This window comes from Centruroides sculpturatus, unplaced genomic scaffold (genome assembly GCF_000671375.1).
Source record: "Centruroides sculpturatus isolate CEXI.00-Female unplaced genomic scaffold, Cexi_2.0 scaffold523, whole genome shotgun sequence".
Classification (NCBI taxonomy): domain Eukaryota; kingdom Metazoa; phylum Arthropoda; class Arachnida; order Scorpiones; family Buthidae; genus Centruroides; species Centruroides sculpturatus.
This window is the reverse complement of record NW_019384774.1, coordinates 289097-352470: the sequence shown is the minus strand read 5'-3', so window position 1 is coordinate 352470 and position 63374 is coordinate 289097. Positions and strand designations below refer to the sequence as shown.

The 63374-nt window shown below is 30.8% G+C and overlaps 4 protein-coding genes across 4 annotated transcripts in view; 2 read left to right on the top strand and 2 right to left on the bottom strand.

Annotated features, from left to right (window-relative positions):
* Positions 1-3464: 3464 nt before the first annotated feature.
* Positions 3465-26363, top strand: LOC111629048 (protein pellino-like). Its single transcript, XM_023372914.1, has 10 exons — positions 3465-3598; positions 3722-3899; positions 17798-17927; positions 19825-19926; positions 20274-20465; positions 21170-21355; positions 22425-22523; positions 22596-22805; positions 25505-25620; positions 25718-26363. Exons 2-10 carry the CDS (start codon positions 3724-3726, stop codon positions 25842-25844), a joined length of 1338 nt encoding a protein of 445 aa, XP_023228682.1. The 5' UTR covers positions 3465-3598; positions 3722-3723; the 3' UTR covers positions 25845-26363.
* Positions 26364-29788: 3425 nt separating this feature from the next.
* Positions 29789-31580, bottom strand: LOC111629050 (Meckel syndrome type 1 protein-like). The gene has a single exon (XM_023372918.1). It carries the CDS (start codon positions 31554-31556, stop codon positions 29991-29993), a length of 1566 nt encoding a protein of 521 aa, XP_023228686.1. The 5' UTR covers positions 31557-31580; the 3' UTR covers positions 29789-29990.
* A 14416-nt stretch (positions 31581-45996) lies between these two features.
* LOC111629046 (threonine aspartase 1-like) lies at positions 45997-58628 on the top strand. Its single transcript, XM_023372912.1, has 12 exons — positions 45997-46061; positions 47113-47181; positions 47349-47469; positions 51126-51210; positions 51368-51447; positions 53297-53385; positions 53466-53597; positions 57374-57452; positions 57549-57662; positions 57899-57976; positions 58046-58119; positions 58197-58628. The coding sequence occupies exons 1-12, from the start codon at positions 46047-46049 to the stop codon at positions 58302-58304; spliced, it is 1044 nt and encodes a 347-aa protein (XP_023228680.1). The 5' UTR covers positions 45997-46046; the 3' UTR covers positions 58305-58628.
* LOC111629047 (arginine-hydroxylase NDUFAF5, mitochondrial-like) overlaps positions 49308-63374 on the bottom strand; it is a 28974-nt gene continuing 14907 nt past the window's right edge. The window contains 6 exon segments of the mRNA XM_023372913.1: positions 49308-50690; positions 59160-59302; positions 59377-59459; positions 59558-59704; positions 63020-63107; positions 63179-63289. Of these exon segments, the coding sequence (XP_023228681.1) occupies positions 59192-59302; positions 59377-59459; positions 59558-59704; positions 63020-63107; positions 63179-63289 (540 nt within the window). The 3' untranslated portion in view covers positions 49308-50690; positions 59160-59191.

Genomic DNA, 63374 nt, shown 5'->3' with positions numbered 1-63374 from the left:
TGTATGGTTGCAATAATAACCTTCTTTTTTCAAATTGGAAGCAACCTGTTTACATCGGGTTTGATCAAAAAATGACAAGAGAAATACTTTTAAAATTAATAGCAGAACTTTATTTACTATCGTATAATGTTGTAGTTTGCGTCAGTGACTGTAATTGCAGTAACATAAGTTTATGGAAAGAATTGAATGTGAATATCAATGAAACGTTTATTATGAGTCAACTATTATTATCAATGAAACGTATATTAGAGATATAAATATGTGGTTCGACATTTATAACAGCTATGCACCAAAAGGTTCTGTTCCAAGCAAAAATGGATATGGTGTAGACTTGGAATTACAAAAAGAACATTTAAATAAAATGATAAAAATAATCTTAACAATGAGAGCAAGTGAAAAAATGGCCTCTAAATTTTCCAGAAAGGAATGATAATCTCAAAGAAATCGCTAACTGGTCTTTTTCAAGATATGAAATCGACTTTTGATATAAAATACATCTGCACTCACAATTTAAATCAAGATTGTCTGGAAAACTTATTTTTTTCAAATTAGAAGCCGGGGTCCTAATGAACATCCAAGCCCATTAAATGATATATATAAGATTAGATTGATTATTTTAGGTAAGAATCCTGTTATTTTAGAGTCAAAAGTAAATACTGCAGATCGAAGACAAGAGGAATATATTATACCCAAAGTTTTAGAGAAAGCACATGTAGAAGTATCAAGTGAAAATACAGACCAATATACTAAATGTCAAACTACTTTTTCTTCAAATAAATCTTCAGGAAACTCTACATGCAATCCAGACTTTAATACAATCTCTGAAGAAACTTCTCACGATGCTCTCGAGTATATAGCAGGATATCTTGCCTATAAATATAAAGAAAAATACCCAAACTTGGGTAATTCCACTAGTAAAATTAAAAATCATCACAACTATAGCATTCTGTCATGGGTGCAGCGTTTATCTTATGGAGGGCTTATTAAACCTACTGATGAATGGCTAGCAAAAATTACAGAATGGAATAAATATTTCGAAATATATCACGGTGAATCGTATAAAAAAGGCCCAGGAGTTGTACAGAATTTGTCAGTGGAAATATCAAAACAAGAAACAGTTTTACCTTTTACCTTAATAAAAGATTTTTGTAAATTAAGAACTATAATAAGAATTAATTATAGAAATCTTAAACAAGAAAACTATAAAATATTGAAAAGAATGCCTTCTGAAAATGGTGATTGTCGAAAAAAAATTAAAAAGTTAAGTAAGATAATCACATAATAAAAAATATAGCTCATTAATTTGTTAAATAAATATTAGACAAAAGACTTGTAAATTTATTGACGTACAGTACACTTATTAAATCCGAAAATTCTACAGTAGTTTACATTTAGTAGTAATTTAATAATTAATTAAGAAATGATTTAATATTTTATCGTATTTTGTTATTTGAAAGATCTGTCATGTTGAAGTAGAGGGTTTGCTGTGACGTCACATAGAGCCAAGGTCACGCTAACAAATATACGGGATCTGGCTATCTTTGTAGTTTAAAGTCCTTGCCATTTCCCCCTTAAAAAATATTTCTATATATGCATTTGTGAACTGTTATTTACGATATTTGTAATAATTTTTCTTTAATCACTTTATTTCAACTTTTTTTTTGCTAATTATGTATTCGCTCGAACTTTGTTAAAACTTTAACTGTATATCGAACAACAACCGAAGTTGTAGAAGGAAATTNTTTGTTATTTGAAAGATCTGTCATGTTGAAGTAGAGGGCTTGCTGTGACGTCACATAGATCCAACGCTAACAAATATACGGGATCTGGCTATCCTTGTAGTTTAAAGTCCTTGGGATTGATGTGATAAGCAAGTTATCGCATGGGCAATTTGCCTCCGGAAAGGACTTTTATGGGAATCTATTTAGGTGTTTGAAACGCGAGAAAAATCAGGAAAACTCCACGTGGTAGTTCTTTGGTCAGGTACGAACTGTTTAAGTACAATTTACTGTACATGTATTATTCATGTTTGTTAATTTACGGTAACGCAACACTTGGGCGATTTGCCTGCCGGGATGGTGTTTTTAAGGGTAATTGGCCCCTATTCGGGCGTTATAGACGCGGAGAAAACCCGGAAAAATTCCTGTGGACAGCCGTCCCGGCCCATGGCCGAACTCTTAGTGTTCGGGGAACGAGAACCGCTTGGCCATGTGTATTATTTATCCGTGTAGAGTAAATGCGTATACGATACATATGCAACCTTACGAGTTCCTCCTGCAATAGGATGTGGCTTTCCAATTAAAAGGTTCTCCACCTGTACCCTACACAATATCAACTACTAAAGCGTAACAAAGGCTGTCGGAAGCTTGGTATAGACCGTGCACCTTTTTCTTTTTTGACGCGAATACATCTTTAAGTTCGGGTGGAGGATTGAAAATTATAATTCTGCGTCCCGTTACCTCTCGAAGTTGATTTATAATTTTCAATTTAATATGCAATACTTTGTATTAAATGCTTATATGTTTCGAAAATAATCTTTATAATTTTTAAATCACGTTATATTTTTTATTCAAAACTACACTACACTACTTATGAAGTTGCATAACGTTAACGCCCACAAAAATCTTTTCATCGAATTTGAAGACGTCTTAAATATCTTCTAGGATTTCTTCTTTCGCGCTTTTGTCCACGAAAACGCTTTGCTTCATTGAAGTCGACAGATCTTGTTAAATCTGCTTCAATGCAAGATAAGCTGAATGCCCTTGCACTTTTAAGTGCAAGGGCATTCAGCTTATCTTGTTGTTTCGATCTTAAATCCTTGATTCTTTTTAGAGGAAAAAAAAGATCTGAAATTAAATTAAAACAACGTTAAAAGATAAAAATATATGATTAAAGTAAATGCATAGTTTTTGATGCGTAAATGAAGATACAAACAAACACGAAGCTGGCAGAAATAATCAAAACTGCATGACTGGTTTGAGTGTCGGGGGCTTTGATTGATTGCGGTAAAACGTGACACGGCCAAAGAAGCGTTACTTCCGATTCTCTAGGTATTGAAGGCTAGTTCAACATACTAGCGAAGGCCGTTCCGGCCGTAATGGTAAATGAATGTTCTGCAGCAAAGATGTTATCCCATTGGACGGTAGCACTTACGGTTATTCAAAGAAGCCAATTAGATACAACGTCACATTTTCGAGCACGGGATAGTTCGCCAGGTATCTACTACGACTTTGTTATCGAAAGCGGTGTGCCTTAGCGACAACGGCAAATAAATAAATAAAAGCGATCAAAAAATAAATCGCAAATAATATTAATTAAAACTTTATTTATTTGTAAAAAAAAAATATATATAATATATATTTAATCGAATTTATTTAAATAATACCGTAATAATTTCGAAAATTTCCTCGATACTACCGCCCCTACCGTCTATTTCTCAAAACAAAAAATTAAAAAAAAATATATATATATATAAAATATGGCAGCCATTGATGAATTAATGTAGATGACCAAAACAAAAGGTTGTACAGATGAAAGTCAAATGATAATATCATGGAAAGGTATTAACCTTCAAAATAACGTGGAATGCATACATAAGGTAATTTAAGTTTATTAAATTTCGTGCTAATTTTATCATTGTAAAAAGTTATTTAAAAAACAAACAAAAAAGAAACTTAACATTTTTGTATTGTAATGTATCAATATATAACGTTTGCGACAGACATGATCATTCATCGTTTAGACATGTTGGGAAATAACCCATCTGTTCACCAATGTTGTTCAACGTCCACGGATCTTCCATCCCCTCCTTGTGCATCGATACTTGACAGATGCGTGCAGAATGAGGTTGGACATAGTCTAAAAAGGAGGACAGTTTATGGAGAACTTGTCATTTTAGGGTGAGACACACACTCTCTTCTTATTGAAATTTACTTTCATTTATAAATGTATTTGCTTTATTTACAAATCTAATTGATTTTAATATACTTAAATGTGTATTTTAATATATTTTTTTTTTTTTTTGTGCAATTTTATTCAAATAGCGTGAGATTAATCTTTTTATATAATTGGAATATTGGAGAATTTTAAATTTGGTGTTTTTTTTCATAACGTGACGACCGCGTATAATAATTTCGTTCGGCGAGTGGTAAGTCGAGTTACTGGAGAAAACGAAATTGGTTTAAAATGTTACAAGTCGATCGAAATGGAGGAAATCGCATTCGAGACGAGTTGCGTTAAGAGTTTTGCATAAAGGAAACGGGGCGTGTCGGAAATGTTAGTGCCGCGGTACGATCGAGTTTGCTTTCTTAACCGTTGCCGGTCGGAATAATTTTAACGTGAAAAAATCGACTGTTAATTTCTTAAAACTTCGAGGTTAAAAATTGTAAAAGTTTATCGACCGTTGTTTTTTTACGTTTGTAACCGCATTAATCGGAGACGAAGAACAGATACCGAGGTATTTAGATGTTAGTATTTATTGTAACTGCACAATAAATACTAACTCTTCTATTCCGAATACCGGTATTTTGACTAATCTTGTAATTCATAAAACAAACGTTTTACGAATGGTTAAGAAGTACCAGACAATAAACGAGTGAGTCCAAGATTAGACAATAAATACTAGTATTTAAATAGTCTTAGTATCGGTTCTTTGTCTCCAATTAATGCAGTTACGGATGTAAAATAAACAATGATTGATCGAGGTTAAAAATGATAAAAATTTGTTTTAAAAAATTAACAATTGATTTTTTTTTAAAATAAACCACATCATTAATACATTTATTTTTATATATTTAAGTATACAAGAAATTTTAATATAAATGATGAATTGCAAATGAGATGTTTAGTAAAAGTTTGTGGTGATTGGATTTTTTAATTGAAATCATTATGTAATAGTTTGAGTTTGTCGATACTAGTGTAGATTGTGGGAGTAATGAAGAACAAATGGTATATAGATTATATTTTTCTGTTGAATAAAATATACTTCATTTTTTGGGTATATATAAAATAATAATAATACTTAGTTTTAAAAAAAATCAAGCATTCTAAAAATGGATCCAGTGAAATGCGGATAAAATTTGGAGAGCCATCTTCAGCAATACAAAAAAATTAATATACCCAAAATCAATCCCACTAAACAGTTTTTTTCCTACATTGCTCTAATTGTTTAAAATCCTTACTTCTGCTTTATGGAGCTTCAACTTAAAAATTTACTCATTTAATACTTTTTGAACCCTTTTAAATTTAAATTCTTATTCTTCCATACATATTTTACTAATTATGAATTGCTTTCATTATTTGATTTTAATTTTTTATGTTTTATTTAAGATAATGTGACATATTGTTGTTGTGTAAAAAAAAAATGGAGAAAAAATTAAGGGATTTCAATTGGAAATTCCAAATTCCTGTTGTTCTCTGGAGTTTGTTTTTCCCCTTCACTTAAAAATGTTTTCTAAAAAGATGGAAATGTTAAGTATAAAAGATTTGATCAATACATAAATTGCATAATTTTATTTAGGGTTGTCAGTTAGCGGTAAAGTAAGAACAATCTTAGCGCTCACAAGCCATTCAGAAGACTAGACAAGAAGCGTATCATAGTATTTATTAGTTTTAATCTTAAAATTTATAAGCGTCTCTAACTAATTTGAAAAATTGACTAGAATTATAAAAGAATGAGAATAGTAGATTTTTAAATGAATGGTGATATGTTCATTTTGTACTCAATGTTAAATTAAAATTTACATTGTTACTCAACAACTCAATTCTAGATATAATTTCTAATTCCAGTTTGTTTATAGTTTTCAAATAATTTAATACAAACCTTTTTTTAGATTAAACATTCTTTTAAGTCACTCTTATATTTTCATTTTCTTGTACTTGACAACTTTCAATTTGTAAATAAATTGTCTGTGATCTTGGTCAAATCTTTGAAAGTCGTATTAATTTATGTAGTTGACACATTGTAGTTATGATTAAAATAATCCAATTATTAAATTCAGAACTTTTTTTTTTCAAGAAATAAAAATGAATTTATAATATCTTATTGTCTAAGAATTTAAGAGTTATATTTTTAGGTATTTTTAGAATTGATTAATTATTATGAATACAATATTAAATTAAGTAATACATGAACATCAATCCAGTTGTATTAGGTATGTTAAACAAACTGTTGGAGTATTTGTGGAGTTGTAACAAAGATAATTTAATGATTTACAGTGGAACCTGGTTTACTCAGACATTTTTTTGTTTTTTCTTTGGGTTGTCTAGTATAATGTTAAATCAGACTGGTTATCTCAAATTCCTTAAAACTTTTTAACTTAAAGTCAGAATTTTTTTCCTCCTGATCGATTTTGTTTAACTAGGTTCTACTGTTTAAAGTAATTTGGCTATAGTTAGGTGGTTAGCATCATCTCTTAACTACAGTAATATCTCGACTTACGCAAATTTCAATCTTGTCGATTCGTCTTTTGTTTGAGCGCCAAACAATTCTTGATTACTCATTCCCCCCACATTATTGTTCAGTTTACATGTTCAGGTGTGTCGCACGGAATCGATGCATAGCTACAATTTATTTTGTGTTATTTATTTCTGTTTGTTATATCTAAGGAGACTTGAGAGACTACTACGCCATCTAAATGTAGTAGAACTAATTCTTCTGCATCAAACAAGAAAAGAAAAACTTTATCTTTGGAATGTAAAGTTAACATTATTAAAGACTTTGATACAAAAATGAAAATTTGTGAATTGGCAAAGAAGTTTGATCTACCGTAATCGACGGTCAGAACAATTATAAAAGGTAAAGAAAAAATTCTCGAAGCTGTGAAAAATGTTCAATCTTTAAATTCAAGCATCATTCGTAAATGTCACGGTATTATCGCTGAGATGGAAACAATGTTAAAATTATGGTGTGATAATCAAGTAAATGTGAAAAATTGTCCTGTTGATCAGAACACAGTGTGCTCTCAAGCTAAGCTGATTTTTGAGAGATTGAAAGAGAGGATGCTGGAGAGGTGGCTAAATATGAAGAGTTTAAAGCTGGTAATGGTTGGTTCAGGCAATTCAAAAGTTGCTTTAATTGGCATAGCATTGCAGAAAGTGGAGAGGCAGCAAGTGTTAATAAAGAGACAGCATCTTACTATCCAGAGAAATTCAAAGCTATACCAGCCAAACCATATTCAATGTAGATGAGATTGGCCTGTTCTGGAAGACAATGTCTAAAAGAACTTTTATCGCACGTGAAGAGGAAACCTTTCCAGGTTTAAGACCGCCAAAGATCGATTGACAGTGATGGTTGGTGCGAATGCAGCTGGTGATTGTAAGTTAAAACCTCTCTTAGTTTATTGCTCGGAAAATCCAAGAGCATTGAAAAATAAATTCAAAGTACAGGCAAGCCAGCTTTAGAAGTCGAATCATAAAGCTTGGGTGACAACTTTCCTTTTTGAGGACTGGTTTAGTCATCAATTCATACCTGAAATGGAATTTGTTTAGATTGGTTTTTGCCAATCTAAACAAATTCCATTTAAAGTGATGCTAATAATTGACAACCAGCTTGCTTCAACCGATGGATCAGGTGGTCATCAAAACATTCAAAGCTTATTACACGAGATGATGATTTTCACATCTGCTTGAAGCTCTGAGACAAAACAGTGAGCTCTATAAAGACTTTTGGAAACAATTCAATGTTTTAGATGCAGTGAGAATCATTGGACAATCTTGGAATAAAGTCTCACAAAAAACTTTAAATGGTGTCTGGAAAAAACTCTCCTTTTTTTATCACTGAAACTTGGGCAAAATCGGTGCTAGAGACTGATGAAATTCGTAATGTGATTTGAAGAAGTTGTTGATCTTGCAGGCAAATAAATTTAGAAGTGGATAGTGATGATGTTCAAGAACTGCTGGATTCCCACAATCAGGAGCTGGCAATTGATGAGCTTGTAGAAATGCATGAGCAAGACATTGAAGAACTTGATTCTTTAGACCCAGTTCAATCAGAAGATCAAATGACGGTTGGAAACTTGACAGAACGCCTCAGTTCAATTGAAAAGGGGCTACATATTTTAGAAAATATAGATTCCAACAAAGAGTGCATTTCTTTTACAAAACGAGAAATAAAAAAATTATTAGCATGCTACGAGGAAATTTTGCAGGAGAAAAAATATTTGAGCCGTCAGACGAATTTGTTAGATTTTATGAAGCCTCCTTCTACATCAAAATAACTTTTGGTTTACAATTTTAATAATATAATTTGTTATATATATGTATTATCTAAGATTTTATTAAACATTTTTTTCTAAATTATTGTTTTCTTTAGTCTCTGGCCCCAATTAAAAATAATTTGTATGTATTTATATGCGAGATTATACCCCGACTTACGCGGTTATCACTCGATCCACCTATCGCATAAGTTTGGGGTATTACTGTACATTATAATTATTAATTTAATTAAAAGATGGTGCCTAATGCCTTCCTCTAGTGACAAATTACTTTGTATTAATTATTTAATTAGCCAAATTGTAGCATGATCATTCAGGCAATCATTGGATGTTTCTATATATATTCATCGGGCTTTGTGATGTCTGTTATGTTCTTTTATGTGATAATAGTGTTTATACAATCTGTTACAAAAATATAAACTACATGGGAAGTATGTTCTTGTAAATATTGCATTTATAGAAAAATTATTGGGTTGCAATTTGAAAAAGTTGTAGACCTATAAATTCTGATTGTTGTCCCATTTGTCTGTCCTTTATAAATCTTGAGAAAGAAGTTGGATAGATAAAAGTTGAGACCAGACATGGAAAGCTTAGGGTCAGGAGGTACGGATTAACTATATAGGAACTTCCAGTTTGGACCAGAAGCTATGTTACTTTGATTCAAAATTTTTCTCCTAATGGAGTTAGATATATGACAAAACAACTCTATTGCTAACAAGAGAAATATGATGTACAGAAGCAAGACTACTACTGAAAGAATTGCAAACACTGTAACAAAAAATTGCAGCCCAGCATTGTCACAATGCCACAATAAATAATCACTCGTTAGAATTAGTTTGGTTTATTTGGTTACAGCAATACGATACGTGAGCGACCTGCCGAAAGGGATTCATCCCAGGGATTTATGGGAAATTGGACCCTATTTAAATGTTACTAACACGAATAAAACCTGGAAAACTCCACGTGACCAGCCTGTCATTTATGCCCAAATTCACGACTAATTGACTACTGGTGTTTGGTGGTTGTATCCACTCTGCTACTGGAGGGCACTTATTAGAATTAAGAAAGTACCATTCAGAAATGAAAAACCACGAGTTGTTAGATGTGTGAAAATTAAATACTTACTTTTCACAGAGTAACACTTTTGATTCTGTGCAGACAAGTGCTATATGCTACCTGTTGCAATAATGGTACAGAGCATCTATTTTGCACTCTATTATTGTTGCCGTAATTAAGTAAATATATTTTTAAAAATCATATCCTGTTTGTACGAATTATATTTATAAGGTTGATATTTATGCTATTTTGCACCTGCCAACAAAAAATGTCAAGTCAACACTAAGATTAACCACTGATTATGGCTAAATTACTTAAATTGATTCTCTTGGCAGTGAATATCAAATGGGTATATGTAGTATAACTGGTGATGCATCTTTACAGCAAGCAGGAGTTGCAAGTTTGAAATTAAAAACTAAATTTATTATTAGATGGCAACCTAATTATCTACCTGTAGACAAATTATTTTGTATCTAATTGTTAAATTTGCTTTGTTACAGCCTAACAAATCTGGTGGTTTGTTTGGCATGTCAAATTATTATCCTTAGAATTAATAATTTAGATAATAGACAACTTGCACCACAACACACTACAGGCGATGGGACGTTAATTAGCATCTTGAGTAGTAAGAATTGTTAAATAACCTATTATTTAAAAAAAATCCAGCAATGAGTTGTGTGACTTTCCCTGCTGTTATGAGATCTTAATTAAAAAATAAATTTTGTATTATTAAACATGAATAAATTTGTCTGTGTCACCATGTTTTGAGATTTTGTTATAAAAACTTTCTATATTTTTAATTATTATACAACGGCAAAACGCTTAATTTTGAGAGTAGAGATGAGTTTTATATAAAAAAGCTGTAAATGCCAACAAGTGAAATCTTCATTAAGTCCGACTCCACTCCAGATACGATACGTGACTACTCTCTATCTCTCCACCCCGTCGATCTTTTACAACCAAAATTTAATAGCATCGATCCCGATATACAAACTTTCCTGCAAAATTTCAGAAATTTATAACAAAAGTCATGGGAATTATTCAGCTTCTATGATTTTTTTTTTTATATCAATGTTTCAAAGTCCCCTGAGTCCAAACTATAAAAATGTTTCCATAGTTTCTCTCTGATATATATAACAGAGCCGGGAAAGTAAAATGCATGTTTTGCCACCTTCTAAATGTGATAAATGTTCAGATGCAAGCTAAACTATATACACCTCCACGAACAACACAGCACAAATATGGCACAGGAGGAGGAACAACGATGATTTTGTCACGTGAGACTACGTTCGTGCAAGTTCTCTATACTATAGTAGTAATTTGAAATTAATTTTAGTTAACAATATCAACAATATAGTAATTATCTATATAGTGCACTTTAATTACATATGCATGTATTTATATGCAGTTTAAGGAATAATTTCCATCGTATTTTAATTTTTAATTGTATGAAAGGAAATTTTACTACAGCTTAGTTTTGAAATGAAATATGTAGTTTCATAAATATGTCTAACAATGTTAACATTCTCGTATATTGAACTTTATCTGGATTATTGTAAATACTTAGACAAAAAAAATGTTAACATTAATTAAATTAAACATATTGTAAATATAGGAAACAAACATTTTAAAGTTCTATTAATGTAAATGTTCAGTGAACTTGTAATAAATATATTTCGTTATTGAAAGTAATCTTCAGTTTTATATTTATCTGAAAAAAATTAATTTTTGATCATTTGACATAATGATTCTGCTTAAAATAATGGGAATTGCAAATTTTTCTTGTGAATATAATTTGNGTAATTCCTTAGCTAAAATACTACTTTCGGCTGTAATCGAAATCAGTGAATAAATTAAGGCGTCCATGTTTCGCTCGAGCGGAAAGCGTTTCTAAACTATGCTGCAGCGACGTGTAGCGATAGCTGCTCGTGACGTCATTTACGCTGCACTCTCGCTGCATAAAGAAACGCAGCCCTACTCATTAGCACCCCTCCCCTTAACTCCACATCTGCAATTGTCGAGAATTCCAAGAACTAAGGGGGGTCACAAAGGGGAAGAAATCGCTTGGTCAGGGATAGAGGAGAGTAAGATCCCCACCTTTCACACTGGACATCTGTGGAACTGACATTAAATTCATCTGTGCTTGTGATCACCTTTCTTTTTAGTTCAATTGTTATAGTCATAACCTTTGTAATATTACAAGTGTGTGTGTGTGTGTATATATATATATAATAAAATTAACTTTTGTATTTCAAATTTAGTTTATATATCATCTATTTACTCTTTTTTAATTCCTGTAAGAATTTTAATGTCATATTTTTATGCTTACCTTTTTTATAAAATTATTTAAATTAATATTATTAAATATCTTTCTTGTGCCTAATTTTTTATTAAATTCGATACAAGTAACAGTAAGAAAGAAAATTTCTAGTTAAACAATATTAAATTATGTCGCAATGTGCCGTATTGGAGAAATTAGTTTAACATTGTAGTCTTAAATTACATTTGGTATGTAAATCCCCACACACATATACGGTACAGTACACGTAATCTGAATTTAGATAATTATAACTTGCATTTTTTTTAGTGTCAACTTCCTGATGATTAAATTTATAATGTTGCAATATTTGTCTGCTAGAAATATAGATATTTACGTATTAATATTTTGGAAATGTAAATAAAACTGAGGATTTATCGCTACTCTCTATAAAAGTTAATACGGTCCTAACATGAATGGTTAAATGTCTGAAAAACAAATAAATTTGAATGAAATCTTTATTGAACTTCATTATTATTATTATTATTATAAAAAAAACCCATGAGTCATATTGCAGTTGTATATCTGTAATTATACACCGGATATTTCTCCATCAGAATTATATTTCAATGATAAAAGTTTATTTTATACTTGATAGATTATAAAATTATGATTTTGTTGTTGTTCAATTTTAAAGAATTTTATGTAATAAATGTAATGAATTGTAATGAATATTGAAAAATTTCATTTTATATTTTACTGTTTTTGTTTGTGAAAATATTTAGATTTTAAAAACAATGTATAACTTACGAAAGCTACAATAAAGCTCAGTTGTTTAATATATCAATAAAACAGTCTTGATAACATTATTAAATACATTAACTGTCAATTTTACATAGTACTTTGAGCTAATTTTGGTTTAGTACAATTGGAAAACAATAAAATTTTGTTTTAAATGATAGTTTCAGTTTAACACAGTATTTTAAATAATATCAAATGAAGCTAAATGCTTAAGCTTACACTATTATGACATTACAATGCCATTGCTGTTATTTTAAATTAAACTTGCATGTTCAAAGAAATTGGATTTGCCATTTTGTACTGTCAGAACTTTATGCCGTATACATTAAACTTAGCTCAATATTAGAAAATCTATAATAAATAATAAAATCAAATCTTTCATGGATTTTTGTCTTCAGTTAGAAAAACTGGGATTGAAGAAATTGAACACTTAAAAAAAGTTCAAAGTGTAGAATTTGAATTTATAAATATAATCATTCAATGAGACCAATGTAGATTTATTTACTGAGTCCCTTCACAATTTTTAGAAGTAAACTCTCCTCAATATTAGAATAGAAGTAAACTCTGCAGAAACACAATAAATGGTACAGTATACTTGAAAGGGGTGTCATGTATGTATACTATCAGAAAAATCCAAAAACTCCATATAAAATATTTGATTACAATTCATGCTGTATAAAATGTCAAAGTTCAACCTTCATTTCATAGAATACTGTATTTTCTGAGCGGTTGATTTGGTTGAATTTGTGAGGTCCCGGACGGAAGTCAATTTTGCGGTCTGAATGTTGACAATCAGACAAAAAATTAAAGTTCTCCTTTTTCAGAAATGAACAAAAGAAGAATTAAAGGTCTTATTAATATGTAAATTTTCGACTATAAATTCGACTATCTTCTATTATCAGGACTTATTATACTGGTTTTACAGATAATATTACAAAGATTAACAGAAAACAATTTTTATTTTATTTCGTATACCTGGTATACGAAATAAAATAAAAATTGTTTTCTGTTAATCTTTGTAATATTATCTGTAAAACCAGTATAATAAGTCCTGATAATAGAAGATAGTCGAATTTATAGTCGAAAATTTACATATTAATAAGGAAAAAAGGACATTGAGGCAATTTAATTAATTAAAGGTCTTGTTTGAACAAAGAAGGTTTTTTATATAAAATTTAAAACAAACAAGAAATTGTGTGGAAAAGACCAGAGTCAAGGAAAATGTAGTTAGAATAATCATGTTTAGTCATAAAGTTGACCTCTCTAGTTCCCTCCGCAAGGTTTTGAATTGTCACCAGGTGACAAGGGGAGACCAATCGGAGGTGAAAGGTATAAAAATGTACAATTCAAGGATGTGACGTGACATTCTTGGTTCATAATGTGCCCCTCCAGGAATTTGGTGTTCCTGCAGTTCGTCAACGAAAGATTTTTCGACATCCTGGGATTTACCTTTGCTCTCCCATGTTGTCCTGATTCACCCAGGTCCACTTATTCACCGGAAGATCTTGCTTGATTCCGTGCTGTGTGCCCAGGGGCCATTGCTTTTCATGTCGTCATCGCAGGAAGGAGAGAAACGATAGACAGAACATTTGGACTTTTTGTGCAGACTTGTTTCCTACTCCTTGAGGGTTGTTACGCCTTATTATGAGAATTGTTATAAGAGAGAGTTTTATATTTATTAAACGGGTTAATGATGGAAAGCCTGACTTTGAGAGTTTTCCTGCTCCCACACAATAGTCGTGACTATCCTGATAGACACCCCCCATCGGCAACCTTACATATTAATCACCATTTGCCTAAGCTTTTAAAATATTTTACTAATATTATTAATTTACACCCTATTACTTTAAATAACTGCATTTTCTTGTGTGTTACTGTTTGATTTATTCTTTAAATAAATTTTTTAATTATTATTATTTAGTTAATAATTAAAGTTATAAGTGTTTCATATTTGTAAGCTTTTTCTTTCTGCTCTGTGAGCACTAAGTGAGCTTTGCTTATTCAAGCAGACATGAATCGGATTTCCTAGAATAGTAGGCGATGCCTTTAGGCTATCTGAATATCCAGCTAGTATTGTTTATGTCAAGGATTGTTATGCCAAGATTAGACTACTAAAGATAGATTGACAACCTGCAACTGTTTGAGAATTATCGGTAGCTTCCAATGCCCAGTCTTTTGCTGTTTAGAAGACTTGTAATAAGACCTCAGTAGCCTGTTAAATATTATATGGTAGTGCAGTGCTTAGTACAGGCTGGCTGGAGTTATTGCTTGGCCTGGGACAAAAAGGAATTTACAAGGTTCACAGGGAAAGTAAATAACAATATTACAAAAGTTTAAATTAAATTTTTAATTTTGAATAAATTTGCAAAAATAAGACAAGGGCTATTTGACATTGTGTTCTGGAATAAAAAGCATTAGTTTTAATACAATTCTTTGCTCTGAAAAATCTAGTAAAAAGTTTATTTCATTACATAATTTTGTTTTTTATTGATAATACAGTGGAACCTTGGTATACGACCTTAATCTGTTCCTGGTGTTTGGACTTATACCGAATAGGACGTATACCAAACCAACCTTTCCCATAAAAAGTAATGTAAAAATGATTAATTCATTCTCAATTAAAAAAAAAGTGGCTGGCTTTAAACACTTCGCTTTCCTGGCTAGTTCCTGCTTGATTTTTCACGAGATCAGTGTGTATCTTTTTCGCTTTCTCGCAAATAATTGCTTTTGATACGCTGTCACCAGCACACTGTTTTTCAGTTATCCAAAGCAAAAGCAATTTCTCGACACCATTTAATGTCTTCGATCTATGTTTAGAAATTGATTTAACCCCTTTCGCAATGTTAGCAAATTTAATAATGTCTTTATTTTTCACGACTGTCGATATCGTCGTTCTCGGAATACGATATGCAACAGTTAGATTTTGAACACGCGTGCCACCTTCATATTTCTCAACAATCTCTTTTTTTCAGTTCCATTGTGATTTTATTCATTTTTTTTCTGTTGCCTTTTTGAAATTCATGATTAATAAAAATAATAACATTTTACTTACAAATTAAAATCAGAAGAAATTTAAGAAAGTTATAAATTGTGGCACCGCAAACGTCTAGTCTGGTATAATACACCGATAGTGCTACTTGTTCATAGATGGCGCGTATAATTGAATTAAGTCGTATACCGAACAAAAGTTGTATACCGAGCAAAATTTGTTTCGTCCAAACAGGACGTATTCCGAATTGGACGTATTCTAAAGCAGACGTATACCGAGGTTCCACTGTATATGGTGCATTATGCCAAATGCTGCTGGCTCATGGATTGCACATAATTTCTTTGCAGTTTTTATAGGCAAAAATTAAATTTAATATTTTGTTGAAGCCTATGAAATTGGAGATGCTAGCATTATTCCTAGTAATAAATTATTTGTAGATGTATCTGAACAAACTAGATAGATGCTATCTAGTTTGTTCAGATGATAATTTTTTTTTTTTTTTGTTCCAATTTTTTAAAAAAGTTTAATTCTTTGCATAAATCTTGTCTGTGTCTGGAAAAGAACTGTTCTGTAAAAATAATTGAAGTTTGTTGCAATTTTTTTTATTAAACTAGCATTTTTTTGATTTACTAATATTATATTTTCATCTTTATTCAGACATCAGTAATGGGCACTGTGGCAACATTTTCTTTAGAATCCAAAAATATCATAAATTTCATAGTCTGCAAAGTCTTCCAAACTCACAAGGGCAGTGTCCATCAATTATGTTCATAAACTTATCTTTGGGCTCCCCTTTCATTTGATCACTGCCTTCATAATTAAATATTTCTTTTCTTTAATAATTGTTTTATTTTAAACTCTGGTAATCTAGATGCTGATTTAATACTTTTTTCAAATCCAGTTATATAATAATCCTTAAAAACTTTTAAAACAGTGTTAAGTTCTATTGAGTCATAAAGTAGAAATCTTCATGGTTTTAAATTCACACTATTCTGTATTATTGTATTTGCTTTACAAATACCATACAGTTAAGAATTCCTAATTACTTCCAAAATTTTATCAGTCAAAGGAATAATGTATTTGTTGTCGTGAGAAACTTCCTCTAAAGCTTTATTTACTCTGCATTTATACTACTATAATACTGTTTATTCTGTATGGTCTTTGATTTTCAGATAATTGTTTTTTGTTAGTGATTTCTAAAAGTTTTGTATTATACAACATGGATAAAATCTCTGAGAAGTGCCATATGAGCAAGAATAGAAATATCTGGAAACCAAGTAAAAAATATATTCAGAAACAACATTTTCTGAAGATGTACTTGTATTGCTTAGTGTGTGCAAGGTAGCATCGAGCAATGCAATGACACTTGGCAGCATTGTTAACTCCAACTTCATTAGTCATACTTTTTCTTAGGCTATGCACCAATGCAGTAGGAACAGACTTCTCTCTCGGCATCATTCTTATAACTGACTGAAGTGTGGCTTCATGATTAATCCTATATTTTTCAAATGTTCAGTATCAGTACATTATACAATCATATTTAGATGGCTTCTTGAAACCATAAAAATATGAATTTTTTTTCATTTTTAACAGCTATCACATATTCAAACTTTGTATACCAAAGTATACACTTGTAAAAAAAGTGAAAGTGGATTTTACTATCGCAAAACTACCCAATTAAACTCCCTCCTTACCCCACCATTGTGTATAATACAAACTTCAACAAACTAATTTTTTATTATGACATGGCTTTCAAATTATACCACCCTGTATGTTTAACGAATAAGAAAGAAAGAAATAGCGATTGAAAAAAGTTGTTTTCTTTTACAAATAATAATTTTTAACAAATTTGTTAATAAATAAAAAGATCTTGCTGATCATTTTATAAGTATTGATCTGTCACAAAATGTATTTTTGAACTTTAAACAAGAGTTGGAAGTTTGTGTCCTATAAAGAAATTCAAAAAAACTTCTAGACTTCAATAAACTTAACTTTTCTGAAGAGATGTAATGCTTCTCAACACGTTTGAAAAGCTTTCTTGGCTTACAAAAGTTTATGCTGTTGTTTTTTGATGTAAAATGGAAGCGTCTTGTCCTCCCTCATTGTCTATGGACTTTGCTTCAAGGACTGTAGTTCACTGACTTTTTTCTTTTGAGCATAAGCCTAGCAGTTGACAAGGAATATTAGTCACTGTATTAGTCATTCTAATCATATTTTTTATATATATAAACTAGAATTGCCATAGTCAACTTTCAAAACTGTTCTATATTAATTAAAAGTTTTGACTCATTTTTGTATTTATATATATACACTTTTAAAGCTGAAAAAGTTTGAATTATTTATTTTAAATTGCCGTATATGAATCTGTCAAAATTTCTATTTTCTGGTGCAAATTCTCTTTGACATAATTAGATGAAATAATTTAAAATAGGATGTTCAAGATCTTATAATAACTCACAACTTTTTATTTTTAAATTTTAGATATAATGGGTGCCTTCCACAAGGTGATAAAGGAAGAAGACGTAGTAAATTTATTTTATACAAAAAACCTGTGCCAAATGGAATCAAGAAGTCTAAACATTATATAGTAAAAACCCCAAAGACATCACCAGTGAGTAATTTCAATTCAGTATAGTTCCTTTTTTATGAAATTTAATGAAATGGGATCTGTGCATTGTTCAATAAAGTTACAAATATCATATTGGACCAAATATTAGCCTTTTTTCCCCCCTTCCTTGGTTTTAAAACTGAGGGAGAAAATATTGCTCTCGACTTATATTCAAGTCTTAATTTTTAATTAAACTCTACTAGAGTTTTCTGGAATTTTTTATAACTGTCTGATACGTTGTATAGTGTTTAAACTGATGCTGTAATTCAATGCATCAATTGTTTAGTGATGTCAAACACCAGCCATGAAAATTTCTTAAACTGTTATTAACTGTTGAATATTTTTTATAATTGCCTGTTTTCCTGCTGGATGCTGAATGAGCATTTAAATTATTTGGTCTGAAGTCAGCAAATTTGGAATTTTATTGTGCTACCAATGAAAATGACTACGAAATTGCAGTGATAAAAATTGATACATACAATAAATAGATCGGCATTATTATTATTATTATTATTTTTTTTTATAGCAAAATGATTTATTCAGTGTGTTTATAACTCTGATTAAAAACATTATTTAGCTATTATTGAATTAAGTTAGAAGTCACTTGAATAGTCTGAATTTCAGATGAAATTAAACTTCATTTAAATTTTAATTTGGAATTTAAAACCACAACAAATTTACATATAACTTTTTATTTTTATGTATGTAATCATAATTCATACACAATTCAATATCTGATCAGTATCCAATTTTAGTAGCCATGATGTGTATATTGTAAGAGAAATCTGTAGTAGTTATATGGAAGTACAGTACTAATGTCAACAGAAAATGGTCATAGATGCTAGTGTACATATTGAAAATGTTTTCTTATAATTTAGTCTTCCAGTTTTATAACATCATGGATACCAAATAGTATAAACTTTAATATCAAAATTTTAAAATTAAAGCAAAATTAAACATCGTTTTTAGAAAGTTTCTATACAAAGTTGCCAATTTTATTCTTGGAAATACAAGCTTCAATGTATCAGCTGCACAGATATTTACTGCAAAAAATTAGGAAAAACTATCTAATATCTTAAGTTTTCACAAGCTTCTACTATAATATTCAAACTTTCAAACAGGGTATTGTATTAACAGTAAGTAATAGAATATTAAAATAAAAGTTAAATGTATAATGAATATCTGCTGTTTGCAATTGGGTTCATTCAAACACGTTGATTTTGTCTGTGTACTGTTTAATACCCATAGACAAAATCAATGTGTTTATGAAATGAGTGTAAAGATTTTAATACAGTATTTTAACAGAATTCAGAAAAAATTTTAAATTAAATAGAAATCACAGAATACACAGAAGTGTCAAAGTGCCAGAAAGTGTTAATAATTAAACCAATCTTTACATCAGGCTCGTCGATATTTTTCTTTGAGTGTTGCAAGTGTCATATTAGTGACATGGACCAATCATTCTGATTTACATAGTTATATTTTATATACAAAATCTGATTGTATTTTATAAAGTATTGAACAAATATGTAATTGTCTTTCTTACTAAATTCTGAAGATAAATCTTCATTTACAGTTGACAAATTAAATTAATTTTATTTGAATGACAAAATCCCTTTGACAGATGGCAAACTGTTTCAAAACTACACAACAAAGATTAGTTTCATTTTAAAGCACTTTAAAGAATATAAGAGTGAGATTTTTTTTTTCCTGTGCAGTTAGCCATGTAAACTGGAATGAATGTCACCTTAGGACACTCCTATCTTGGCCATTTGAGTGAGTGGAAAGATAGGATAGTACAAAGCATTTTGAAAAATTTTGAAAAAGCAGATATTTGAAAATGTTCACATAAATTTTTTGTATTTTATAATTAAATTAATAAAACTATTTTTTATTGAAGGCTATGCTTGATGCCGAAAGACATTCCATATCTTATTCACTATCTCGGAATCAAGCAGTAATAGTGGAATATAAAACTGATAACGAAACAGATATGTTTCAGGTAATTTTTCATTTTGTAGCATTAAAAACTTAAGGTTATGATTGAAAGCAAGATTATTTGCCATTATTATATTTTTACATATTTCTTTATTAACTTGTAAACATCATATTAAATATTTGTAAAGAATTATTATAATAACTTAGAATAGTTTCTAGAAACACATTTTCTCAAAAATTTTATTATAATTTCTATAGTTTTTTAGTTGTAATGATTTGAATACTTGTAAAATTATTAAATAATAATTTAATCAACTTCATAAAATTATAATTATAATACTTGCATGTCTTTTTATCACAGCAATAAAAAAAAAACAACTTTTTAATAATTTAAATTACTATATTTTATAGATTGGTCGATCATCTGAAAGTCCTATTGATTTTGTTGTAATGGATACACTTCCTGCACAAAAATTAGATCAGAAATCTGTCCAAAGTACTATATCTAGATTTGCTTGCCGAATTATAGTAGAAAGGAATGGTAACCACACTTCTAAAATATATGCTGCTGGATTTGATTCTTCACGTAATATTTTTCTTGGGGTAAGTTAATTTTATTTAACTTAATTTGTTGGAATATAAATGCATATAAATTACTTTGCAAATTTGTGAAGTAGTTCTGTGCTGTTTACCATCATAAAAAATATTTTTTTGGCTGCAATTTGAAAAAATTGTAGACCTATAAATTCCCACTGTCATCTGTCTGTCTTTCCTTAATCTTGAGAACTGAGTTAGATACATGAAAGTCAAGACCGGATATGGAAAGCTTAGATGTACGAGGTCCCGATTAACTATGTATGAATTTATGTTGCAAACTGGAAGTCATGTTGTTATTTTAATTCAAAACTTTTCCCTCAGAAGGAGTTAGATAGATGACTGGCACGACTCTATTGCTAATGGAAAAGTATGCTCTACGGGGGCAAGCCCCTACAGTTCTAATTTTGAGATGGACAGCATATATTTTAAATAAAATAAAATAAAAATGATTTAAAAATTGCTACCCGGCATTGTGATGATGTTGCAATAAATAATTGCTTGTTTAAATTAGATTATTATCATAGAGTAGTTCAATTAATTGAAACGTTGGACAAGTTTCTTAAATGTTAATTCATTCTCACTATCAACAGTTAAATTTTCATATCTTTCAATCATTTTTTTTTTTAATATATAAATTATTAGTTAAAGTAAAAAGTTTAAAATTAGATTTAGTAAAGTCAAATTAGAAATTATCATGCACTCTGTTTTAGGAAAAAGCCATAAAATGGCAACATAACAGTGAGGTAGATGGGCTGACAACTAATGGTGTGCTTATTATGCATCCAAAAGAGCCATTTAATGACACTTCATTTCAGCCAGGAGTTTGGAGAGAGGTTTCTGTTGGAGGAGAAATATATGCTCTTAGAATGTCTCGATCTGGTCAGAAAGGAATGAAAGTAAGTGTTATCCTTTTTTATATCCCTAAACATTATAGTTAAACACTATGGATTCATAACTGACTTTAAGCAGTTGTTGTGATCTCCATAGTCTAGTGAACCCTATAGGTATACTGATTTCTTATAATTAAAAACTGTAGTGCTAAGTAAAATAAGAATTTTATGAAATTAAGATAATCTGACAGTTTTTATATGTATTTTTTATGCATTTTAACTTAATGGCTAATCATTGACCTTAATGTAATGGCTGCTGTTTTTATGGAAAAGAATTATATTAATAGTATGTAACTACATATCTTTTCCCTACCTGATGTTAGTTTACTATTTATTTATTTATTTATTTATTTTTTAGAGTTAATAATTGAACATGTAGACTTAACCTCTACAGTATATCTCATATAACTTACAAAATAATGTTTAGAAAAATGTTAAAATATAACTGTCAAGTTTGTGTATTTTTAAAATAAGTTATTTTATAACCAAATTCTGGATAATGACAAGGTAACTTTGGAGCAAATTATTAGAGAAGTCTTTAAAATCACAACGTTAGTCATAAACAAATTTTATAGTTAAATAAAAGACCAAAGCAATTGATACCAATTGCTTTGGTCTTTTATTGCCTCCTGTGTAGCAGCAATGGCAAGGATTCTGTCTGCACAGGCAAGTTCATGGATCGCCAGTCCATGCCAAACAAGATCACTTTTCTTTCTTTCTAGCACTGTCTCAATTCTGTCTCTATCATGATATAACAAAGTTGCACATTGTCCTAGTTATAATTTATATAATAAAATTCCTAATTAGATTTTATGGTAAAACATTGATAGATATAATTTTTAATAGCAAACTGCCCGCTTATTTCTTTTAAAAATATTACATTTATCAAATATTCGTGGTGAATATTATACATAAGAAAAATGTATATTACAAGGTTTATAAACAATAAACTATAGTTTTTTAGTATTTATTAAATTAAGCTTATTAGCTTCTACAAGAAATTTATTTATTTATAATGTATTTGATATTAAGATTTAATAGATTTTAAACTTTTCACTAAAACAATTTATTGCAGATTGAAGGTGAAACTAATACACTACAGGATGGTACATTAATTGATTTATGTGGAGTAACTCTACTCTGGAGATCAGCTGAAGGTCTTAAAAAATCACCTGTATGTATTTGTATTTTTCACTATGAAAGCATTTAAAATGAAAGAGAATAAAAACTAACTTTTCTTATCTAGACAAGACATAGATTGGAAGAAATGATTGATGAATTAAATGCTGGTAGACCACAGTGTCCCGTTGGTTTAAATACTCTGGTAATTCCTTCCAAATCAACAATTTCTATGGGAGAAAAACAGCCTTATATATATTTAAATTGTGGTCATGTACAAGGATTACATGATTGGGGTCACAATACTAATGGACGTACATGTCCAGTCTGTCTAAGGGTAAGTGTTTTTCCTCCATATTTTATATACAATGGTATATCATACTTCAAATTTAATTCATCTGAAGTCTGAATTAATTTTTTTCCATTAGAAATAATGGAAAGTTTAATTATCCATTCCCAGATCCTAAAAAAACCCATTTTGATAAACTTAAAACAGCAAATACATAATTTAAGGGGAATATAGCACAATTAAATGCCCTAATAATAAATTAAAACATGGAAATGATTAAAAAAAAATAAATAAAAAGCATAAACACTCTAAAATGAAAATTTGTATTTACTGGTCACACACTGTCGACTTTATCATCCATGAAAATAAACATGGTCACTAGATTTTCTGTATGTGTGTCTGCTTTCATGCTTTGCAATTAGTTCCTTTTTCATCTCAATGATTAATATTACAATCTTCCTCTTAGGCTTCATTGCTTCCACACACTTCTTGGATGAATAAGTAATGGTTATATTCTATTGAATGTGTATTTTTAACAGTTGTTGTTACTTAACATAAACCTACAATTTATAAAAGTTGTAAAATTTAGTACATTATTGCTAATATGAGAGTGTATTGTTTGTTTAGAAGCTTATTTTAACTTATTACTTCACATTTTATTTCAATCAAGTTGAAATGTTTTCAGATAAACAGTATGCATATTATTATGCTTTGAGTTTCAGAAAGGAAGTGCTGTACAAACATAAAGTTTTGTAATTTTGTATGGGAAAGATGCTCCTTAATTTCGAACATGTCAAATGTGGTTTAAAGAGTTTTGTTCAGGAAATTTCAAGTAAGGGATACAAAACATATTGGGGGCAGTGCCCAAAAGCTGTAGACAAAGAAAAATTGCAGGAAGAAATTGTTAAAAATTGATGAATAACACTATATAAAACCAAATATGCCAAAAATAAAGCACTGAAAACATGCACAAGCATAATGTGACAGACAACTTCGGCATACAACTGAGTGCTTTGTACTTCAAGCACACTCCCCACTCACTATGCATGTAAGTTGAACTTTGAAGCATTGTTCAAATTCCAACAAGGATTTTTTCAAATTTAGTGTTTGAAGTGTGAGGTANCATGTATATTTCTGTATGAATCACATTTGGTGAATGTGACTAGATAAAAAATTTATAAGATGAGGTTGCTTTGCTTTCTCTTAGGCATTTTTCTTAGACATAGATATATTATGCTTCTAAATAAAAAATTGCAATATTGAATGGAATGATGTATATCCATCTGGTTAACAATCAAACTTTGGATATTGTAGCAAAAAATTAATAACATTAATAAATAATATAAGAATCACTATTAATATTAATAGCAGCATGACAATAAAAACAATCATAAATAATAATAATACAAAGTAATATTATATTAAAAAAATTAAACAATGAAGTATCACCATGTGGAGAAAGACAATAAAAAAACCCACAAACACAGACTTTTGGTTATTATATTAATGACACATTAGTGATCCATCAACTGGTGCATTTTTTCAGAAACATTACCAAATCAAATTTATTATAATTGCATAATAAAATATATAATGAAATAAATGAACTTTAACTATATACAGTGGGTGATTGGTTAACAAACAAATCGGATAACAAACACTTTCGCAAAAGATTTTCGTTTGGACAACAAACACATGATCGGATAACGAACACCTCGCAGAAGAAGCAATGTAAAATAATGAATACCGATTGGTCTTCCCTTGTCTCCAGACAACAATTTGAAACTTTTTGGAGTGTGGGAAACATTGACGCTCAGCCCAGTATATACTGATCGGATAGTATTCCTCCAAACTTTGAAACTCTCCCTTGTAATTCCAGCCTTTTATTTTTCTTACAGAAACAACTTTTTTATAGTAATCACGAGACTGTCGGGCGGGCACTCAGGTTTTTCATGGGTATTTATTTTCAAAAGGTGAGAGTATAATATCACAGATAGAGAGTTGGCAGATGTCTGTTGCTGCTGGGCAATATGGCTCAAACAGGTCTACAGTAGGCCGCAGTTCAATCTTATCTAAGAAAGATACTGTAAAGTATCAAGAAGACTCAAGCAGCTTAAGGAGTAACAAAAATCACATCTGAGAAATAAAGAACAAGAGCTCATAATGGAAACTGATCTGAAGACAGAAGAATAAAAAGAACTCTTGAATGAAGAACACCAAGAAACTTGGCAAGATATGTTATTTTCTGAAGAAGAATTAATGTCAATATCTGCTATTAAACATTTTTTTGAAGAAGTGGGATGTCAGAATGACTGTCTTAGAATGGCATCCAAACTAGGTTGAGGTTAATAGGCTTAGGGATATCTACAATTACAATGCTATTAATTACTTCTTAAAAATCTTGAATAAGTGAAAAATATAAAAATAAAATATCCAAAAAATAAAAATACTCAAAAAATAAAAAAGTGTATATTTTTTATACGTTTTTATGGGAATTTGATTAATTCGTTCCGGAGATGCCAAAAAATAAAAAAGTGTATATTTTTTATTTTTTGGCATCTCCGGAACGAATTAATCAAATTCCCATAAAAACGTATGATAAATTGATAATCAGTTAACGAACAAAGTCTTGGAACGAATTACGTTCATTAACCGATCACACACTGTATATCATAGTTTTATAATAAATAAATACTCCGTAATTACATAAAAAGATGCATTATATTAACGTACAAATTTAATTGTAGGTTGGTCCTGTGGTAAGATTGTGTATGGGAAGCGAACCAGCATTTTATGTAGATAATGAGCGTCCAACTTTTGCCTTTAATCCATGTGGACACATGGCATCCGAAAATACCGTTAAGTACGTTTTGCTTTTTTCACCCCCTTAATGCAAATTATTTTTCAATTTTAACCTTTAATTTATTCGTATAAAAATTTATATAAGTAACATTTTTCAGATACTGGGCATCGGTGCCAATTCCCCACGGAGCCAACGGATTTCACGCCGCCTGTCCATTTTGCATTACTCCGTTGATGGGCGATTCCGGTTACGTCAAGCTCATTTTTCAAGATCACGTAGATTGACATCAAACCATAGGGCTTCCTTCTTAAGATTTCACAATTTTCATTTTGTTTCTCTTTTGGAAACAGAATTGACCAATTTTCATAGTTCCACAAATTAATTTTTCATTTAGTTCCTGTGATCTACATTCATTTAATTTATCATAATCTAGTGATATATAAACAAAGGAAATGAACAAGTGATACTTGTGTACCTGATGTAGTGCCAGATTTCACAATCTCCAACCAGTGTTGTGCCTCTCGCACAGTCATCGCATTTTTGTACATTCGGCAATCGATACTTTCATTTTTATTATATCATACGCAGAGTTTAATTTTATTTATATACCTATATTATGTATATTGTGTACGTGCGTGTGAATGAATGTACGATATATTTTAACTTATTGCCTTTTTTGTTGTCTAAATTTATTTATATACAGTATTTCAGTGTAATAAATGTTGTATAATGTCTCATGTATAATATATTTATTTGATATAATATTTGGAAATGATATAAATCCTTCCAAATTTAAATGTGTACAAATCATTGCAATAAATTTTCAAGCAAATATGTATAATGCATACAAAAATGTAGTAAGTAGTAGTCAAAAATTTTGTTGTCTGAGATGATAAAATTGTAATAAAAATCTGTATTTCTTTAATTTACAATAAATAAAAAATTTAATAGATTTATTATTTTGTTCATCTGATTTGATTCTAAAATAAAAAATTGAATAAGCATTGAGAGCAAAACAGGTGGTAGAGGGGGCAATATCTGGTGAACGAGGATGCGGCAAGACCACGGCCCGGATCCAATAATTTTTTGTTCACAAAGTCGAGCGAGGTCTGGCACTGTCGTGACAGGTGCTCTTATGGTTTACAAATTCTGGCCGTTTCATGGATAGCGTCATTTGGTTTGTTTAGTTGGTCACGTACGCATCCAAATTGATCGATCTGTTCTTTGGAAGCAACACATCCTTCCATTCCCACCAAATTAAAAGCATAATTTTGTTTGCGTGAAGTCCTGTTTTGGAAATGGTTTATGGTGGTTCACCACATGGCATCCAAGATTGTTTGTGTTCAAACATTGTTGTACGTGACCCATTTTTTACCACCTGTTAGATCCATTTCTGAAGTGGACAATATCTTTCATGTTTTCTTAGTGAATTGCTGATGGAAATGTGTTCTAGAAAGTTTACTTCAATTTGTGTGGAACCCAAACAACAAGATTGCTGAAGTAGCCAAGTTGATGCATATGGTTTTCCATTCTTGATTGTAGGTATTTGCTAAATATCAAAAATTTCCTGTGTCGTGTAGTATGGTATTGATCTCTTGTTGCATGGTACATCTTAGAGAAGTCGTCAGAATGAAATCTCACAAACCTTGAATGTTTGCATGCACATTCTTTCACATCATCCTCACCATATACTGCTCACATCCTTTTTATGGTTTGCAGTGTTTTTTGCCTTTTTTATAATATGCAAAATGAGCATTTTCATCATATGCCGTGTGCTTCATTTGATGTCGAACACAACCAATTTTCGTTCATTTTTAAAATGTGAACCAAAGTTTGTTGCTTTTTCTAATGTCTACAGCCATCTATCAACAAAAACTGCATGGACTTATTGGCAAACTCGTATAATATAATAAAGACAATATATGTATGATCTTATTATAATTTCTGTAACATTAAAGAAATATTTGACAGTTTTATGTAAATTTTAAGATATTTTGCATATTCATTTTAAAGAATAATCCTGATATGATTCTACAATATATTAGACTTAAATGTGAAAACAATTGCAGCTTTAATAGCATATTCTCAATATTTTGTATGAATATAATGAAAATATTTTTAAAAAGAATATGTGAATATCCTTGTAAAGACATTCAAGGACATATCAAATTGCATACAGGAAAATGTTTAAAATTTTACTATTTTAAATAATATATAGTAATTTTATCACGGCCGTGTGGTAGATTTTCTCAGTATGATGCAAGTCTTCAAAATGCTGCCGTCTCTCTATCGTAGCATGGCACAGCCCTGTTTTATTATATTGAATATATGACTATGGAAATTGGGTTATTGGTCAGACAGATGGTTAACGGCAATATTCACAACCCAGGATCGAAAGTTTAAGTTAACCAATAAGCATTCGTATACTAAAAGTAAAGTGAATGGTAATTGATTAACTTGAACTTTAATACCGTTTTACCATACATAAAATTAACTGTGGATAATAGACTGAGGAGATATCTAGAATGATTTTTGTAATAGTTGTAATAAACTTCATTCAACACTAGTAATTAACTAATACTGACTTTGATAAGTCATAATAAGCATTACAGAATTTGCCATAATTATATTTGCAATAAAATTAGTAGGAAATGAAGCTATTTAATTTTTCTACACATTTAATAATACTTTTGTTATACCTCGTATTTCATATTTGAGAAATTTCCTTAATTATATATTTAAATATTCCAAAGAATATTTTGGAATGAACATTCAATTTGATCTATTAAAAAAAAACCAGTTTATTGTCAAGTGAGATAAACTGAAGTGCCTATTGTTCTCTATTGTTAAGGTAAATCTGCCGTTTACAAGGTTCAAATAGACATTTACGTCATTTAATTTTGCAATACCAATAATTTAATAATTACATAAACAGAACGATAATGTTGCCTATATTGATTACTTTGTCGTCGACTATATCGCGTTAAATGCAAATGATCATACAGATTAAAGTATATTTTTCTTGAATATAATTGTAAGCTTCTTGCCTCTATAAATTAAACTAGATAGTGATCTCAAATAACCAATTGGTAGAGATGTATGAGGCTTACAAATATAATGTTAATGAAAATTATAGAATTAATGACAATTTGGGAAGAAAAGTGAGTGAATTCTGACTACCAATTCTCATCAAGGAGAATCACTGTTAACTTAACCAACACTACAGACCCACTTAACAGCATCACATTAGGAATTGTCTGTAGAAACTAACTAGATGGAAGTATACCCATGTAACCTTTATCTGGTTAGTTTCTACAGACAACTCCTAATGTGATGCTGTTAAGTGGGTCTGTAGTGTTGGTTAAATTAACAGTGATTCTCCTTGATGAAAATTGGTAGTCAGAATTCACTCACTTTTCTTCCCAAATTGTCATTAATTCTATAATTTTCATTAACATTATATTCGTAAGCCTCATACATCTCTACCAATTGGTTATTTAAGATGCTGTGAAATTTAAATTAAGACAGTCGAGGCAGTACAGGCACCAACTGCTGCTCTGGACTCGTTTCTGTAAATACAGTAGAGCGTCGATTTTCCGAAAGTCAATCATCCGAAAGAATTCCAGTCGGCAAATTTAAATTTTCGCCAGTGCTGTGGCACTGCAATCTTTGGCTATGTCTTGGGCTAATCAAATATTTTACGTTTTTGATACTAAATTAACATCTGAAGTATAATTTATTATTATTTTTATATTTTTCAATATATTTATTTTGTTTGTACAAAATAAATTTTAACGATACAATAGTCTTTGTTAGGCTTAACATCGACGAAAATTCAACGCGAAGCGACACGCAACGGAGAAAAATTTAGACATCGGATACGTTAAACTATTTTTTCGATGTAAATCAATTATCCGAAATATCAGTTATCCGGACAACCCCAGTCCCCCATTGATTCGGAAAATCGACGCTCTACTGTACTCGGAGGTTCTGCGGGTAGATTGACCTGGATATGTTTGGTCTCTCTAATACTATCGTGTTCTTAGGGTGGGTTTGAACAAATCTCCGCCAGTCGTAGATTATTTTTAACTTTTCTCCTGTGGGCACCGAATGCCTGTTGCAGGTTTGGCCAGGCCCGCAATGGGAGAGGCCCCAACATCTCCAAATAATCAGGTCTCCAAATAATTTAAGATCGGTAAATAACAAACAAGAACTGAAGTAGTGTAGATTTATTGAAGTTCAAGTGACTACAATGTTTCTTTCAAAAATTAATTATTTGTATAATTTATAAATAATATACAGTATATATTGTAACAGAATTTCAAAATAATTTGCTTAAATTTGAAATTATGTAAACTTTCATAAAAATATTAATATTTTCTATGAAATTGAGATCTAAATAATCAGGATATCTAAAATTTGTATAAAAATCAATTAAACTTCTCTAATCCGGACCTGGCAGCCAACATTCTCGATCTTGCTCTCTGAAATGCCGAAAGAACGACAGAAATGCTACTTTTAATAGATGTTGCATCTAAGTGGTTTAAAAGACCGCCTTTCTTTCTTAATTCTCTATGTTCCATTGCAAATATTTCCGACTGATGTACAATATTCAACCTAATGTTAACACTCCCAGAAGACTGTGTTTCGAAGCCAAGATGGCTCATTTGGTTTTCTTCAGATTTTGTCAAAACACCCGTGTACGTTATATCTTCTAGTTCGGTGCTTCCTCCTATAAAAAACCTTCTTAAATTACCGATATTGTCATGAGTGATCGGCCTCCACGTCGCCAGGTTCATCGAGTACGATCCCGGCTCCGAAGGTAAAACCATGTGCGTGTAACCTTCGACGCAATAACGTTTCCACCTGTCGAAGCTCACGACCTCTAAAAACAGCTGGGGCCATTTTGGCATCATTTCTCTTCCCGTAACATTTGTTACTTTATAAATAAACTCTGCTTCAAACGGAAAAGAAAAGTACGCCACGTCATCTCTCCTTTCGGTGGTGGTAGCGCAAGTGTGAGTGACGCCGGCTATCTGTCTTTCGTCCCTCATCTGCCAATTTTCCGGAAGTTCAAAAAAGTAATGAACGTAAAGGTTATCCAATTCGAAGTCTCTGGCCGACACGATTTCGCCGAACAAAAACACTCCGAACGTCTGCGGTGGAGGTAATTTGAAATCCCCGTCCAGACAGGCGGAAACCAACTCCGTGTGTCTGTCGTAAACCTTCGCCATTAGATCCTTTTCTCTCTGACGCTCTTCCGCCGAAATTAACGGCGAAGCGTGTTCCACGGAATAACGAAAGACCTCTCGCTTATCGTTATGAGTTTCGTAAAATTCTCCACGTTTACAGAAATCCGGAGAAACGGTAATAACATTATTCGAATCTATATTAATGGCACACAACAAAACTTCATTTTCTTTTCTTAAGTCTTCTTCGTCCAAAGGATTAAGATCGGCCATTAAGTACATTCTCTGTCTCCGCCTAATCGTCGTCCCGTTCGGGGGCCTTCCGGCGGCATCCGAATTGGATCCGAACCCGTCGCCGCGGCCCAGTTTTAAATCCGCAAAGGATCTTTCCAGAAGAGGAGAGAGAGCATCGTCGCCGTCGGCCGCATCTTCCGTATCGAACTTCCCCGACACCACATCGGCATTGACATAAGTGTAGAGGCGTCTTTTCGGCACCGTCTCCTCCTTAAGGCGAAGTACATCTTCGTGGTACTTCTTTTCTACAAAATTCACACAGTTTTCTATATTGCTATACCATTCGATTTCTTGACGGCTGAACACTTTTTCCTGCCATTCAAACGTGTATTGTTCTTCGTACTGATTATTCCTATCCAAGTGTGATAACTCGACTCCTCGATCGTCTTCTCTCGTCTCTTCCGCTAAAATTGTTAAGGGCACGACCTTTTTTAAATGAATTTTAATCTTAAAATTCTTAATTGGATCGCGAGATCTATAAATCCCGACGGAACGATCGATTATTTTTATCATATTCGTCGGCAATCTGATCACGAACAAATATCCGCCATTACTGCAACGCCACCTGGTTTCTAATCTGCAAACTCCACGTGACCTAGTTTAATGGCGGCGCAGTACACGTGTTCTTTCCAATAATCAATATTTATATTATGTTTTATATAACAATTGTATTGTGTTTATTACGTTTCTGATTCGAATATTTTCTTAAACATGAGTTCTGATAAATGCGATGGATTCGTTGCCGTTCATGCAGGTAAGTGTTTATTATTAGTATTATTATTATTTATGTAATTTCTCTGTTGATTCGATGATTGGAACACGCTCTCTCATTGTTTAAATAAGAACACTATAACAATACTCGTGTTTGTAATAAGAAATCGAATTTTTATACTAAGTGTTTGATTTTGAACCGTTAATTAATAATAACATTAGCTTATATATATATATATATGTATAATAAATAAATAAAAAGGGGTCTAAAATAAAATTTGGGGAGAATTCAACCCCCTAAATTTTGACCCCCTTTTGACTTTTTTTACACCTTTGGGCACCTCTGCGGCTCCAATAAGGTCCCAACCGACTCGCTCGGAGCCGATAAAGGTGCGGTATCTAAAGGTAACTTCTACTAAATGTATAAATAACTATTATTAAAAATGATGATGCAGCCATTTCTCAATGGCTGGTGAATCTTATATTGTGTATTAAATCAGTTTTTAAATATACCTTTTTAACCAGTTTTTTTGTGATGAAGCATTAAAGCATTTCGTACGATAATTAAGGTAATGTTAATTTGGATATATAATTTAATAATTTTATTTCGTTAAAATTATATTACTTGGCTTTGTGTGGAGACAATGTCACAGCTGTTTTTTGTAGATTGTAAGTATAAACAAATTTACAGTATGTCGAAATCAATAAAGAAACAGAAAGATTTATTTGAAAGCAAAAAATATATTTAATCGGAAACATTTTTGGTTGTTATTCTGGTCGTTCTCTGTTTATAAATAAAACACGAGTCTGTAAAGCATCAAAAGATGTGAATGAAGAGGAATATCGTTTAGAAATGCATCTTGTTTATTGATGCTGTACGGAGTAATTTTAATAAATAGATGCGGGTAAGTCATTTATCGATTGTGAAAGCTTGATTTAAAATGTAATATTGGTAAAAATTCCACGACGGATAGCTAGAACTTCTTTAAATAAGTTTCACAAAACCTTTTACTCTTTTTCTAGCAGTTTCTTACCTATCAAACTCCACGTGAGTTTGATAGGTAAGCTATTTATATTGTTATATTAATTTATACTAAGGGGGCTTTGCCTGCTAAAATTTTGTGACAATTCATTCATTCCTGTTGCCGACATTTTTATTTTTTTGTGACAATTTTTAAGCTAAGCATTTTAGATATATGAGCCATTGATTTTGAAAGTGGGGCAAGTCCATTTTGTGAAAAAAAAAAAAAATAGTTAAAGCTGATTCTTATTACAAACAAACATAAAATTTATGTTTTTAATCAATTCATAATAAATATCTTTTTAATATCAGTATAAATTTGTTACTAGTAATTTATATCATCAATGATATTTATTGAGAGTTGCTTTTGAAAGTGAGGCAAGTCCATTCGCGCATACCAAAACCGTGTTTATTTCCACCTAACACGGATAATTATTATTGCATATTAAACTTACGTGAAATAAGACCACAAAAAATATAAAATAAGTCTATTACTGCTTACAAATATTTTAAAACTCATTTAAATGCAAACCATTAAATATCTAGCAATAACATAAAATGGACTTGCCCCACTTTCAAAATCAACAGCTCATATAGAATAGATTATTAATGTAAATGACATTTGAATTTGAATTCTCTATAACAAAATCAATTTCATCTAATCCACAGAGGAGTGGACGATAATTTCAGCTCGTCCCATCTTGGTTTTTAAAATTCTTTTCTGCGGCTAAGATGGCTAAAGTCATGGCTTACCTTTATTACTTATCTCTTTCGTGTTCTGTAATATTCTGCAATATTACAGAACACAAAAGAGATAAGTAACCCACTGTTAATGTTGCATTGATTAATTTAACTGAATAACCATAGTTGCTAGTAATAAATTGCATATATGCAATTTTTACATGCTATCATTATATTGTGTTCTGTGCAATGGGCCAATGATGTCACTAATAACTGAAAAAGGTTCTTGAACAATTTCAATAAGCTACAGTAGCATGTAAAAATTGCATCATCAACAAGGATGAACTAGCAACTATGGTTACTCAATTAAATTAATCAATGCACTTTTAACAGTGGATGAACCCCTTGTTAAAGGTGCATTGATTAATTCAACTGCATCATCTGTGATGTATACCAAAAAGTGTTCAACAGATGTGCAAAGTAGCATTAAACTAGGATTGGGCTGCAATTTGAAAAAATCGTAGATCTATAAATTCCCACTGTCGTCCATCTCCTTAATCTCAAGAACAAAATTAGATAGACGAAATCCGAGACCAGATATGGAAACCTTAGGGGCAGGAGGCCCGATTAACTATATACGAACTTTCGATGCAAACCAGAAGTCACATTATTTCATTTCAAAACTTTTCCCCCATAAGCGGTTAATAGATTATCAGCACGACTCTATTGTTAAAGGAAAAGTACGATGTATGGGGAGAAGACACTACTAATTTGAGACGGAGAACATATATTTTAAATGAAATACATTAAAAATTGCAGCTTGGCATTGTGACAATGTCACAATAAATAATCGCTTGTTGTAACTTATAATGCCATTATCAGGCGCCATTGCAAGAACTTGCCATTCACAGTTACAGAAGCAAAAAAAGAGTTCATGGTACAAAATGAACAGTTTTTCTCATTAAATTAAATCCCATTATTGAATTACATAATCTAGAAGTGTTGGATCTAGACAATTTTATACAGTTACTGACAATTTTATACAGGATCTGACTGTTCTGCTATTGACCAAAAGACAATAAAGTTATAGCACAAGAATGCATTGTTAATGCTGTTTTGGAATTTGTTTAGTAAATTGGCAACTTCTTATTATTGGCATAATAACAATTTTAATTTTGATTTATGTACAAGGTTCCTACGCACCTGGAAAGTTATTAGTGCTTGGAAAAAGTCTTGAAAAGTCGGGAAATTTCATAAAAACTGTCAAAAAGTCAGGGAATTTGCCTCCTTGGCTGCCTTGTTGATTTTTTTTTTTTTTTGCTCAATAAAGTAGACCAAGTATAGCCATCTGCAGGCAGTAAGAAGTAATGTGCTACAGTGCAACTTATGAAAAGGCAATCAGAATATTTTCAGGACCCAAAATTTCACCAAAAAATTATTGCACACAAAGTAAAACCATAATTTATGAGCCAATTAATAGTTATTATTATTATTATTATTATTATTACATAGTTTGGAAAATTCAAATTAAATCATACATATATGTAAGTAGGCCTACCATACAATTTGCTATGCAACACTAAACTAATAAGTTTAACAAATATTTTAGATTAAAAGAGTGCTTTAATTTAAGCACATGTTGATTAATAAGTTCGGTCTGGGCCATGGTAATTAATACTGGCTTTCTTATGTGCTTAGCCTCGTCAATGTCTTAGTGGATAAAACACTGGTAGTTGGTCGCAGGTTTGCATTTCACCAATGGGCTGGCCACATAAAGTTTTTCAGGTTTTCTTCATAAATCTAACACCTAAATAGAGTCAGTTTCCTGAAGAAAGTCTTCCTAGGAGGCAGGCATTGCCTTCTCCCATAAATCTATCCATTCCGAGATACTTAACTGCTTTCTTTGTATGACAACATTGAAAGCATTATCCGATAACACTGAAAATTTTTGCACGGTGTGTAGTGCCAAATAGTAGAAATTTTCACGTCTGGGTGATTGAGATAATTTGGATAGCAGATTTCTCAACAGCATCTGTGGACCACAGATCCCCATGGGTCTAGGCAAATATATTGACAGAAAACTATGCAAATTAGGCAAATGGCGCATTAAAATTTATTAAACGGGTCTACCGGAAGGTGAAGTTCGAGAAACACTAGGTTAATGCCCCTCATTGAGGTATTTTGTACTTAAAGACATGTAGTTCTTCCAGTTTTTCAAAAATTGTATTAAGTTTTGCATATTTTTTTATTTTGTTTAATGTTTATATAATTATTACGTACATGTACTTTTTTTTACTGATAGTTTGATCCACTGGCATTTTACATTGCTCTCCTCCTTGTTGCATTTTATAATTCAGTGCAGATTAATTTTAAAAACCAATATTAAGTCCCAAATATAAAATAAAGTAATATCAATTGTCATTTCTTAATGACAATAATAAATAATGGCTTTTTATTTTTTTCAAAGCCACATAGATTTATGGTTGTGGATTAATAACAGGATAAATTATTTTAATTTAAAAAAACATTTTATTTTTAATTTTAATTATTCAGCAATTATAAAAATTGTGTAACTGTTAATTAGAAAAAATAACTAATTAAAAGGTTGAAGAAGCAACAGCATATTTTCTTAGTAAGTCGTATGCTGTTTTATTTTGTCAATGCGCTGTACCGTAAGGGACGCGAGGGTCGGAAAAAGTCATAGAATTTAAAACAAAGATTTGAGTAGGAACCCTGTATGTATTTTAAGTTTAATACATAAATAAATGATGAAAAACAAAACCATAACAACTGCCTTTCCGTTTAATGAATTGTATACTTGTAGGTTAGAAAGTATCCGTTCCACTACTTAATTTTAGCAATACACCACTTTCAAAGAGTGTATTTAAAATGAACTGTTTTCAGCCTAACTTTTGTCAGTTTTCGTCATCAAATACAACGTGCACTGTGCCAAGAAAATGCTGCTCTTCAGTTCTGAGAAACAAATAAGCCATTTTCCTCTAGTAGTTATTGAAAAACTAATAGAACTTGATATTATCCTTTAACGGTCAAAAACGTTTCTTGTAGATATCTACATTCGGTAACTGAATTAATTTCTCAAAATAAAGCTTATAAATAATAAACCAGTTTTATAAAAATCAAACTTAAGTGTTTAATTTAAAATTTTTAATTTGTTCAGGTGCTGGCTATCACTCAGAAGACAAAAATAAAAATTATGAATTACTGTGTAAAATGACTTGCAAGTCTGTAAGTAAAATATATTTTGATTATAATTAACTTAATATTTGTTTTAATTTAGATTAAATTGTATATAAAGATGTAAACGTGGATCGGGTTTCATCGATCGACTGGTGTCCCGTTAACCGAAGAGTACCATTTAATGTATATTCATTTCGTTTACGATTTTATTCTCAGCTCAACTGGGAATCTCCAAATATGATAATTCATTTTACTTTAAGTATATATATTGATTAACTTCTAACTCTTGAATCTTGATTGTAAATAAAAACATAGCTATTTCCATACAAGTGGAGAAGAATTACCATCTCATTTCTTTCTAAAACTCCAACGTCGTCTGGAGAACTTTCACGTTCCTGTTTAATATCGTCCGGCAGTTTCGTGCATTACCTATCGGCCTCATAGTTAGTTTTGCGTTCGTTATCGGGAAATATGAATAAGATATCAATTTTACGAAACTTTTGAAGCTGAATTGTTATATATTTTGAATTTAATTAATTAATTTATTTTCAATTAATATTCATATTTGTATATTTTTAATTTGTCTTACGAGCTGGTTAATCGTTTAACTTTTTAAACGTCTTAAAACGTGCATCGTCGTCACAAAGGATAATTGCAATTCCTTTACAACAGGATATAAATTTATCAGTAAGGAATATTCTGCTCCATAGTTTTCATGAAATTAAGTCGGAATGTAATCTTTCTGTCCAACTTTAAAAAATATTAACTAATTCTTTAGTTATTTGAATTTGTAAACGTAAATACGAGGTAACTGTTTTATTTTCTAATATTTTTACTTTATTTATTTTTAATTCTTTTCACCTTGTGGACACTAAGAGGGACTTTTTTCATATTCATCGTGGTTTTTCCACGTTCAAGACAATGGGGGCGAAGAACGAGTTCAATGTATCCAGGATGCCATTTGGCCATCATTTACTTTGTCATTTTTAAAGGAATTAATCAGCATGGATTTTTAAAACTAATATTTTCATATTTAAGGATTCACTTATTATTGATTTTTGAACTTTTTAATTTTTACAAATGAATTATTTATTTATAGGCAATGAGAATGTTAAATGCTGAGCATACTGCTGTGGATGTAGTTACTCATGCTGTATCTCTTTTAGAGGTATTATGAAGTAAATTTTATAAAAAGATTAAACATTAGTAATAAATTAATAAACGATATATTAAATTTTGAATATTAATATCAAATATTGTAAAATATAAACGAAAAAACTTTTATTTATTTATTTTTTTTAATGCAGATCTCGAAATTTTTTCTTATTCTCGTAGGATTCGCCTTTAACCAATGCGGGAATTGGATCGAATTTGACAGAATGTGGAAATGTCGAATGCGATGCAAGCGTAATGGATGGAATTACGTTAAATTACGGAGCCGTCGGCGCAATTTCCGGTTGGTCTTAATATAGCTTTATATTTAATTTTATACTAGTTATAACTGAAATTTGTTTTTACATGTAATTTTGTGATTCTTTTCTGTGTGTTTGGATGGTAGTGTGTGTGGGCATGATTTTGTTCACCCTGTTTTAAGCGTAATAACTCCTGTCCTTTTTGTTGAAAATTTCTGAGATTTTGCAGGGAGATTTGTATATTAGGGGATTGATGCTATTAAATTTTGGTGGTTAAATGTTGACAGGGTGGGGAGACGAAGGGAGGTTGTGTGTCGTATCTCAAGTAGGGTCAGATTTAAATGACGATTTTATTCATTACAGGAAATCTTTGTTAATTCAAACTCGGATAGTTCAAAATCCGTTCCATTCATAACTGCACTTTTGCCCAGCTGAGGATATAGAGATTTACACGTTAAAGAATTTGATTAGTTACAGATACTTGAAATTTGAAGTGGAAATTCTGTCCAAGTGATGATGTGCGTACATTATCTTGTTCATTTAGATAAAGTACCTCATATGGGAACAATAGACCAAAAACAACTCTAATCTGGTCAATACATCGTTGCTTTTACAGTAACACATTTTTGGGTGTCATCTTACCCTTGGACTATTGTTTTTCCTCTTATCTTATAAAGAAGAATACAGCTGGATTTTGGATTTGCAAGATTGGGCTACAAGTAGCATATTGAGATATTTATAGGGCTGTAGGCTACTTAATTTGGATTACTTACTTCTTCTTGGGCCTCTTTAAAAATAATTTGGGCCACATTTCAAGGAATTCTGCTTTACTTTTTATAAAACCTATCTGACAACTTGCGAGGTTCTCACTGAACACATGATGTTTATTAATAATAATGCAAATAAACCGCAGGTAATTATTAATTAATAAAAATAGCATTCTGTATACATCACCTTTGCTTAATAAATTACATCTGTTACATGGCATTTGGCATATTGTGCAGAAATATGTAAATCTTGGATAATTCAAAGTCACAATTATTTTGTCCCTTGAATTTTGAACTAACCAGGATTTTCTGTATTGGCATTTACAATTTTTTATAAAACCCATCCCTACCCTCAAAATTAAGCTTTTTGTTATTTTATAATAATTAAATATATAAAAAGTTTTTAACAATAAAATATCATAACAGATGGTACCACTAAAACTTTAAATGTTGCCGGAAAAGTTAAGCAACTTGTTGCTGGATTTTTTTTAAAATGTAATTAGTTCCTTTCTATGTTTCTACTTATCTAATTAAAAAGAACTTTTACATTCAAACCCTGCTTTATATCAATACTTTTTTGCAAATGTTTCTAAAATTATTCATTTCTACTCTTAAAGTAACCAAGGAAAATATATCAACATTTGCTATTTGTCATATTAAATTGTAATACATTTTAGCTTTTAAATTTAAATGTACAATACAGTATATGTACTATAGTAGATAGTGAATATAAATTTGCTATTGGCTCATACTCATTATCGGTTAGATAGCTTTTCGGTAAGATATTGATTGGTGTGCATCTGTGCTTATCATTTGTCACTTTTGAATGACAGGTTAATGAACTTGGTGTTAAAGAATTCTTTCTTGTATCTGCACTTCAATGCTTTCCGTCATTTCATCTCTCTTATAATGGTTGTTATTATGGTTGTTGTTGTAATTTCAAACATTAATTAATATTGCGTTGTTCGGAAAGTTCGTAGCAAAATTTGACAAAAATTCAAAGCAATATGTTTACACAGAATTAGTTTTTTATTAAATAATATATACACTGCATGTTTCAATGACTTTTCACCATCTATCAGATAGCTTCCTGATCCTTTTTTTTTTTACTGTTCTTAGTGTACTTAATTTTTTCCTATTAAAAACGTTTTGCAAAGGCTGAAACAAATGGTAATTAGAGGGTGCTAAGTCCAGTGAATAGGGTGAGTGGGGTGAAACCTTTCATCCAAGTTCAAATAACTTTTGCCAGCTCGTTGACAAATGCAGTCTAGGTTGAAAAAATGACACCTTTCTTGTCAAATGTTGATAAATTGCAAGCATTTTTGTTTAATTTCTTCATTTAATTCATCTAACCGGGAACAGTATTTATCTGAATTAAGTGTTTAATTGTTTGTTAGAAGTTCATAATAAGCAATCCAGTTCCACTTCCACCAAATACATGGCATAACTTTCTTTGGAAGTAATCCAGCTTTTGGAGTAGATAGAGAAAGTGAGATGAGCCTCCACTAAGATCTTTTTCATGTAGAATCCACTTTTAATCCCCTGTAATTATCCACTCCAAAAACAGCTCATTTTCATTACATTTTAAGAGCAAGTTGCATATCAAGATGATCCATCAAATGCTTTTCTGTTAAGTCATGTGATACCCAAACATTGTAGCAACTGACAGAATCAAGACATTTTAAATGTTCACAGATGGTACTATTTGATATTTTTAGGATTTCAGCAATCTCTCAAGTATTGTAACACGGGTTATCGTCGACTAGTGTCTTTATCTGATCGTTATTAATAACAGATGGTCTTCCGTAGTGCTCCACATCTTCCAGAGAAAAACTGCCAACTTTGAAACGAGTAAATCATTTATATACCATGCTTGCATCAATTAAGTGTTGCTAAACAAATACAACTTGACTAATTTCTACACTTTTTCTTTCAAATGATGATTATGTTTTATTGTTATTGCACCTCCCTGTAGCATTTATATGCTACAGGGAGGTGCAAGAACAATAAAATATATGAAATTCCATATATAAATTATTGTCATGCCTAGTTTAAATAATATACTTTTCGAAATATTAGATCTCTTGGGATTACAGAGGGCAAAACATTCTGAGACAGTCTACAAATGTGAATGCTACTTTAAATCAACTTTAAAAAAAATCATATCACTATGTGGATTCTGGGTTTGAAAGTCTTTAAAGGCAATTATTTACGATTTTCTTAGCCACAATTCGTATGATACAAAATGGGATTGCAATTTTTATTATATACAACTATCTCTTCTGCTACAATTCTTGTAATTTCTGATTTGTACATTAGACGAATGCGATGAATGACACGTAAAATCAAAGCATTCTATCATGTCGTCCACATTCTTGGTCATTTCTATTTTACATAATTTTAATATCTAATTGAGCTTGTGTTACAATTTTGCTATCTGGATTTCTTCCCCATCTTCTGTGGTTAAAAACACTAGCGATTGTTTTAAATTAATCTGAAAAATTAGGATAAGGTTGTAATTATTAGATTCGAATGAATTCATAATGTAAATTACAGTGAAGCGTTGAAAATCGGGACTAATTGGGTCTAGATCATTTTCAAATATAAATATAAATTAACATTTTAAGTGCTATAAACTCCAAATACACCGTAATTCAAGTATAGGTGTTCCAAGTTTGAGCCAGTGTTTCGCAAAGAATATAAAATACAAAGATTCAAAATATAAATTACAGAATCATTGTATTTAAACAAACAATACAATAATTATCATTGAAAGGATCCGTATCCGTTTTTCAACAGCCGAATTTGGATTTTTTATGTTCGGATTTCCGACACTTCACCGTATTTACTCGTAAATTCATTTTATACAATATTAATTTTATTTTTTAAAGTAAAAACTTATCTCATTATAGTAAATAATTTTCTTTAGGTTTTACCAATCCTGTTCAAATTGCTCAGAAATTATTAATAGAACAGAATAAAGGGCTGTTATCTCTAGGAAGGATTCCTCCTTGGTAAGATGGTTGGTAAGATATAATTTTATTTTTTATATAATGATTTAAATATTATTTATTTAAGTATAAAAGTTTAGACTAATTTATTAATAAAACAATTTTATTTCAAATTATTGATAGAAACAATTTAAAATAAATTTCAATGTGAAATTTTTAGTTTCTTAGTAGCGGAAGGAGCAAAACAGTGGGCCGTTAAACATGGTTTTACGTACGTCCAACCGGAAGTGTTACAATCAGGTCAGATTTCTTTAAATATTTGTGTCAATTCTCCCATTATTAGATGCTTTAAATTATTAGAAATTTAGTTTTTAATCATTTTGTATTAAAATACATCTGATGATTCTGATTTTATTTATTGAATATGTTTTACACCTCTAAAATTTTATTCTAAACATATTTTTGTTTTTACAATAACATTGACCAAAGTTAATTATATCTTATGCATACAAATTAAGTATTTTTCCTTAAATTGTCTGGTTTTCTGCTTCAAATTAAATGCAATGCAAGTATTTTTGATTCATTTAATATGCGTAGTACAATCCAAAAGTTCGGGGACTTGGCGTAAAATTCCTTACCTTAAAAAGTTTACTTTGAAGGTGGTTATGCATCAGCAATATAATCACCTTGGGCAACAATACACTTTTGCCAGCGCTTGTATAACTTCTGAAAGCACTGCTGGAAGCTATTTTTTGAAACCTCCCCATGAGGCCTCCTGCGATGCTGCTCTCACCTCATCTAATGACACCAATTGGCATCCCTGCAAATGCTTTTTCATTGATGGAAACAAATAAAAATCACACGGGGCTAAGTCTGGTGAATAGGCGGGGTGTTGAAGCACATTAATTTCAGTTTTGGCGAGAAACTGTGTGACCATTTGGGACCAATGTGCAGGTGCATTGTCATGCAGAGGTACCAGTCTCCACTTTGCCAGATCTGCGGCCGTTTACGACAAATGGATTTCCTCAAATGATGTAAAATGTCTAAATAATGCTCCTTGTTTACTGTTCTGCCTTTGAGAATAAATTCTGAATGAACAATTCCTTCAGAATCAAAAAATACCTCCAATCACTCCAATCCTGCCGGAATTTCTTCGATCACGGTGAGGAGGGTGATTTTCATGTTGAAGAAGCGCATTTTGATTGAATATCAAATAAGCAACACTATGTTTCATCACTCGTTATGATGTGGTTCAAAAAAACTGGATCTTTATTGGCTTTGTTGATTAAATCACCCAATATTCTCATTCGTTCTTACTTTTGTTCAGAAGTCAAAAGCCAAAGGACAATGTGCTGAGACACTCGGTGCATGTTAGGATCTTCCATTAAAATACACTGGCAACTAGTCTTTGATAAGTGAGTAGCCACAGCACTTTTTCAAGGGTTTGGCGACGATCTTTTCAAACACATTGAGTGACCAACTCAACATTTTTCTCATTCCGTGAAGTCGAAGGTCGGCCAGAGCATTCATCGTCTGCGATGGATTCTTGGCCCTCTTTAAAATGCCGATGCCATTCGTATACTTTCAATTTCGCCATGGAGAATCACCGTACACCTTTCTTCGCAATTTTAAAGTCTCCGTAGGTGTTTTACCTAAACGCTGACAAAATTTAATGTTGCAGCACTGTTCTTGAAACTCCATTTTTATTACATCGCAGAACAAAAGTAACTATCTCCAGAAGAAAACAGCAGCACTCACGGTTTGATCACATGACATGGGTGAAACCAATCTGAACACATAGGGGTGGTTGGTAGAATCCATTTCATACGCTGTAACTTCAAATACATGCTTTTGTTGTCATAGATTACTGCAGTTTGAACTTTTGGATCATACCACGTATTTACAATTATAATAATATTTTTACATAATGATTAAATAACATGCCTATAGAGAGTATTGTGAAACAGAGTAAAATGCTGGGATTGGGCTGTCAATGCAGTCAGGCAGGCCCTCATACTTACATAAAAGTCCAAATTATGTAGTCAAAGATTAAATGCTAAATTTCAGAATTATTTAAAATTCTTTAGCTCAAAACTTTATTATTTTTTAAATAAAACAATCAGTTTCAATATTTTATTTCCTTAAATAAATGATATATTTCAGAGAGTGCACACAATGCTTTCAAAAAATACAAACGAAAACTAGAAGAATACGAAGAGTATAAAAAATATAAATTTAAATCTGATAAAATGGTAAGTTAATATTAATTTGCCTNTTATTATTATTATTATTACATAGTTTGGAAAATTCAAATTAAATCATACATATATGTAAGTAGGCCTACCATACAATTTGCTATGCAACACTAAACTAATAAGTTTAACAAATATTTTAGATTAAAAGAGTGCTTTAATTTAAGCACATGTTGATTAATAAGTTCGGTCTGGGCCATGGTAATTAATACTGGCTTTCTTATGTGCTTAGCCTCGTCAATGTCTTAGTGGATAAAACACTGGTAGTTGGTCGCAGGTTTGCATTTCACCAATGGGCTGGCCACATAAAGTTTTTCAGGTTTTCTTCATAAATCTAACACCTAAATAGAGTCAGTTTCCTGAAGAAAGTCTTCCTAGGAGGCAGGCATTGCCTTCTCCCATAAATCTATCCATTCCGAGATACTTAACTGCTTTCTTTGTATGACAACATTGAAAGCATTATCCGATAACACTGAAAATTTTTGCACGGTGTGTAGTGCCAAATAGTAGAAATTTTCACGTCTGGGTGATTGAGATAATTTGGATAGCAGATTTCTCAACAGCATCTGTGGACCACAGATCCCCATGGGTCTAGGCAAATATATTGACAGAAAACTATGCAAATTAGGCAAATGGCGCATTAAAATTTATTAAACGGGTCTACCGGAAGGTGAAGTTCGAGAAACACTAGGTTAATGCCCCTCATTGAGGTATTTTGTACTTAAAGACATGTAGTTCTTCCAGTTTTTCAAAAATTGTATTAAGTTTTGCATATTTTTTTATTTTGTTTAATGTTTATATAATTATTACGTACATGTACTTTTTTTTACTGATAGTTTGATCCACTGGCATTTTACATTGCTCTCCTCCTTGTTGCATTTTATAATTCAGTGCAGATTAATTTTAAAAACCAATATTAAGTCCCAAATATAAAATAAAGTAATATCAATTGTCATTTCTTAATGACAATAATAAATAATGGCTTTTTATTTTTTTCAAAGCCACATAGATTTATGGTTGTGGATTAATAACAGGATAAACTATTTCAATTTAATAAAACATTATAATTTTAATTATTCAGCAATTATAAAAATTATGTAACTGTTAATTAGAAAAAATAAATAATTACAAAAGTCAAAGAAGCAATAGCATATTTGCATAGTAAATCATATGCTATTTTGTTTCATCAATGTGCTGTATTGTAAGGGACGTGAGGTCAGGGAAAATCATGGAATTTAAAACAAAAATTTGAGTAGGAACCCTGTATATGGTGACAAGTTTNAAATTATTTTAATTTAAAAAAACATTTTATTTTTAATTTTAATTATTCAGCAATTATAAAAATTGTGTAACTGTTAATTAGAAAAAATAACTAATTAAAAGGTTGAAGAAGCAACAGCATATTTTCTTAGTAAGTCGTATGCTGTTTTATTTTGTCAATGCGCTGTACCGTAAGGGACGCGAGGGTCGGAAAAAGTCATAGAATTTAAAACAAAGATTTGAGTAGGAACCCTGTATGTATTTTAAGTTTAATACATAAATAAATGATGAAAAACAAAACCATAACAACTGCCTTTCCGTTTAATGAATTGTATACTTGTAGGTTAGAAAGTATCCGTTCCACTACTTAATTTTAGCAATACACCACTTTCAAAGAGTGTATTTAAAATGAACTGTTTTCAGCCTAACTTTTGTCAGTTTTCGTCATCAAATACAACGTGCACTGTGCCAAGAAAATGCTGCTCTTCAGTTCTGAGAAACAAATAAGCCATTTTCCTCTAGTAGTTATTGAAAAACTAATAGAACTTGATATTATCCTTTAACGGTCAAAAACGTTTCTTGTAGATATCTACATTCGGTAACTGAATTAATTTCTCAAAATAAAGCTTATAAATAATAAACCAGTTTTATAAAAATCAAACTTAAGTGTTTAATTTAAAATTTTTAATTTGTTCAGGTGCTGGCTATCACTCAGAAGACAAAAATAAAAATTATGAATTACTGTGTAAAATGACTTGCAAGTCTGTAAGTAAAATATATTTTGATTATAATTAACTTAATATTTGTTTTAATTTAGATTAAATTGTATATAAAGATGTAAACGTGGATCGGGTTTCATCGATCGACTGGTGTCCCGTTAACCGAAGAGTACCATTTAATGTATATTCATTTCGTTTACGATTTTATTCTCAGCTCAACTGGGAATCTCCAAATATGATAATTCATTTTACTTTAAGTATATATATTGATTAACTTCTAACTCTTGAATCTTGATTGTAAATAAAAACATAGCTATTTCCATACAAGTGGAGAAGAATTACCATCTCATTTCTTTCTAAAACTCCAACGTCGTCTGGAGAACTTTCACGTTCCTGTTTAATATCGTCCGGCAGTTTCGTGCATTACCTATCGGCCTCATAGTTAGTTTTGCGTTCGTTATCGGGAAATATGAATAAGATATCAATTTTACGAAACTTTTGAAGCTGAATTGTTATATATTTTGAATTTAATTAATTAATTTATTTTCAATTAATATTCATATTTGTATATTTTTAATTTGTCTTACGAGCTGGTTAATCGTTTAACTTTTTAAACGTCTTAAAACGTGCATCGTCGTCACAAAGGATAATTGCAATTCCTTTACAACAGGATATAAATTTATCAGTAAGGAATATTCTGCTCCATAGTTTTCATGAAATTAAGTCGGAATGTAATCTTTCTGTCCAACTTTAAAAAATATTAACTAATTCTTTAGTTATTTGAATTTGTAAACGTAAATACGAGGTAACTGTTTTATTTTCTAATATTTTTACTTTATTTATTTTTAATTCTTTTCACCTTGTGGACACTAAGAGGGACTTTTTTCATATTCATCGTGGTTTTTCCACGTTCAAGACAATGGGGGCGAAGAACGAGTTCAATGTATCCAGGATGCCATTTGGCCATCATTTACTTTGTCATTTTTAAAGGAATTAATCAGCATGGATTTTTAAAACTAATATTTTCATATTTAAGGATTCACTTATTATTGATTTTTGAACTTTTTAATTTTTACAAATGAATTATTTATTTATAGGCAATGAGAATGTTAAATGCTGAGCATACTGCTGTGGATGTAGTTACTCATGCTGTATCTCTTTTAGAGGTATTATGAAGTAAATTTTATAAAAAGATTAAACATTAGTAATAAATTAATAAACGATATATTAAATTTTGAATATTAATATCAAATATTGTAAAATATAAACGAAAAAACTTTTATTTATTTATTTTTTTTAATGCAGATCTCGAAATTTTTTCTTATTCTTGTAGGATTCGCCTTTAACCAATGCGGGAATTGGATCGAATTTGACAGAATGTGGAAATGTCGAATGCGATGCAAGCGTAATGGATGGAATTACGTTAAATTACGGAGCCGTCGGCGCAATTTCCGGTTGGTCTTAATATAGCTTTATATTTAATTTTATACTAGTTATAACTGAAATTTGTTTTTACATGTAATTTTGTGATTCTTTTCTGTGTGTTTGGATGGTAGTGTGTGTGGGCATGATTTTGTTCACCCTGTTTTAAGCGTAATAACTCCTGTCCTTTTTGTTGAAAATTTCTGAGATTTTGCAGGGAGATTTGTATATTAGGGGATTGATGCTATTAAATTTTGGTGGTTAAATGTTGACAGGGTGGGGAGACGAAGGGAGGTTGTGTGTCGTATCTCAAGTAGGGTCAGATTTAAATGACGATTTTATTCATTACAGGAAATCTTTGTTAATTCAAACTCGGATAGTTCAAAATCCGTTCCATTCATAACTGCACTTTTGCCCAGCTGAGGATATAGAGATTTACACGTTAAAGAATTTGATTAGTTACAGATACTTGAAATTTGAAGTGGAAATTCTGTCCAAGTGATGATGTGCGTACATTATCTTGTTCATTTAGATAAAGTACCTCATATGGGAACAATAGACCAAAAACAACTCTAATCTGGTCAATACATCGTTGCTTTTACAGTAACACATTTTTGGGTGTCATCTTACCCTTGGACTATTGTTTTTCCTCTTATCTTATAAAGAAGAATACAGCTGGATTTTGGATTTGCAAGATTGGGCTACAAGTAGCATATTGAGATATTTATAGGGCTGTAGGCTACTTAATTTGGATTACTTACTTCTTCTTGGGCCTCTTTAAAAATAATTTGGGCCACATTTCAAGGAATTCTGCTTTACTTTTTATAAAACCTATCTGACAACTTGCGAGGTTCTCACTGAACACATGATGTTTATTAATAATAATGCAAATAAACCGCAGGTAATTATTAATTAATAAAAATAGCATTCTGTATACATCACCTTTGCTTAATAAATTACATCTGTTACATGGCATTTGGCATATTGTGCAGAAATATGTAAATCTTGGATAATTCAAAGTCACAATTATTTTGTCCCTTGAATTTTGAACTAACCAGGATTTTCTGTATTGGCATTTACAATTTTTTATAAAACCCATCCCTACCCTCAAAATTAAGCTTTTTGTTATTTTATAATAATTAAATATATAAAAAGTTTTTAACAATAAAATATCATAACAGATGGTACCACTAAAACTTTAAATGTTGCCGGAAAAGTTAAGCAACTTGTTGCTGGATTTTTTTTAAAATGTAATTAGTTCCTTTCTATGTTTCTACTTATCTAATTAAAAAGAACTTTTACATTCAAACCCTGCTTTATATCAATACTTTTTTGCAAATGTTTCTAAAATTATTCATTTCTACTCTTAAAGTAACCAAGGAAAATATATCAACATTTGCTATTTGTCATATTAAATTGTAATACATTTTAGCTTTTAAATTTAAATGTACAATACAGTATATGTACTATAGTAGATAGTGAATATAAATTTGCTATTGGCTCATACTCATTATCGGTTAGATAGCTTTTCGGTAAGATATTGATTGGTGTGCATCTGTGCTTATCATTTGTCACTTTTGAATGACAGGTTAATGAACTTGGTGTTAAAGAATTCTTTCTTGTATCTGCACTTCAATGCTTTCCGTCATTTCATCTCTCTTATAATGGTTGTTATTATGGTTGTTGTTGTAATTTCAAACATTAATTAATATTGCGTTGTTCGGAAAGTTCGTAGCAAAATTTGACAAAAATTCAAAGCAATATGTTTACACAGAATTAGTTTTTTATTAAATAATATATACACTGCATGTTTCAATGACTTTTCACCATCTATCAGATAGCTTCCTGATCCTTTTTTTTTTTTTACTGTTCTTAGTGTACTTAATTTTTTCCTATTAAAAACGTTTTGCAAAGGCTGAAACAAATGGTAATTAGAGGGTGCTAAGTCCAGTGAATAGGGTGAGTGGGGTGAAACCTTTCATCCAAGTTCAAATAACTTTTGCCAGCTCGTTGACAAATGCAGTCTAGGTTGAAAAAATGACACCTTTCTTGTCAAATGTTGATAAATTGCAAGCATTTTTGTTTAATTTCTTCATTTAATTCATCTAACCGGGAGCAGTATTTATCTGAATTAAGTGTTTAATTGTTTGCTAGAAGTTCACAAATTAAGCAATCCTGTTTCACTTCCACCAAATACACAGCATAACTTTCTTTGGAAGTAATCCAGCTTTTGGAGTAGATAGAGAAAGTGAGATGAGCCTCCACTAAGATCTTTTTCATGTAGAATCCACTTTTAATCCCCTGTAATTATCCACTCCAAAAACAGCTCATTTTCATTACATTTTAAGAGCAAGTTGCATATCAAGATGATCCATCAAATGCTTTTCTGTTAAGTCATGTGATACCCAAACATTGTAGCAACTGACAGAATCAAGACATTTTAAATGTTCACAGATGGTGCTATTTGATATTTTTAGGATTTCAGCAATCTCTCAAGTATTGTAACACGGGTTATCGTCGACTAGTGTCTTTATCTGATCGTTATTAATAACAGATGGTCTTCCGTAGTGCTCCACATCTTCCAGAGAAAAACTGCCAACTTTGAAACGAGTAAATCATTTATATACCATGCTTGCATCAATTAAGTGTTGCTAAACAAATACAACTTGACTAATTTCTACACTTTTTCTTTCAAATGATGATTATGTTTTATTGTTATTGCACCTCCCTGTAGCATTTATATGCTACAGGGAGGTGCAAGAACAATAAAATATATGAAATTCCATATATAAATTATTGTCATGCCTAGTTTAAATAATATACTTTTCGAAATATTAGATCTCTTGGGATTACAGAGGGCAAAACATTCTGAGACAGTCTACAAATGTGAATGCTACTTTAAATCAACTTTAAAAAAAATCATATCACTATGTGGATTCTGGGTTTGAAAGTCTTTAAAGGCAATTATTTACGATTTTCTTAGCCACAATTCGTATGATACAAAATGGGATTGCAATTTTTATTATATACAACTATCTCTTCTGCTACAATTCTTGTAATTTCTGATTTGTACATTAGACGAATGCGATGAATGACACGTAAAATCAAAGCATTCTATCATGTCGTCCACATTCTTGGTCATTTCTATTTTACATAATTTTAATATCTAATTGAGCTTGTGTTACAATTTTGCTATCTGGATTTCTTCCCCATCTTCTGTGGTTAAAAACACTAGCGATTGTTTTAAATTAATCTGAAAAATTAGGATAAGGTTGTAATTATTAGATTCGAATGAATTCATAATGTAAATTACAGTGAAGCGTTGAAAATCGGGACTAATTGGGTCTAGATCATTTTCAAATATAAATATAAATTAACATTTTAAGTGCTATAAACTCCAAATACACCGTAATTCAAGTATAGGTGTTCCAAGTTTGAGCCAGTGTTTCGCAAAGAATATAAAATACAAAGATTCAAAATATAAATTACAGAATCATTGTATTTAAACAAACAATACAATAATTATCATTGAAAGGATCCGTATCCGTTTTTCAACAGCCGAATTTGGATTTTTTATGTTCGGATTTCCGACACTTCACCGTATTTACTCGTAAATTCATTTTATACAATATTAATTTTATTTTTTAAAGTAAAAACTTATCTCATTATAGTAAATAATTTTCTTTAGGTTTTACCAATCCTGTTCAAATTGCTCAGAAATTATTAATAGAACAGAATAAAGGGCTGTTATCTCTAGGAAGGATTCCTCCTTGGTAAGATGGTTGGTAAGATATAATTTTATTTTTTATATAATGATTTAAATATTATTTATTTAAGTATAAAAGTTTAGACTAATTTATTAATAAAACAATTTTATTTCAAATTATTGATAGAAACAATTTAAAATAAATTTCAATGTGAAATTTTTAGTTTCTTAGTAGCGGAAGGAGCAAAACAGTGGGCCGTTAAACATGGTTTTACGTACGTCCAACCGGAAGTGTTACAATCAGGTCAGATTTCTTTAAATATTTGTGTCAATTCTCCCATTATTAGATGCTTTAAATTATTAGAAATTTAGTTTTTAATCATTTTGTATTAAAATACATCTGATGATTCTGATTTTATTTATTGAATATGTTTTACACCTCTAAAATTTTATTCTAAACATATTTTTGTTTTTACAATAACATTGACCAAAGTTAATTATATCTTATGCATACAAATTAAGTATTTTTCCTTAAATTGTCTGGTTTTCTGCTTCAAATTAAATGCAATGCAAGTATTTTTGATTCATTTAATATGCGTAGTACAATCCAAAAGTTCGGGGACTTGGCGTAAAATTCCTTACCTTAAAAAGTTTACTTTGAAGGTGGTTATGCATCAGCAATATAATCACCTTGGGCAACAATACACTTTTGCCAGCGCTTGTATAACTTCTGAAAGCACTGCTGGAAGCTATTTTTTGAAACCTCCCCATGAGGCCTCCTGCGATGCTGCTCTCACCTCATCTAATGACACCAATTGGCATCCCTGCAAATGCTTTTTCATTGATGGAAACAAATAAAAATCACACGGGGCTAAGTCTGGTGAATAGGCGGGGTGTTGAAGCACATTAATTTCAGTTTTGGCGAGAAACTGTGTGACCATTTCGGACCAATGTGCAGGTGCATTGTCATGCAGAGGTACCAGTCTCCACTTTGCCAGATCTGCGGCCGTTTACGACAAATGGATTTCCTCAAACGATGTAAAATGTCTAAATAATGCTCCTTGTTTACTGTTCTGCCTTTGAGAATAAATTCTGAATGAACAATTCCTTCAGAATCAAAAAATACCTCCAATCACTCCAATTCTGCCGGAATTTCTTCGATCACGGTGAGGAGGGTGATTTTCATGTTGAAGAAGCGCATTTTGATTGAATATCAAATAAGCAACACTATGTTTCATCACTCGTTATGATGTGGTTCAAAAAAACTGGATCTTTATTGGCTTTGTTGATTAAATCACCCAATATTCTCATTCGTTCTTACTTTTGTTCAAAGGACAATGTGCTGAGACACTCGGTGCATGTTAGGATCTTCCATTAAAATACACTGGCAACTAGTCTTTGATAAGTGAGTAGCCACAGAACTTTTTCAAGGGTTTGGCGACGATCTTTTCAAACACATTGAGTGACCAACTCAACATTTTTCTCGTTCCGTGAACTCGAAGGTCGGCCAGAGCATTCATCGTCTGCGATGGATTCTTGGCCCTCTTTAAAATGCCGATGCCATTCGTATACCTTCAATTTCGCCATGGAGAATCACCGTACACCTTTCTTCGCAATTTTAAAGTCTCCGTAGGTGTTTTACCTAAACGCTGACAAAATTTAATGTTGCAGCACTGTTCTTGAAACTCCATTTTTATTACATCGCAGAACAAAAGTAACTATCTCCAGAAGAAAACAGCAGCACTCACGGTTTGATCACATGACATGGGTGAAACCAATCTGAACACATAGGGGTGGTTGGTAGAATCCATTTCATACGCTGTAACTTCAAATACATGCTTTTGTCGTCATAGATTACTGCAGTTTGAACTTTTGGATCATACCACGTATTTACAATTATAATAATATTTTTACATAATGATTAAATAACATGCCTATAGAGAGTATTGTGAAACAGAGTAAAATGCTGGGATTGGGCTGTCAATGCAGTCAGGCAGGCCCTCATACTTACATAAAAGTCCAAATTATGTAGTCAAAGATTAAATGCTAAATTTCAGAATTATTTAAAATTCTTTAGCTCAAAACTTTATTATTTTTTAAATAAAACAATCAGTTTCAATATTTTATTTCCTTAAATAAATGATATATTTCAGAGAGTGCACACAATGCTTTCAAAAAATACAAACGAAAACTAGAAGAATACGAAGAGTATAAAAAATATAAATTTAAATCTGATAAAATGGTAAGTTAATATTAATTTGCCTTATTTATAATATTTCTTATAATAATTATATTAACTGTTACATATAATTAAATTTTCAGAACGAAGGGAATAATGTTGGAGAAGAAAAACTCGACACGGTCGGTGCAATTTGCATCGACGGCAAAGGGAATATCGCCAGTGCCGTTTCAAGTGGCGGAATAGCATTAAAACACTCCGGAAGAATTGGCCAAGTTTGTACTATTCGTATACTATATTTTTAATTGTAATAAATCAATTATTGTATTATTTTATAAGATTTTTATACAATTAACCAATTAATTTACTAATGTATATGCTATCTGTACTGATGAGAACATAACGATGAACATTTCATTACAAGTAGTATAAACTGTTCTCACTTTTTGTTAATGATATTACAACCATCTGCATTGTTAATCAACCTTTTTGCTTTTCAGTTGCATAATCGAAAAATTAATAGTAACAAAGCAGTATTTTTGTATTTTTCTTCAATCCTTATTCTTCCTAACTTCATTTTATAACTGTCATGTCATATTGTGTGTTTAGTAAGTCAATAATTTTCAGGTCATATTTAGTGATAGTTTCACCATAATAGCTACTGTTTTTCTCAGGAGAATGTGCAACATACAACTCTAATAGAATTGTTTTGATTGGCACCAGTTTCGATAAAATTAATCAAAATCAGTGCCAACATTACATGAAATCAAATTTTATTCAACAATTTCATTTGCATCCTCCTGTAATGGCAACTTTGTATTAGATACCTTGAGCCACCACTAGTAATAAACTGATTATAAATCTCAAATAAAAAGAATAAACTAAAGATTTATTCAATATAATATACACCAAAACCTGGGTTTAGTAGACATCTGTATCCACCTGTACTAAACAAAATGTCTCGTCCTGGTATAGGAATAGAACTCTCTATGTATTTTTTATCTTGAGAAACCATACAGTTACTGCTTTTGCAGACAATGGACAAAATTTCCTATTCTTATTCTCCAAACCCCTATTAAGTGAGCGGTATGCAACAGATACATACTTCCCATGAACATCATTTAAAAGTACTATGCTTATTTCCAGTGCCATCATTTTTTAGAATTTCTGTATTATGTATGTCCATAAATTCATTAAAGTTCTCACAGTCCCATTTTTAGATAGTACTGTATCACTCTTCACATCAAACATTGGTAGATTGGTCAAGCGTAATTCCTTGTATACTGGAAGGGAAGAATTAAGAAACTTGAATTTTGAAGGAAGCAGAATGAATCAAATTAATTGTGTTGGGAAATTGACAAACATTCTGTTTGAGAAGCATAAATGGCATCATTAGTAATGCTGTTTGTAGCACCATTTGAGGCCAAATTCTTTCTTCTGAATTTCTTTAAATTAACTAATCACTAATTTTTAATTAGTGATTAGTTAAATAAATGTAATATGAAATGGCACTTAACTAAGTTTTCCATAAATTTCATAAAGAAATCCTGAACACCAGACTGAGTGAATATATATATAGAATAAATCACAAAGGTTGTGAAATTATCTTGAAGGAAAATTACAAAATCTCATGTAAAAGTAGCCCAATGTTTATAACACTCTCATATATGACTGTATTTGGCATCTTTCTGTCATCTGTTGACCTTTTTTGTTTTATTAGAAGCGCTATCTTTACTACACTGTTTCTTTGTTGTCCTAAAAGAAAATATAACCAATGTAGTTCACAAATTGTGCAATTTACCAATTTTAGCAGAATGATCTCCTGCCCCAAATCATCACCAAAAAGAACAACAAAAAATTATAAAAGATTAAATGTAAGGATGATGACACGACTGAACCCTATTTACATACTTAAGTGGGTGTAATCATGTAATATCACCAAAACTGCACTATAAGGAGAAGGTGGAGTTAAGCATTGAGTGAGGTAAAAGCAAGGCTTTCAAGTTTCATTGACGACAGTTAGGCGAAGTTAATTTGTAAGATTTCCTTGTGAATTTTCAATAAATTTCAATTTCATGTGTTTTTTTGTTGGTTTTGTGGAGATAATTATAAGTCTGCAAGTTTTGGGAAAAGTTTCTTGTAAATATATATATATATTTCAATTTTCATTACTTATTGCCCATGTAAAGTCCATGCCTGGCACTAACCAAAACCTTGTTTATTTAATGCACCATTAGGAAACTATCCAGGCTCTAGACAGAAATAGATAAGGTGTTACAGTCTTAAGTGGACATGGTTTCTGATTTTGATATTTGTCTGCTAAACCTAGGTTCTGTTGTAATATTGAAATTTACAGTTCAATTTCTTCCAAATTTTGTGACTAATAAATACAATAGAATTTTATTTTAACAGATTGCTCAAGCCATGGAATTCATCTGTTGTTCCAAGAATTTGTTATATTGTGAACGATGGATTTTCTGCATACCCAAGAAAATATCAGTTATTTAACCCCCTACATATAAGAAGTATCTGTACTTGAAATTATTCAGTCTCGTGATATCTCTATTCTTTATTCTATAGAAATACATGTTACAAGAATGTACAAGGGTTGATCAAAAACTAAGGTTACAAAGCCTGCAGTGAAAAGTGTACATTTTATTTCATACAACCAATACAGCCAACTGATAGTACATACATTAGGTTATTTTTCGACATAGTCTCCATATTGGTTTAGACACTTGTCACTTCATGGGATGAATTTGAAAATTCCCTCCTGGTAAAAATCCTGTCCTGAAGTGTTTCACTTCCTCATCTGAAGCGAATCGTCATCCTGCTAGGTTCTTCAAGTGAAGAAACAGGTGAAAGTCACTTGGAGCAAGGTCTGGGCTGTAGGGAGGGTGGTCAATGATGTCCCAGCAAAACTGCTTCAACAGCATGCTGGTCTTCTGGGCTGTATGAGGTCGTGCATTGTCACAAAGGAAGATGCTGCCCTCGGTGAGAAGTCCTGGACTAGCAGGATGACAATTTGCTTCAGACGAGGAAGTGAAACACTTCGCAACAACTTGGCTGAACACACAAGGACAGGATTTTTACCAGAGGAAATTTTCAAACTCATCACATGAAGTGACAAGTGCCTAAACCGATATGGAGACTATGTCGAAAAATAATCTAATGTATGTACTATCAGTTGGCTGTATTGGTTGTATGAAATGAAATGTACACTTTTCACTGCAGGCTTTGTAATCTGTTTTTGATCATCCCTTGTATATTAAGCCATACATGTGTATGCAAAGCTGACAGATTGTATACACTAAAAGCACAAAAAGAGAGAAATTACATATGCTTGTTAGCACTTTATTTGACTTCATGACTTGTTAAAAAAACTCATCAGTCTTGGTCTGTTTCGATGCTGCTTTTCTGCCTATTGAATACAACCACCATTTGATTTTAGCCATGTCATGTACAGTACAGCCAGTTTGTTTATGCCAAAATTCATTGGGAAGGTCTTTGTGACTCAGAAAAATTTCGCACTACACTTGGACTGGCATCAGAATGCTCACTAGGTGGCTCCTCCTCAATTGTACATATCCCAGATACATCCAAATATTAACTAAATGTTGAAAAAAAAAGTTTACAATAGATGGGGCTAGAAAATATCTGATATTCCTAATTAAATATCTGTTGAAAGGAGGTAAAATTACACATTATTCTGCAATCCATTAAAATAAGATTCTACTGTAATTCTGCTTTCTAATCTGTTCTGCTGAGACACAGTAGAACAACACCTGAATGTTCACTCGTGTTGTGTTACTACAAGGAGAGATGAGTTGTAGCAGGAATTTCTGTGAAAAAATAGTCCCTATTTAAATGTTAAGACATTAAAATAGGGAAATCTGGCTAGTCCACTGGTGAGGCATGAACCCACAACAATATGGAGGATTTCTTATTGTTATTTAATTTAGACTGCTTTTGTAGGAAAAGTATTAGACATTTTCTATAAAATAGATATAAATAATTCTTTAAAAATTGTGTTTATATATTCTTTTGTTAGGCTGCTATGTATGGATGTGGATGCTGGGCACAAAATTCCACTTCACTAGAACAACCTGCCGTTGCAGTTGCAACTTCAGGTATTTTTTTTTTTTTTTTCTTTCTTTCCTAAGAAGAAAAAAATACAGTTAATACATTAACTTTTAGTAACAGTTTTATTGTGTTATATTTTTCAGGAGGTGGTGAATATTTAATTAAAACTTTATTTGCACGTGAATGTGCAAATTATGTTATTAACAATGACAATACTGTTACTGCAGTTCAAGAAGTATTCAATGAGAAATTTATGAGTAACTATAAAAATTCAAAATATTTTTATATAAATTAAAAAACAAAATCTATTTTGCAACTTACTTTTCTTAAGTTAAAATCATAAGAAATTTTCTATACTCTTGTAGGGCAGAATTCTTATAGTAAATGAGAAAACATTTAAAACTTATTTTAGTAATAAACAAACTCTTGAAATTAAAATTAGACATTTTTTCATGCAATTGTTATGAATATAAACTGTTAATTTCTATTGCAGATTCACCGTTTCTCCCGAATTCGATACAGAAATTAGCCGGAGTTATTGTTTTAAAATATATTCCTTCGAATGCACATTGTAAGTGATGTTGATTATAATAAAGTTTAAAAATTTACTGTCAATTTTAATGTACAAATATTAATTTAGGCGAATTAGTTTGGGCTCATTCTACGAGAAGCATGTGCATTGGTTATTTTTCGTCATTCTCCAAACAACCAAAAGTATGTGAATTTATTTTGTGTGTGTCGTTAAGTTCTGTTTAATGATATTTTAAATTAATTAATGATTTATTTAATAGGTAACGATTTCTCGTTTAAGAGATTCTTCACAACAGACGATGATAGAGGCTACCAGCGTAGTAATGAAAATGCCGTCGTCCGACGAATTGTTGAATGTTCGATATTAATTTTAATACTTTAAATAAATTTTAATGTATGTTTGATTTGTAAGTGATTATTAATACATTAAGTATGTATTACTATTTGTACACGTTATTTTCTAATTAACTGCTAAAGCATCTTAATAAATAATTGTGTATTCCAGCATATGATTTATTTATTAAAGATATATGTTTCCAGTAGTATCTATAATACAGGACTATAATTGTGTCAAGATTACTGTAATTATTGACTTATACTACTAGTAATAAAGTCTCGAAAACTCGGCCTAATGTGGACCGAAGGGTGGCAGAGTTTGTGAAAATGCCAGGTTATCGGGAATGGTGGTTAAAAAAATAAGTATGAGTGTTTCCTCAGAAAATACTGTACTGTACTTGTATGTATTGTTTACTTGAGAATACAACAGAGAATAAACTGCCCAAATACCCTTAAACAAAGGAAAAGTACGTCCTTTATGAAGACGTAGAGCCTTTACTACATGAAAATGAAAATTAATGAATACACTGTGTACAATAATTTACCTGATAAGACAGACCTTAGAAAAATATTTTATGAGGCATAAAGCTGTCTATAATGAAAATTAATTTAACTAAGGATTTTTTTGCATTGCCAGTTATCCGGACTGCCGGGTTATCGAGTGCCAAGTTTTTTGAGAGACTATATAATAATAATAATAATACAAATGTGAATAATTACTTGAATATCATTTTTTATGCATTGCAATTGATTTTATCCATTTACAGAATTAAGAATAGGGAATGAATAAAATCATTTCTGATTATATATGACAACAGAATGTATTCAAAATTATAACACTGCGATTTCCATATAACAATGTATTATAAACTGTTTTAAAATCTTACCTACATAAACATTTTTTACAATTTTATCTACGTTAAGATTCTTTGGAAGGGAAGTCAATATCGCCCGATTTTTTGACAACGGTTTCCAATTTATGCAAATCCTTGAAAGAAAACGTTCCCGAACCTCTTCTCGCCGGCTTAGCCTAGAATTGTGACAAAATGATACATTTATAAATTGACTACATATATATATATATATATATTATCTTTATTTTACCTGTGATTCGTGTGGTTTCCAACCGATCATGTAAAGAATCTGAAACGTGGCGGGTATTGTTCCGTCCTCGTTTCCGTACATTTCTAAAACAGAAGTAATTTAATGTATAAATTTAATTTTAATTTGAAAACAAATTGGTCGACAATCGTTTAGATTAAACATTTCAATAAAATTACCATACCGTTATATATCTGTTTTGCTCTTTCGATTGTAGCTCTGTGTAGATGAACTTTTCTTGCCCAAAGACAATTGTTTTCTGCCATTCCTAAATAGTATAATTCTCAAATGTTAAGTTATGAATAATAATTAATTGTATAGTTAAAAATATTATAAATTTGAAATCCTGTCTTTATTATTTTAATACTAAGTTAGTATTGACTTTTCTCCATGTGTTTCACTGTTGTCAGTTTAAGCAAAATATTTTAACCGGTCATTCATTATGAAATATTGCTAAAGTATTTTTTTTTATTATGCATATCTTTTAGTACACATCACTGCTGTCTTATATTACATTTTACAGCTTCTGATAATTTATTTGATGGCATAAATAGATAATCATACAAAATAATCTTATAACAGTTTCTTTTTTTTTTTCTTTTTTTACTGCCTTAAGGGCATTAAAAAGGCCTTTTATCCTTGTCCATCATGGATTCAACCAGGCCAGGTGACAAAGGATTGGGCTTGGCATATCCAGAATAGACCATCTGTAGAAAATTTCTGGAGTTCAAGACTCAAATTATTTAATTTTATTTACAAAATATAATTTTTCAAGTTACTTAGANATAAATGTGAATTATTCTTCCTGGAAAAAATAAGACATTCCCTGAAAATAAGACCTAGCACATTTTTCAAAGCAAAAATTAATATAAGACACTGTCTTATTTTCGGGGAAACACGGTACAATAGTTTAGACGTCCGTCCCTTGACATCGAAGAAATGGCTTAGAAAGATCTGTAAATATTTTCTGACAGTTTATTCACACGACCGATAAGTAGGCTTATAAGAATAAATTTCTGTGGCACTAATAACGTTAAATATGTCTACATAGACTCCCTCGATCCCTTCTCCATCGTGTACAATCACCTCCTGATTCTCTAAACTGTACATGTAATTTATGTACAGTTTAAGAAATGGTCACTATTTATTTTTTCAATAACAGATAGCAATAAAATAAATGAATATCGGAGTAAAAAATCAGATTGGTTGAATAACTCTTGTTATTTCTACGAGTGAATATTCAGATAAAGAAAACCGAAAATAGTAGAAAAAGCTTTCTCTATTTCTAAAAAGAGTATTTAAATGAGAATAAGAACAAAAATTTTACATTTTTTTAGAAGGAGAAATCCTATTTTTCCTTTCTAAACATTTTCAGAGATTTGTTTTTCTATTTGAGCCTCTGTGTGTTTCTTGGCAATGATTTAGTAAAGGTGATTGTGTGAATTTTGATGATGTGGTGACATGTAGCTGTTTGAATAGCAAAGCTTCTAATAATAAGTATCATCTGAAAATGATGAAAAACGAAAGGAAAGATTTCTGTTTTAAAACAGTATAATTTTCTGTTTTTATTCTCATTTAATTCTTTTAGATATGAAAATTTCTTCTTTCTATGCATCTGGAGATGGAATTTGTACAGGAAAACCAAGCAAATTGCTTTCTCTTTGGCGAATTTTGTGTTTAAAGGGTTAAGAAGTAGCATACTAAATGCTACCAATAAGCGGATCTGAATGAGATTATTATTCCTTGATCCAACGGCTGCAGCACAATACTTGAATTTGGTGGTAAAAATAGTATCCTTATAGACTCCAGGATAATTGTCTTTGATTACAGATTATGGGTAGTACTGTACATCTATCCATGAGAAGAATAATTTTCCTCTTTTGTGCCATCATTCATTCTTCGGTTCAGTCGAAGCAACCATTCGTGAAATAACTTGTCAGTCATCCAAGCATTTTTACTGGAAGCATATTCACATGGAATATGAGAAATCCCCTTGAAACACCAAGGTTTTGCATACTGACCAATAACAAACGAGGCGTTTCCTGCTCTTACATCGAAAAACCATTCATAAACTGCTGCATCAAATTGGCATCCTGACATCTTCAAACACGCTTTCTTCCACGAATGCCATGTCCTTCTGTGGATTCAAGAGCATTTCTGCTCTTCAGATATATAAAGAGGGTAGATAAAGGAATGTTATATTCCTTTGCTATTTCTGTCTTAGAGTTTTCCTTCTTGTCTACTGCGCCAAAATTTCTAACTTCTTTGCCAACATTAATTCAAAGTACTTTCTCTTTGGCATTTTTGATACAAAGACTACACAGCAAATACTGTTATGAAATTACTATAAAACACTTCTTATCTCCAGTAGAGGACTGTTTATTTTTGTTTCAGGAAGATCAACTTTCCTGGCGGTTAGCAAATACCCTTCAGCCTGAAAAATGAGAGTTTCGTCTTCTGTTATGTTAGATTTAAAATTTTAATATCTCTTGCTTTGTTTACATGTTTACTACCAACTGTTTAATTTTCATGCCCATATCTGCAGTAGATTGTTTCTGATTAACATTTAGGATTCTCAACTCCCCCATCTCAGATTACTCTCCATAGACTTTATATAGGAAATGCATTGAACTGTACTCTTTGAACCACTCGTATTGAAGTTTTCCACCTAAGCACAACTGTCTGTAAAATGATGTCATCTGTCTCCCATGTGCAGTGTTCTGCAATTTACCCCAATAAAATTGGACTTTGTCCAGATCTCTTGGAAAACTCAGAGCTCTATAGAGTTTCAATTACAGTAGAAACTTAAAATTTGATTCTTTTGAAAGAGAAATGACAGATTTAACTAGTTAATGCAGTAAATATTTAAAAAATAATATAATATTGTGTTTTTAATAAGTTTTTTTTTAATCTGTGTTTTATTAAAAGTATAACAATCATAAACTATGATATGTTTGTGATAAAAAATAAAAAACAGATTGATTCTAGCCCAATTAGGAGCCAAGAAATTGAAAATTTAAAAACTCTTTAACAAAATTTTTGGCACCATACGTAGCACGGACAGTCTGTTTAAGTGTAAATATCCACACAGGTATTTGTTATAAAAAAATTACCCGTTTAGTTTGAAATCAGATAATTCAAAGTCCCGTTTTCAGCGAGGACAACTATATTCGGATCAAAACGAGTTTTTTTATATTTGTAAATATAACCTTATTACTTGATTGTTTTGCGATTTATTTTCAAAATCATTTTGTGTGTTATTATAATGACCAGATTAACACAGCTTTTTTGTATTTTATGTTATAATTTGATTAAAAATTACATATTATTATGGCAGAAATGATAAATTCTAACACAAAGTTTCAAAATCAGTTACAAGAAAAGATACAAAAATATAAAATATTTTGCAATTGTTAACAAATATAAAAAAAAAAGTTAATTATAGAGTTTGATTAAAAGTGCCAAGATTAAGCTTATTAAATTAATAAATTATATTTGAAAAGTTAGAAAGATTATCATTTTTTAATGTAAAATTCATAAATATTGATATAACAAGTTTATCTAAATATGAAACACATTTTAAACAATAAAATTCAAACTTTTATGCTCACTTAATGTTAAAAAACTTAAAATATTACAATACATACTATGGTCAACATGGTAAATCCTGCTCTATTTAAAAGATTTCCTAAATCTCTTACATCTGTAAATGGTGAAATATGAGGTGCAAATCCCTGAAATTTATAAAATATAAATAATTGTGTTAATATTAACAATAACAATATATATAACTGATAGATCTTACACCTTCGATTTCAGTTTCTGCTTGTTGCAAGGAACATCTGAGTTCAAATAACGTGTCGCCTCCAAACATAGACGCAACGAAAACACCATCGTTTTTTAAAGCAAAATTAATCTAAAATTTAAAGTAATCACATTTTTTTAATGTATTTAAAGTACAATAAATATATAGTAATTTATTATTATCGATTTAATGCATA

Bases quoted from the DNA above. Each gene is read 5' to 3' on its own strand.
- LOC111629046 (XM_023372912.1), top strand. The intron at 53,386-53,465 runs GTAAGTTAATAT...TTAAATTTTCAG, and splicing joins AATTTAAATCTGATAAAATG to AACGAAGGGAATAATGTTGG. The intron at 53,598-57,373 runs GTTTGTACTATT...TTCTTTTGTTAG, and splicing joins ACTCCGGAAGAATTGGCCAA to GCTGCTATGTATGGATGTGG.
- LOC111629050 (XM_023372918.1), bottom strand. From the start codon at position 31,556: ATGATAAAAATAATCGATCGTTCCGTCGGGATTTATAGATCTCGCGAT.
- LOC111629048 (XM_023372914.1), top strand. From the start codon at position 3,724: ATGATCATTCATCGTTTAGACATGTTGGGAAATAACCCATCTGTTCAC. The intron at 17,928-19,824 runs GTGAGTAATTTC...TTTTTATTGAAG, and splicing joins AAACCCCAAAGACATCACCA to GCTATGCTTGATGCCGAAAG. The intron at 20,466-21,169 runs GTAAGTTAATTT...ACTCTGTTTTAG, and splicing joins CACGTAATATTTTTCTTGGG to GAAAAAGCCATAAAATGGCA.